Here is a 72,089-nt window from a genome sequence, read left to right on the forward strand (position 1 = left end):
CACAAGAGAAGGAAAAGACCTACAAAAACAAACCAAAAACATTAAGAATATGGTGATAGGAACATACATATCGATAATTACCTTAAATGTAAATGGAATAAATGCTCCAACCAAAAGGCATACACTAACTGAATGGATACAAAAGCAACACCTGAATACATACTGTGTACAAGAGACCCACTTCAGAACTACGGGTAGATACAGACTGAAAGTGAGGGGATGGAAAAGATATTCCATGCAAATGGAAATCAAAAGAAAGCTGGAGTAGCAATTCTCACATCAGACAAAATAGACGTTAATATAAAGACTATTACAAGAGAAAAAGAAGGACACTACATAATGATCAAGGGATCAATCCAAGAAGAAGATATAACAATGGTAAATATTTTTGCACTGAACATAGGAGCACCTCAATACATAAGGCAACTGCTAATAGCCATAAAAGGGGAAATCGATGGTAACACAATCATAGTAGGGGACTTTAACAACCCACTTTCACCAATGGACAGATCATCCAAACAGAAAAGTAATAAGGAAATACAAGCTTTAAATGACACATTAAACAAGATGGACTTAATTGATATTCATAGGACATTCCATCCAAAAACAACAAAATACACTTTCTTCTCAAGTGCTCATGGAACATTCTCCAGGATAGATCATAACTTGGGTCACAAATCAAGCCTTGGTAAATTGAAGAAAAATCGAATTGTATCAAGTATCTTTTCTGACCACAATGCTGTGAGACTAGATGTCAATTACAGGAAAAATACTGTAAAAAATACAAACACATGGAGGCAAAATAATACACTACTAAATAACCGAGAGACCACTGAAGAAATCAAAGAGCTAAGCAAAAAATACCGAGAAACAAATGACAATGAAAACACAATGACCAAAAACCTATGGGATGCAGCAAAAGCAGTTCTAAGGGGGAAGTTTATAGCAATACAATGCTACCTCAAGAAACAAGAAAAATCTCAAACAACCTAACCTTACGTGTAAAGCAATTAGAGAAAGAAGAACAAAAAAGAATCCAAAGTTAGCAGAAGGAAAGAAATCATAAAGAGCAGATCAGAAACAAATGAAAAAGAAATGAAGGAAATAATAGCAAAGATCAATAAAACTAAAAGCTGGTTCTTTCAGAAGATAAACAAAATTGATAAACCATTAGCCAGACTCATCAAGAAAAAAAAGAGAGAAGACTCAAATCAACAGAATTAGAAATGAAAAAGGAGAAGTAACAACTGACACTGCAGAAATACAAAGGATCATGAGAGATTGCTACAAGCAACTCTATGCCAATAAAATGGACAACCTGGAAGAAATGGCTAAATTCTTAGAAATGCAAAACCTACCGAGACTGAACCAGGAAGAAATAGAAAATATGAACGGACCAATCACAAGCACTGAAATTGAAACTGTGATTAAAAATCTTCCAACAGACAAAAGTTCTGGACCAGATGGCTTCACAGGTGAATTCTATCAAACATTTAGAGAAGAGCTAACACCTATCCTTCTCAAACTCTTCCAAAGTATAGCAGAGAGAGGAACACTCCCAAACTCATTGTATGAGGCCACCATCACCCTGATACTAAAACCAGAGAAAGATGTCACAAAAACAGAAAACTACAGACCAATATCACTGATGAACATAGATGCAAAAATCCTCAACAAAATACTAGCAAACAGAATCCAACAGCACATTAAAAGGATCATACACCATGATCAAGTGGGGTTTATCCCAGGAATGCAAGGATTCTTCAGTATACGCAAATCAATCAATGTGATACACCATATTAACAAACTGAAGGATAAAAACTATATGATAATCTCAATAGATGCAGAAAAAGCTTTCAACAAAATTCAACCTCCATTTATGATAAAAACGCTCCACAAAGTAAGCATAGAGGGAACTTACCGGAGCATAATAAAGGCTATATATGACAGACCCACAGCCAACATCATTCTCAATGGTGAAAAACTGAAACCATTTCCTCTAAAACCAGATACAAGATAAGGATGCCCACTCTTGCCACTGTTATTCAGCATAGTTTTGGAAGTTTTAGCCACAAAACTAAACTAGCAGTCCGAGAAGAAAAAGAAATAAAAGGAATCCAAATCAGAAAAGAATAAGTAAACCTGTCATGGTTTGCAGATGACATGATACTATACATAGAGAATCCTATAGATGCTACCAGAAATCTACTAGAGCTAATCAATGAATTTGGTAAAGTAGCATGATACAAAATTAATGCACAGAAATCTCTTGCATTCCTATACACTAATGATGAAAAATCTGAAAGAGAAATTAAGGAAACACTCCCATTTACCATTGCAACAAAAAGAATAAAATACCTACTTATAAAACTACCTAAGGAGACAAAAGACCTGTATGCAGAAAACTATGACACTGATGAAAGAAATTAAAGATGATACAAACAGATGGAGAGATATACCATGTTCTTGGATTGGAAGAATCAACATGGTGAAAATGACTATACTACCCAAAGCAGTCTGCAGATTCAATGCAATACCTATCAGACTACCAATGGCATTTTTCACAGAACTAGAACCAAAAATTTCACAATTTGTATGGAAACACAAAAGACCCCAAATAGCCAAAGCAATCTTGAGGAAGAAAAACGGAGCTGGAGGAATCAGGCTCCCTGACTTCAGACTATACTACAAAGCTACAGTAATCAAAACAGTATGGTACTGGCACAAAAACAGAAATATAGGTCAGTGGAACAGGATAGAAAGCCCAGAGATAAACCCACACACATATGGTCACCTTATTTTTGATAACGGAGGCAAGAGTATACAATGGAGAAAAGACAGCCTCTTCAATAAGTGGTGCTGAGAAAACTGGACAGCTATATGTCAAAGAACGAAATTAGAACATTCCCTAACACTATATACAAAAATAAACTCAGTATGAGTTAAAGATCTAAATGTAAGGTCAGACACTATAAAACTCTCAGAGGAAAACACAGGCAGAACACTCTTATGACATAAATCCAGCAAGATCCTTTTTGACCCACCTCCTAGAGAAATGGAAATAAAAACAAAAATAAACAAATGGGACCTAATGAAACTTAAAAGCTTTTGCACAGCAAAGGAAACCATAAACAAATGAAAAGACAGCCCTCAGAATGGGAGAAAATGTTTGCAAATGAAGCAACTGACAAAGGCTTAATTTCCAAAATATACAAGCAGCTCATGCACCTCAATATCAAAAAAACAAACAACCCAATCCAAAAATGGGCAGAAGACCTAAATAGATATTTCTCCAAAGAACATATACAGATTGTCAACAAACACAGGAAAGGATGCTCAACATCACTAATCATTAGAGAAATGCAAATCAAATCTACAATGAGGTATCACCTCACAGCAGTCAGAATGGCCAGCATCAAAAAATCTACAAACAATAAATGCTGGAGAGGGTGTGGAGAAAAGGGAACCCTCTTACACTGTTGGTGGGAATGGAAATTGATACAAACACTATGGAGAACAGTATGGAGGTTCCTTAAAATACTAAAAATCGAACTACCATATGACCCAGCAATCCCACTACTGAGTATCCCTGAGAAAACCATAATTCAAAGAGTCATATACCACAATGTTCACTGCGACACTATTTACAGTAGCCAGGACATGGAAGCAACCTAAGTGTCCATTGACAGATTAATGGATAAAGAAGATGTGGCACATTTATACAATGGAATATTACTCAGCCACAAAAAGAAACAAAATTGAGTTATTTGTAGTGAGGTGGATGGACCTAGAGTCTGTCATACAGAGTGAAGTAAGTCAGAAAGTGCAAACAAGTACCATATGCTAACACATATATATGGAATCTAAAAAAAAAAAAAAATTGTTCTGATGAAACTAGGGGCAGGACAGGAATAAAGACACAGACGTATAGAATGGACTTGAGGACACGGCGGGGGGAAGGGTAAGCTGGGACAAAATGAGAGAGTATCATTGACATATATACACTACCAAATGTAAAATAGATAGCTAGTGGGAAGCAGCTGCATCGCATGGGGAGATCAGCTCGGTGCTTTGTGACCACCTAGAGGTGTGGGATAGGGAGGATGGGAGGGAAATGCAGGAGGGAGGGGATATGGGGATATATGTATACATATAGCTGATTCACTTTGTTATACAGCAGAAACTAACACAACATTGTAAAGCAATTATACTCCAATAAAGATGTTTTAAAAAAATAATTTACATTACTATTCAATGAGAAATAATGCAAATTGAGATCCATTTAATTTAAAATAGTTTTATGTGAAAGATAAACAGAGATGAAAGAGTAATTTTACAAACAGTGATGCCAAATGTTGTAATTAGAGAGTACATGTGTATCAAAAAATGTTTCCTCTCTCAGTCATTTTGAATGTACTAATGACATTTGAACCAGGCATTAAATACTGAAAACAATTGGAAATATGACATGATGAACAAACTGAGGCTGTGTGTATACAGGGATTTTCTTTCTTTTTTTCCTCTTTATTTATTTGTTTTGGTGACTTAATTTTATAAGAACTTAGGAGAGACAATGAAAGAAAGGAGAACTGAGTATATTATTTATATGTGTTAATGCATTTAGGTTGATAAATTATAAACTCATCACCTATTTTTAAGTAGGGTTCTATCAGACAAAAAGAACATCTGTGAGTAATATGTAGTAAGCTGTTTATTACAAGCATTTGTCCTTACCCACTTGTGGGAGGTGGTTAAGCCATCCCATTCAGGCTCTTGCTCCTCTTCTTGTGTTGGGCCTGAAGTCAACATGGTCAGCAGCAGGAAAGAAAAGATGGCCATGAAGTGGAGGAGAGTGATGACAAACTGGAATTTGGGAGAATCACTGAAATCCAAAAGGATGAACTAGAACCTGTGTGCCTCTCTCTTACCTCCTGCAAACTTGATGATATGGGTGATGTGCAGAGTATGCTGTTGTCCTTCATGAACAGAGCTGTACATGTATCTGACCCAAGACTGTTAGAAGAAGGAAGAAAGGAGAAAAGGAGGAGGAAATGCAGCAGGAGCTGGCAAAGCTTCAGGCCCAGCTGCTGCCCTAGGGCCACAGGATCAGCCAACATTAATGGCAACCTTCATAAGTAGCAGCACTATTTGACCCCATATCAATAGGGATGATATCCTCTCCTTCCCAAGGAGAAAAAAAATGGTTTGGGGGTGGAGTAAAAACAATCTTATTACAATAGTTGAAACTGTACCCTGTAACTTACAAGGCTCATAAGGTAGAAACAAAATGATACACCAAGAAAACACCACACTTGTTTTGCAGTGTACCAGGAAACCACAGATAAGGAAACAACTTACTGATAGCCCTTTTGACTGAGCATTATGCAGGTGCAATAGGGACCACGGACTAGCATGACTGACAGTGAACTTTAGACATCAGGCCGGAAATCCACTGCATGTTACATATGGAACACCCCCAAATTTTCACGTGTAACCCATGAAAAGGCAGTTGCACCTGAATACAGAACTCTTGAAACCTCCAAATTGCTTTCCACCAATCATTTCTGAGACCCTCCCCCTGTTAATTTCTGCTTCCATGATAAATATCCCAATCAACAGCCAATTAGAGAGACATCGGAGCTTTGTCTCCTGTCTCCTTGCTTGGCGATCCTGCAATAAAGCCTTTTTATCTCTGCAGAAGACCGTTGCCTCAGTATTTGGTCTTTCCGTTGTGTGGCACACAACCAGCCCCCTTGCTCAGTTACATCAACTTTGGTCCTCCACAGCTTAGCCCAACTAGGCAAAGTCTTGTTCTTTAGTATTTAATTTCAGGAGGGCGGGAAGGTCAATTCGGAAAAAAAGAAGTTAAATAAAGATTCCTGTGGAAAGCAACAACGAAAAAAAGTGTTGAGAAACAGCACCTTTTACAAAATTAATTAATTAATTTATTTTTGGCTGTGTTGGGTCTTCTTTGCTGCGTGCGGGCTTTCTCTACTTGTGGCAAGCAGGGGCTACTCTTTGTTGCGGTGCAGGGACTTCGCATTGTGGTGGCTTCTCTTGCTGTGGAGCACAGGCTCTAGGCGTGCAGGCTCAGTACTTGTGGCACATGGACTTAGTTGCTCCGTGGCATGTGGGATCTTCCTGCACCAGGGATGGAACCCGTGTCCCCTGCATTGTCAGGCGGATTCTCAACCACTGCACTACCAGGGAAGTCTCCCTACACTAACCCTTAAACATGGAGATTGCTTCACTTCTGCCTTCCAAATCTCATGCAATTTTCTACAAAATGTCCAGTCCAAAATTGATGCAGAACTGAGGCACCATGCTTATGTAACATGAAGTTCAATATTTCTAATATTTCTGTACTATAGTGGAAATATTTTAACCTTTGGGGACTTAATTTCAAGTCCACATCTATACTCTGAGCTAGTTGTCTGACATTGGGCTAGTTATGTGATATTCCTAATCACAAAATATGAATTATATGATTGCTTTTGTTGTGAAGTTTAAATGAGGTGTCACAAGTGAAATCACCCGCTGTAGAATGACATGAAGGTGAGTAGATACATAGCTAAAACATTTGCTGTGTGCTATGTATTACTAAACATAATAGTAATATATTAGTAACATATAGTCCATTAATAACTTTTAAATGTTAGAAAGGATTTTGGACATTTCTAAGTTTTTGTAATTTAATATAACTCATTCACTTTACAGTGGTGGAAACTTGTTTTTAGATAGAGTAGGTAATTCAGCCTCGCTGGTCAGTGGCAGAGTTCTAGGTATCTCTCAGACATCTAAAATCTCAATCCAGTTTTTTACAGTTACATAATCTGCTTCTCATAAGATTATGAATCACTATTTTTAAATTAAATTAAATTATATGTTTTTCCTTCTTTAGTAGTTCAAGGGAACATTTTCTCTGGCTGTCAGACAGATGAGCAAGAAAAACAAGGGAGGCAGGTGGTCTGATGTTGAGAGTACAAACTCTGAAGTCAGAACTGGATTCCCCTGATCCAGGTTTCATAGCTTACTCATCCATGATCTCTTCCAAATTACTTCTCCTCTTTAAGCTTCAGTTCACTTATGTAAAATGTGTACAAAATAGCAAGATGTGGAAGGTCAGCATTTAAGACAATGGCAAACAGTAAGCTCTAAATAAAGGTAGCTATTACTCTTGTTTTCAGTCTGGTAGAGTTTTAACATCAATGTCCTAATGGCAGCAAAACATGTTTGCTAGATCAGAACCTAGGGAGTAAAGTTTTATGTGACTTGGTTTAAAGAAGTAATATTATGCAAAAAGTCACATCCTCTGTGAATTTCCTTAACGCTAGAGATACATCAGTTAAATTCAGAAAGCCAGTAGTGCAAGACATTTGAAAGCCAGTAGAGCATGAGGCTGGACAGAAGATGCATTGTTATGTGAAAGGCTGGCTGAAGAGGATATCAGTTGAAAAATTATTATTCAAACTGAATGATCCGTATGATACTGTATTGTATTGTCCTGACAAAGTCTTGCTAAAGGAGATTTTGTTACAAGACTGAAAAATTATTACTACACACTAGAAGATGTGGAATCTTAACGAGGATAGAATTGTTAGAATTCCTTCACAGTGATCAGGTGATCTCAAACTTTCCCTGAAAAGCATTCACTGATTGAAAGACATTTGTCTATTAGTTTTGCTTTAGATTTCTCAGGGGCAGTTACACTGTATTTGATTTTACCAAACTCCTTAATGATGCTGATAGCTTCCTTTGCTTGCATTAGCACTTTTATAACAGAAAGGGAAATAGCAGTATTTAAATCTCAACATGTCTAAAATTCCTTAAATGCCCACCTTTCAAGTTCTTTTCAGAACTGTTGGTACTACAGATGTATAAGTTTGCACTAACACACTCTAATATTCTATAGAGCTACACATTAGTGTCAAGAGAATTATCTACTTATATTATTTAATACTCACAACAGACTTACTGTTGTCATTATTATCTCATTTTACATTTAAAGACACTGAAACTGAGGAGATAAATTCATTTATCCCAGTGTCGTATGAAGAAGAGGAAAAATCCAAGCCCAGGAATGTTTAATATAAATCCCACACTTCTGCCATTCCTCAACACACCATTCATTTTTTTCTTTAATTGAAGTACAGTTGATTTATAATATTATATTAGTTTTAGGTGTATAACTAGTGATTCAATATTTTTATAGATTATACTCCAAAAAGATTATTGCAAAATAGTGGCTATATTGCCCTGTGTTGTATAATATATCCATGTTGCTTCTTTTTTATACAAGTGGTTCGTATCTCTTAATTCTATACCCCTATCTTGGCCCCCTTCCCTCTCCACCACTAGTTTATTCTCTATATTTGTCAATCTGTTTCTGTTTTGCCATATACATTTGTTTTGTGTTTTGGATTCTATACAGAAGTGATAACACAGTGTTTGTCTTTCTCTGTCTGAACTATTTCACTGCTAGAAAGTAGTAATACTCTCTAGGTCTACTGATGTTGCAAAAGGCAGAATTTTATTATTTTTTATAATGGAATAATATGTAATAATATATAATTGCATATACATATATGCATATATATGTATATATATATACCCCCCTTTTTTTTATCCTTTCATCTGTTGATGGACACTTGGATACTTAGGTTGCTTCTCTATCTTGGCTATTATAAATAATGCTGCTATGAACATTGGAGTGTATGTATCTTTTTGAGTCAGTGTTTTTACATTCTTTGGATGTCTACACAGGAGAGGGATTCCTGGATCCAAAGGTAGTTCGAGTTTTAGTTTTTTTTGAGGAACCTCCACACTGTTTTCCATAGTGGCTGCACCAATTTACAGTCCCACCAGTAGTGTACAAGTGTTCCCTTTTTTCCACATCCTCACCAACATTTGTTATTTGTGATTATTTTGATGATAGCCATTCTGACAGGTGTGAGGTAATATCTCATTTCTTTTGATTTGCATTTCTCTGAAGATTAGAGATGTTGAGCATCTTTTCATGTGCCTATTGGCTATCAGTATGTCTTCTATGGAAAAATATCTATTCAAGTCTTCTGCTCATTTTTAAATTGGTATGCTTGATTTTTGATATAGAGTTTTATGAGCTGTTTATATATTTTAAATATTAACCCCTTGTTGGTCATGTCATTTGCAAATATATTTTCACCCATTCAGTAAGTTGTCTTTTTATTTTGTTGATGGTTTTCTTTGCTGTGTAAAAGTTTTAAGTTTACTTAGGTCCCATTTGTTTATTTTTGCTTTTATTTCTTTGCCTTAGATAACAGATCAAAGAATATTGCAACAATTATGTCAATGAGGATTCTGCCTATGTTCTCTTCTAGGAGTTTTATAATTGCAGGTCTTATATTTAGGTCTATAATTCATTTTATTTTGTATGTGGTGTGAGGAAATGTTCTAATCACATTCTTTTACACGTAGCTGTCCAGTTTTCCCAACACCATTTATCAAAGAAATTTTGATATAGAGTTTTATGAGCTGTTTATATATTTTGGATATTAACCCCTTATTGGTCATGTCGTTTGCAAATATTTTCACCCATTCAGTAAGTTGTCTTTTTATTTTGTTGATGGTTTTCTTTGCTGTTCAAAAGTTTTAAGTTTAATCAGGTCTTTCCTCCATTGTATATTCTTTGTTGTAGATTAATTGACTGTAAGTGTGTGGGTTTATTTCTGGGCTCTCTATTCTGTTCCATTGATCTTTGTGTCTGTTTTTTGTGTCAGTACTGTGCTGCTTTGATTACTGTAGATTTGTGGTATTGTCTAAAGTCTGGGACATGATACCTCCAGCTTTATTCTTTTTTCTCAAGATTGCTTTGGCAATTTGCAGTCTTTCCTGGTTCCATATAAATTTTATGATTATTTGTTCTAGTCCTGTGAAAATGTCATGGGTATTTTGATGGAGATTGCATTAAATCTGTAGATTGCTTTGGTTATCTTTCCATTTCTTTGTATAATTTTCAGACTCTTTCATCAGTGTTTTATTGTTTTCAGAGTATAGGTCTTTCAACTCCTTGGGTAAGTTTATTCCTAGGTATTTTATTCTTTTTCATGCAATTTTAAATGGATCATTTTCTTGCTTTCTCTTTGTGATTGTTCATTATTAGTGTACAGAAAAGGAACAGATTTCTGTATATTGGTCACGTATCCTGCAACTTGACAGAAGTAATTTATTAATTCTAATAGCTTTTGGGTGGAGTCTTTAGGGTTTTCTATATATAGTATCATCTCATCTTCAAATAGTAAGAGTTTTACTTCTTCCCTTCCAATTTGGATGCCTTTTGTTTATTTTTCTTGTCTGAGTGCTGTGGCTAGGACTTCCAATACTGTGTTATATAGAAGTGTCAAGAGTGGGCATCCTTGTCTTATTCCTGATTTTAGAGGAAAGACTTTCAGCTTTTCACCTTTGAGTATGATGTTAGCTGTAGGTTTGTCATAAATGGCCTTTATTATGTTGAAATATGTTCCCTTTACACAAACTTTAATGAAAGTTTTTATCATGAATGAATGTTGGATTTTATCAAACTTTTTTTGGCATATAGTGAGATAAACATCTGATTTTTATCCTTCCTTTTGTTAATGTGGTTTATCACATTGATTGATTTGTGAATGTCGAAACATCCTTGCATCCCTGGAGTAAACCCCACTTGATTATGGTGTATTATCCTTTTAGTATATTGTTGAAGTTGGTTTGCTAATATTTTGTTGTGGATTTTTGAATCTGTATTCATCAAAGCTATCTGCCTGTAATTTTTTTTTGTGTGTGTGTATTGTCTTTGGTTTTGCTATTAGGGTAATGGTGGCCTCATAGAATGAATCTGGGAATCTTCATCCTCTTCAGTTTTTTGGAATAGTTTGAGGAGGATAGTTATTAGCTCTCTTTATATTTTGGGGGGAATTCCCCTGTGACTCTGTCTGGTCCTGGACTTTTGTTTGCTGGGAGTTTTTTTAATTGCAAATTTAATTTTACTACTAGTGATCAGTCTGTTTGGATTGTCTGTTTCTTCCTGATTTAGTCTTGGGAGGTTGTATATTTCTAGAAATATGTTTATCTTTTCTAGGCTGTCCAATTTGTTGACATATGACTCTTCATATTATTCACTTATGAATTTTTGTATCTCTGAGATATCAGTTGTTATTTCTCCTATTTAATTTTCTTATTTTGTTTATTTGGGTCATATCTATTTTCTTCTTGGTGAGCCTGGCTAAAGATTTATCAGTTTTGTTTATCATTTAAAAAAAAACAACAACAGTTTTTTGTTTCATTGATCTTTTATATTTTTTTAATCTCTATTTTATTTATCTCCTCTCTGATCTTTATTATTTCCTTCCTTTAGCTGACTTTGGGCTTTGTTTGTTCTTCTTCTTCTAATTCTTTTAGGTGGTAGGTTAGATTGTTTATTTGAGGTTTTTGTTGTTTCTTGAGGAAAGCTTGTATTGCTATGAATGTCCCTCTTGAAACTGCTTTTGCTTTAACCCTTAGATTTTGGAAAGCTGTGTTTCTATTTTTATTTTTCTCGAAGTATTTTCTGATTTCCCCATGAATTCATCATTGACCCATTGGTTTTTTAGAAGTGTGTTGCTTCGTCTCCACATGTTTGTTCTTTTTCCATTATTTTTTTTCTGTAGTCGATTTCTAGTTTCACACCACTGTGGTAGGAAAAACTGCTTGATATAATGTCTATCCTCTTAAATTTGTTGAGACTTGTTTTGTGGCCTAGCATGTGATCTATCCAGGAAAGCATCCATGTGTACTTGAAAAACAAAATTATTCTGTTCTGGGGTGAAATGTCCTGTAGATATCTATTAACTCCAGTTGGTCTATTGGAGACCAATTTCCTTATTGATTTTCTGTCTGGATGATCTGTCCATTGATGTAAGTGGGATGTTAAAGTTCCCCACTATTATGGTGGTGTTGTCCATTTCTCCTTTTATGTCTGTTAATATTTGCTTTATATATTTAGGCACTTCTATATTGTGTGCATATATGATAATGAGTGTAATATCCTCTTCTTGTATTGATCCTTTTATCATTATATAATGCTTTCCTTTGTCTTTAGTTACAGACTTTGTATTAAAATCTATTTTGTTTGATGTGAGTATTACTTACTCCCATTTTCTTGTTTCCATTTGCATGAAATATCTTTTTCCATCCCCTCACTTTGTCTGTGTGTATATTTACCTCTGAAGTGAGTCTCTTGTAAACAGCATATATATATAGATACAACATATATATACAAAACATACATATACACATACAAATATATACAAAATACAACATATATATATATGTCAACCTATAACTGTATCTACTTGTTTTAAACTAATAGTCTTTTTACTAGCTTATTTAAGTGGTTGATACTCAGCTGTTATATTTGCCTTTGTTATTGGGATTTTCCCTTTCTTATAGATTCCTTCTTCTTGTTATAGCCTTTTATTTTCCTTAGAGAAGACCCTTTAACATGTCTTTTAGGGTAGGCTTAGTATTGATGAACTCTTAGTTTTTGCTTATCTGAAAAGTTCCTTATCTCTCCTTTAATTCTAAATGACAATCTTGCTGGATAGGGTATCCTAGGTTGCAAGTTTTTCCCTTTCAGCACTTTGCATACATCATGCCACTTCCTTGTTGGCCACAAAGTTTCTGCAGAAAAATCAGCTGACTGTCTCATGGATGTTCCCTTGTACATGACTCTTTGTTTTTCTCTTGCTGCCTTTAGAATTCTCTCTTTAACTTTTTCCATTTTACTTATAATGTACCTTGGCATGGGTCTCTTTAGGTTCATCTTGTTTGGGACCCTCTGGGCTTTCTGTACCTGGACATCCATTTCCTTCTGGTTTGGGAAATTTTCAGCCATAATTTTCTCAAATTACTTTTTTGATCCCCTTCTCTCTATCCTCTCCTTCTGGGACCCCTATAATGCAAATGTTGGTACACCTGATATTGTCACAGAGACCCCTTAAACTATTCTTTTCTTTTTCTTTGTCTTTATGCTGTTATGATTGGGAAATTTTCATTATTCTATGTTCCAGATCACATTTTTTTCTTTTTGCTGTTCTGAATGGGAAATTTCCATTATTCTGTCTTCCAGAACACATATGTGTTCTTCTGTATCACCTAGTTTGCTATTAATTCCTTCTAGTATGTTTTTAATTTCAGTTATTTTATTTTTCAGTTCTGACTGGTTCTTTTTTATATTTTCTAGTTTCTTGTTAAAATTCTCACTGCATTTATCTATTCTTTTCCCTAATTCAGTTAGGATTCTTATTAATACTTTGCCTTTTTTATATGGTAAATTTTAATTTCTGCTTCGCTTTTGTCTTTTCAGTGATTTTTCTCTTGCTCTTTCGGTTGAGACAAATGCTTTTGTCTTCTCATTTTGCTTAGCTCTCTGTCTCAATGAAGTTAGGTGAAACAGTTACCTATTGCAGTGCTGAAGACATGTCCTTAGGTGGGAGTGTCCCTATACAGTCTGTGTATGTGCAATGGCTTTGGTGGGAGAGCTGGATTTGATGTGTATACAAGTCATGTCTTTCCTCAGTGTGTGCTTGCACACTATCACCTTGGTAGGAAGTGGGGCTGGAGGTGGAGGGGCCAAGGCCAGAGCCAGGTGTGAGCAGGAGCTTCCCCTCTGCTCAGTGGCAATAACCACCTTACCAGAGGTGGGATCAGGGTTCAGGTTGCTGGAGCAGAAACCCTGAGGGTCGGGCCTGAGCTGGCTCTATTCTCTTTAATTGTGTGCTCTCCCTGCTTCCTGCACTGACACCCTTGCCCTAGGAGGGAACCGTGCTGGAGTAAGAGGGACCAGTGTGGGCACATGCTGTGGGTCGGGATGCAGGCTGTAGCAGTCCAGCTCAGAACAAAGACCCAAACTGTTTCTGACGTGCTGGCTATGTAAGTGCCAGTAATGGCTCCCCCACCCTGTTCAGATGCTACTTCAGGTCTGAGCCTCCTCGGAGTCTCACAGCTGAGTCCTCACCTTAAGGTGGAGCTGAGTGATGAAGCAAGTGGGGCTGGAATGTTCACTTGACACAAGGGGAAGGTTTCAGGAAACTGGCCAGGTGCTGAAGCAGGTTTCAATCTGCCCTCTCTGCCCCTGCTTTGGGAGCAAGCAAGTGTGCATGCACTCCTCATGAGCAAAGTCTAGGCTTCCCATAGCCCTCCTGTTAGTCCCACCAGCCCTCCAACCAGCCAAGGATGCTCGTCTTGTCTGTGTCAGACCTCAGGGCTGGGGCATCCAATATGTGATTCAAATAGCTCAGTCCCCAGGGAGGATCTCCACCCATGTAATCTCTTTTATCCTCTGAGTCCCCTCCTAGGGGCACAGGTCCCGATCTGATCAATTCTCTTCCCCTCTTGTCTGATTTTGTGTGGATCCTTCTTACAGCGTTGGTTATATAGGAGTCTTTCTGCCAGTTTGCAGTCAGTTTTCAGTGAAAATTGTTCCACATGTAGATGTATTTTTGATGTGTTCCTGGGGGAAGGTGTGTTCCACATCCTCCTACTCTGCCATCTTTATCTCCTCCTCCACATCATTTACTTTTAAATCTCATTCAAACTTGATAGGATTTCCTGATTGCTTTTCCTTTTCTTTTCAGAGTAAAAGTCTCAGTTTGAAGCTTACTGGTATTTTTTTTCATTTTTAATGCCTTTTCTATGATCAGTGTTCAAAATCATCCTCAATTACTATAGAATATGTATATTTCCTGTCCAGAAAACATAGGTTCTCCTAGAGTGACTGTGTCTCAGTTTGCCAGAGACAGTCTTGGTTTATGCCTGTTGTCTCAGTGTACTATCTTCGTTAGGATTTTTCCTGAATTGTTCATTTATAGACAATGTGTTGTTATGATTAACAGTTGCATGAAAATGAGCTGAGATAGGTTAGCAAGACCTTCACCATGTAATTCTAGTTTTTGTCATAATATCATTTAGTAATTTGTGTTATTCATATGTGGTGAACAGAATTCTCACTTTTAACACATGGTTTAATCTGAAAGAATAACTCTCTTTTTCTGACCATTTTCAAACTCTACTTAGTTAAACCCTTCCTTCAAGAGAACATGCAGGATACACACTAATTAAAGAAAAGATGCTTACATAAGAGAAATCAGGACAGCTAACTTTGTCTTGCGTGTGGCAGCGATGAGAGAAATGGTTGCTACTGCAGTCTTGCTGTCTGTGTGTGTAACAGCTAGTTGCTGTGATCCATATAGGGGTCAGCAGTGACCATACACAGCCAGCAGTCATCATGGAAAATTTGGTAAATGACAGGTTAGGTGTACATGAAATATGTATGAGGAATAAAGTCTGAGTGATTGTGATGTGGTTTTATAGAAAGTAATCTGATTACTCTCACTACAGAGGTATAAATCTACAACTATTAATTTTAATGTTTAGTAATGCTTTTTATTTTGTAATGAACCCATTTGCTGTTAGTAAGTAAAAAGAAAAATGAAAATGAATTTTTACAATGCAAGAGTAAGGAAGTTTTGATGATGAAAAATTAACTTGCACAAAATGCATCTCAACATTTATGATCCAACATAAGGAGCATAGTGGCCACAAGAGAACCAGAAGAAACAAATCTGTTAAAGAAATACAATCAGTTATTTTAGTAGAATGTGCCTAGAGATGACAGTTTAACACATGCAGCTGAAGAAGTTGTGTTTACTTATCACTCTGTAAAACACATTTCATTTAATCCAAAAAATGTTCTTCTAAATTAATTTTGTTCATTGTTGATGCCAATTTTTATTTGTACGTATGCAAAGTGAAATTATAGCAGTTACTTAGTTGACTCCATTAGCAGAATAAAATATTTGAAAAGAGTTAAGTAATGAAGGGTTTATCTTAATGTTTGTTACCTTACATTTCATAAAGAATATCAATTAATTCCAATCAGAGACGATGGCAGCTGTGAGGTGCACTGCTCAACTCTCCCTTCAAGAGAATGTGCCGTGGGGAGTATAGTTGAATCTATGCTTCCTCAGATTCATTGTGATATTCCTGTCAAAGCCCTGCTCCCCAGCCCCACCCCCCAACTTCTTCCAGCAAGTGTCTGAGCATGGCAGTGGTACTAGAGCCAGACAATTCCTGCCCAATGCAGGACAACTCTATTAAGCAGTCTTTGCTCAGGGACTCCCTATTGTCCTGAATGAGACTCTCTCAAAACTGCATTAGAAGTGTAGACTGAAGCTCTTTCTACCCAATCCTCCTTCCTTTACACTTTTTTTTTCAGGTGTCAGATATGCATTGCTGTCTAAAGCTCTCCCTGTCTTCCTTTGTTCTCTGCCCTTTAGCCTTCACTGGTGATTCCCAATAATTCTCTTGCAAACTATCCTATCTTGGCTTCTCCTTTTCAGATGACCAGAATTGACACAGAAATGATGTTCTACCAATTGAAAAAGAAACTGTGGTTACCAAAGAAATATTTTTATACATACACAGAATAACAGAGCCACAATATGTTTGTGGAAAGCTGGTGTTTTGGTTTTTATTTATTTATTTAATTTTTGGCTGCATTGGGTCTTAGTTGAGGCACACATGATCTTCATTGTGGCACACAGGTTTCTCTCTAGCTGTGGCGTGGGGGTTTTTCTCTCTAGTTGTGGCACGCAGGCTCCAGGGCACATGGGCTCTGTAGTTGTGGTGCGTGGGTTCCAGAGTACATTGGCTCTGTAGTTTGAAGAATACAAGCTCAGTAGCTGTGGCGCGCGAGCTTAGTTGCCCCGCAGCACGTGGGAACTTAGTTCCCTGACCAGGAATCGAACCCGCATCCCCTGCATTGTAAGGCAGATTCTTTACCACTGGACCAACAGGGAAGTCCCGGAAAGCTGATGTTTTTAATGAAAACCTCTTTCAATGTGGCAGTATGTGCTTTCTCTGTGTGGTGTTCATTATAACTTTAGAATTATTTGAGCCCTTGAAATTCTGTGATTTTGTTTTAAAATATCTTCATTTGTAGAAAAATATTTGATAAAAATTTCTATTTTATTAGTATAAAGATATGTTCTGTATAAAAATGGAATTAAATTGAGAATTTCTATGAATTTTTAGACTGAAATTGGTAAAATATGCAAAAAAATTATTTATAATGATAATTTATTTGAAATTTTTTGTCTTGCAAAATGTTTTGTCAAAGAGCCTTACTTTTTATGCAAGTAAAAATCGTACCTATGAAAATACTTGGGCTGAAATATTTATACATTTCAACGTGAAAATTAGAATCTGGAACATCCTACTTTTAATAGAGTTTGCTCTGAGCTTTCTAAGTACTTTGATGATTGCAGGCAATTTAATGAAAAATATGGAACATGCTAAGATAATATTGAAAAAATATGCCTTCAGAAATATATAGTGGCAGAGTATAAGAGTATGATTAAAATGGGTGCTTATGTAGTATCTTCCTGACTGTTTTTTCTTGCTTATAATTGATTAGACTAGAAATTTTGGAATCAAGCTGACTCCCGTCTTTGTAGAATGTAAAATTCAAGAAGGCAGAAACACTGTTTTGTTCACTGCTCTATCACCAGAATTTGATAAGTGTCTGGTCTGTAGGAGACACTTGATAAATATTAATTGAACTGATGAGTGACTGAATGATACTTCTAGTCTTGTACTCCAAATGATTCAGTTTCCCCCTATTGTAATTGTCCTTTATATATGCATCAGAATGTTATAGCTAAAAATAGGCATTAGGAGGCAATTCTCAGTTGGTTTCTTGCTTTTCCGCCTATCTTGTAAGCAGAGTCACTGACTTCTTTTGTTCTGGATTAATTTTTCAAGGATGTTTACAGACAGCCTTATAAGACAGAAACCATGTGTCCCTCTGGGGCAGAGGGTAGATTTATTTCTTGACAGAGTAGTAAAGATAGTATCTTCAGGACAAAATTCAGGAAAGATTTCTGTCCTTTATAAAAGAGTGGGGCTCTCTAAACTCAGAATCCTTGTTCTTTAACATAACCCACTGCAGCATCACTTGTTCCTCTTTGTGTTATACTGTGGGTATTAGGGTTTGGAAGACTGGCACAAATACTGATGATCTGATTACTGCTATTGATGTAAGTAATAAAATACTTTGTCTCTAATTCAACAGTGTCATATTCCTTCCACCATCCATGAAACAGTGGTTAGGTTGAAAATAGATTTAAAATCTCAGACTTTCACAATTCTTGAAAATAGTCTGGGATCATTATCAGCTGCAATTGTTTTATATTTTAGGACTAATAAGGTTATGTCCCTAACTGTTTGCATCTAGCTAGAACAAACACATTATGAGTATTAATCATCATGGCCCAAATACTTATGCCAGGACCTCTGTGGAAATATAAAGTTGAGAAATAAACACTCAGTTTCTTCATAGGGAAATGTATATATTGTAGACAGATATATGTATGCATACACCTCACAATATGGTTGTAAACAAATGAAAGATTAGGGTTAAAGAATGGACAAGATTTCTTGAGGACATAAAACTGAGCTAGGCCTACAAGAATGAATTCAATGTGACGAGAAGAAGAAAGGGTAAGAAAAAGATTTTCCATTATACTGACAAGAGAATTAGAGAATAGTCAGCAGTCTTGTTTTACTAGAACTGAGTGTGCATGTCAAAGAGCTATAATCCTTATAATCTTATATTATAAGGAAGTAAGGAAGTAGAATTATTAATTATTGTAAGGAAGTAGAATCAAAGAATCATCTGACTTTAAGTTAGAAATCAGAGTTACAAATACTATTCTATACAATTAGAAATGAATACTAGAAACTCATGAAATATTGTTTGTATGTGTGTGTGTGTGTGTGTGTGTGTGTGCTTATGTGTATGTATGTTTTTTCCAGCAAAGTGTGTTTTTTCTTTCTTTTTAAGTGGAGGTGACAAAACCAGCTCTGTTTTATTCAGTTAGCACAGGTGAGCCTTTGAGAGAAGGGAAATAAAAAACTAGAGGCAGTTTTGTTTTGCAATAATTATGTGAAAAGTGATAATAACCCTGATTTAAGGGAGATTTTACTGTTGAATAAGGCACATGTGGTTAATAATTTGGTCTTACGAGATAAAGAAGAGAAGTTGAAGATAATTGGAGGCTTTCAGCATGAGAAACTGAATGGGTGCTCAGTACATTAACATCACAATAAATATAATAAGAATACATGTTTTTGAAGAGAAGGCAATGAGTTTATTTGTGAACCTATAGAATTACAGATGTTACCATGTATCCAGGGAGCAATATTGAGAAGACCTTTAGAAATGGGATTCTGGACCTCAGATGAAAATTGAGAGTCAGAAATATCAATTATAAAATTAGTTTATCATTGAGCTCAGAAATAAACCCACACACCTAAGACCAATTAATCTTTGACAAAGGGGGCAAGAGTATACAATGGAGAAAAGACAGTCTCTTCAGCAAGTGGTGTTGGGAAAGCTGGACAGTCGTATGTAAATCAATGAAGTTAGAACACCCCCTTATACCATACACAGAAATAAACTCAAAATGGCTTAAAGACAAATATAAGACATGATACCATAAAACTCCTGGAGAGAACATGGGCAAAACATTCTCTGACATAAATTATTGAAATGTTTTCTTAGGTCAGTCTCCCAAGACAAAAGAAATTAAAGCAAAAATAAACTGATGGGACCTAATCAAACTTACAAGATTTTGCACAGCTCATTTCATAAACAAAATGAAAAGACAACCTATGGACTGGGAGAAAATATTCACAAATGATGTGACCAACAAGGGTTTAATTTCCAAAATATACAAACAGCTCATACAACTCAATATTAAAAAAAAAACAAAAAACCCCCAATCAAAAAACAAACCAGTCAAAAAATGGGCAGAACACCTAAATAGATATTTCTCCAAAGAAGTCATACAGATGGCCAATAGACACATGAAAAGATGCTCAACAATGCTAATTATTAGGTAAATGCAAATCAAGACTACGATGAGGTTATTACCTCACACCAGTCAGAATGGCCATCATCAAAAAGTCTATAAATAACAAATGACGGAGAGGGTATGGAGAAAAGGGAGCCCTCCTACACTGTTGGTGGGAATGTAAATTGGTGCAGCCACTATGGGGTATGGAGGATTCTTTAAAAACTAAAAGTAGAGTTACCATATGACCCAGCAATACCACTCCTGGGCATATGTCCGGACAAAACTATAATTCGAAAAGATACATGCACCCTTATGTTCTTAGCAGCACTATCTACAATAGCTAAGACATGGAAGCAACCTAAGCGTCCATTAACAGATGAATGGACAAAGCAAATAGGAGTGGAAGTTTGGAAAAGTCAATACACAACCCATTTATGCTACGGTATTGAGAAAAGGCTCAAATCTAAAACACCACCTACCTCTGTAGTTGGTGGATGTTTGGGGTGAGGATGGGGAGTGTTGCTGAAATTGAAGGATTGATTAAAAATCTGTATAAATTCATAGGGCCTTGAACTTTCATCACCACTCTTCATAGCCAGAACATTATTCTCCACTTCTTACTCCAAAAGGATCCAGGAGTTTTACCCTCTGGAGAGGTTCAACCAGAGGGCCTAGGGACTAAGGGACAGCAGGTGCAGATTGTGGGGTGTCTCTTTGAGACTGAGGGGATAAGTGGAAGTCTGCATGATGAAAAGTGAGATCTCTACTCCTTTTCTCTCCTTTGGGCTCCAAGATCACTGACAGCCTGGCCTGATTTCCTAGGTACTCAGTCCCACTCATACACATGGAACAACCATCAGCTTTTTAGAGTCACCTTCTCAAAGGTGAAAGGCTTTTCAAGAATCACCAGAAACTCTGAGAAAAACCTCTAAACATGGAAGAATGAAATGAAATCTGATATTTTGCATCTTGACTTTTTGTTTCTTGCTTGGTTTTTCAGGTATTGAGAGTGAAGTCTCAAAACATCTAGAAGGAAATTCATGGACCCTTAATATATTTTTGTATATAGTTGCAAACTTAATTAATTTTTAATGTTTCTATGGTTATCTGTTTTATACTATGGCTTATTAATGGATTGAGATCAGTAATATCTTAAAGCAAAACAATATAAAACACTATTCTGGTTTAAAATAACTGAACTTAACTCCTTTAGATGGAACAAATAGATGACCACACTTTGATTCTTTACTCTTAAATTATAAATATAATAAAAATATTAAATAAATATACAAAATAAATATAAAGAAAAAAGATAGCTTACATCTATCAACTGACTCATTTACGTGGTCTCACATGAAGTAGGGGCCTAATTTATAATCAAACCACAGAGGTGGGAATAAAGAGGAATTTTCATATATTGGTGTTACTGGATACAGTTACTTTAAAACTGGGTTAATTTAAGACACGTTTGTTCTACCGCATTTATTTTACATCTTCTAAAAAAATAGCCCAAATTTGTTTTCAAAATTTGACCTCATTTTGGGGATGAACACAATTCATTTAAATCACGAGAGTGGCCTTATCTATACTATCTTAATGTAATAAATTTTTCTGAGTTAAGTGAAAGTAGGTTGTATACTGTACATATTAATCAATTAATGACATTGTAACACAATGAAATTGAAAATCAAGGAAAAATACAAGACACCTCTTAGAAATCATGACTACTGATAGCTTTAAGTTGGACACAATAGTAGGTGCCCACTAAATGACAAAATAATTTTTTGTCTTATTTTGTGTTTTTTTTTAAGGAACTGGTATAATTATTTCACTTCAATTTGTGAAGAAAACAAGAAATATTAGTGATGCTTAGTAAATTGTGAGGTTTTCACTAGGAACTAAAAGCTGATTAAAATAAATGATGTAAATTAAATAAACATGTTTCAAATTAGATGATTAAGGCAGTGTCAATCATTCTAGTTACATGAAAAGTAACAGACACATTAATATGTATACTTTTTCCCACATGCATACCTGCTATGTATGCATTTAAGGATATGAGGCCATTTCAGAGTATCACTGTGTGCATACTTTTATTGGTATTTCTTGTATGCTTTGATATTTACTTCAAGGAGTTTGACATTGCAACATATTGTCCTATAGAAATAATGGTTTAAGAAACACAATACAAATCTATTTGAAGAAACATGACAAACCTGTGAAATCATCATCCACTTAGATTAATTGTTATAAAGGTAGTAGGGATAAAAGTTTAGATTGAATGAATCAGCCTACTCTTAAGAAAATAATTAAATATCAACCCTTTCTATCATAGATGCTAGAGAAAATGAGACTGTTTGCAATGGACAATTCCTTTTCTTTAAAGTAACTTATGATTAAGAATGAATTATTTAGCTTTATGGCATGTTTCTTTCATAAGACCTTAAATTAGGACTCTAGAATTAAAAAATACTTTGAATACAAATAGCCTACATTTCATGTTTTAAATTAAGGGTCCTTTACCTACTATCAAATATAACATAATTTTAGTGAAGCATACTTTTAAAAAATAAACTGCAGATAATACATCTTGTTATTTTGTATGAATTATTATTTGATTAATAATCTAGACAGGTTAGCTTTTTTCTTTTCTGGTGGAACCATGTAAGACAAAAAGAAGAGGGCAAATGAAAAAACTGGTTTTTAGTTATTAATGGTTAATGGGGATAAACAGTAAAACCCAGTTGGTAAAAAGAAATTTTGTCCTACTTACTGCTTTGTGATAGAGAGGAAAATATGTGGTACATTTTTGCAATTGATGAAACAATACTGATCCATTATTATTAACTGAAGTCCATAGTTTACATTAGGGTTCAGTTCTTATATAATTACATAGACTTTGAAAAATATATAATGACACATATCTACCATTTTTGTATCATATAGAATACTTTCACTGCCCTAAAAATTACCTGTGCTCCTCCTATTTATCCCTGCCTCCTTTCCCCTCCCTCCCTTCCCCTAAACCTCTGTCAGTTATTGATCTTATTACTATCTCCATAGTTTTGCCTTTTCCAGAATGTCATATTGTTAAGACTAGAAATCAACTATAAGAAAAATACTGAAAAAAACACAAATAGTGTTTGTGGAGGCTAAACATTATGCTGCTAAACAACCAATGGGTCACTGAAGAAATCGAAGAGGAAATCAACAAATACTTGGAGTCAAATGAAAATGAAAGCACAGTAATCCAAAATCTATGAGACCCAGCAAAAGCAGTTCTAAGAGGGAAGTTTATAGCAATACAAGCTTAACCCAGGAAACAAGAAAAAAAAATTCAAAAAGCAACCTAGAGGAACTAGAAATAGAAGAACAAACAGAAGCAAAAGTTAGTAGAAGGAAATAAATCATAAAGATCAGAGCAGAAATAAGTAACAGAGAGACTAAAAAAAGCAATAGAAAAGATCAATGAAACTAAGAACTTGTTCTTTGAAAAGATAAAGTTGATAAAACTTTAGCCAAACTCATCAAGAAAAAAAAGAAAGAGGGCCCAAATCAATAAAATCAGAAATAAAAAAGGAGAATTAAAACTGACATCACAGAAATACAAAAAATCATAAGAGATTACTGCAATCTATTATATGCCAATACAATGGACAACCTAGAAGTAATGGACAAATTCTAAGAAATGTATAATCTCTCAACATTGAATTAGGAAGAAAAAGAAAATATGAACAGACCAACTACCAGTAGTAAAATTGAATCAGTAAAAAAAATTCCAAAAAACCTCCCAGCAAAAGTGTAGGACCAGACGGCTTCACAGTTGAATTCTATCAAACATTTACAGAAAAGCTAACATGTATCCTTCTCAAACTACTTAAAAAAAATTGCAGAGGAAGGAACACTTCAGAACTCATTCTACAAGGCCAGCATCACTCTGATACCAAAACCAGATAAAGATATCACACAAAAAGAAAATTACAGGGTAATATCACTGATGAACATAGATGTAAAAATCCTCAACAAAATATTAGGAAACCAAGTCCAACAATACTTTAAAAAGATCATACACCATTATCAAGTGGGATTTATCCCAGGGATACAAGTATGGTTCAATATCCACAAATCAATCAATGTTGTACATCACATTAACAAACTGAAGAATAACAGCCATATGATTGTCTCAATACATGCAAAAACAACTGTGACAAAATTCAACATCCATTTATGATAAAAGCTCTTCAAAAAGTGGGCATAGAGGGAACATGTCTCAACATAATAAAGGACATATATGACAACCCCACAGCTAACAGCATACTCAATGGTGAAAAGCTGAAAGTATTTAAGATCAGGAACAAGACAAGGATGCCCACTCTCATCACTTTTATTCAACATATTATTGGAATTTATTCTATGGCTAGGAAGTCCTAGCCATAGAAATCAGACAAGAAAAATCAATAAAAGGAATCCAAATTGGAAAGGAAGAAGTAAAACTGTCACTTTTGCAGATGTCATGATATCATATAGAAAATCCTAAAGACAATGCCAAATAACTATTAGAACTCATCAATGAATTCAGTAAAGTTGTAGACAAAATTATACAGAATAATATATACAGAAATCTGTGGTGATTCTATATAATAACAATAAACTATCAGAGAAATTAAATAAACCATCCTATTTACAATCACATCAAAGAGAATAAAATACCTAGGAATAAATCTAACCAAGCAGGTAAAAGATCTGTACTCAGAAATCTATAACACACTGATGAAAGAAATTAAAGACAACACAACAAATGAAAAGATATACTGTGCTCATGGATTGGAAGAATTAATATTGTTAAAATGTCCATCCTATCCAAGGCAATCTATAGATTTAATGCAAGCCCCATCAAATGGCATTTTTCACAGAAATAGAAGAAATAATTCCAAAGTTTGTATGGAAACACAAAAGACCCTGAATAGCCAAAGCAGTATTAAGAAGAACAAAGTTGGAGGTATCACACTCCCTGATTTCAAACTCTACTACAAATTACAGTAATAAAAAAAAATGTGGTAGGGCAGACTGTCATATAGTTGGAATTTGTAGCCTTTTCAGATTGACTTCTTTCACTTACCTATATATATTTATGTTCCCTCCATGCCTTTTGGTGGCTTGATAGCTCATTTAAAATTATTGATGAATTATATTCTATTGTATCTATATATTAGAGTTTATCCATCTCCTATTGAAAGACCTCCATATTGCTTCCAAGTTTTGGCTATTATGCATAAAGTTGCTATAAATATCTATGTGCAGGTTTTTTGTTTGGACATAAGTTTTCAACTTATTTGAGTAAACAACAAGGAATGCAGTTGCCGGATCATATATTTGGAATATATTTAGTTTTGTGTGAAACTGCCAAACTGTCTTCCTAAATGGCTGTTACTATTTGCATCCCCACCAGCAGTGAATGACAAGTCCTGTTCATCCTTGCCAGCATTTGGTGTCAGTGCTCTGGATTTTAGCCATTTTAATGAGTGTAGTGGAATCTCATTGTTGTCTTAATTTGTGATAACCTAATGACATATAATGTTGAATATCTTTTACTATATTTATTTGCCACGTATATAACTTCTTTGGTGAGGTGTCTGTTTAGATCTTTTGCCCATTTCTTAATTGGGTTGTTTGTTTTCTACTTTTTGAGTTTTAAGAGTTCTTTGTATATTTTGGATACCATTACTTTCTCAAATAAATGTTTTGCAAAGATTTCCTCTCAATCTATGTCTCATCTTTTCATTATCTTAACTGTCTTTCACAAAATAGAAGTTTTTAATTTTAATGAAGTCTAACATCATTTTTCCTTCATGAATTGTACTTCAGTTTTAGCCATGTTGACTCTTCCTATCCATGAACGTGGAATATATCTTCATTTATTTAGATCTACTTTTATTTTTTTCATCAGTTTTCCTCATTGAGATTGTGTAGATATTTTGTTAGATTTATACCTAAATATTTCTCTCTTTTTTGGTGCTAATGTAATGGTATTGTGATTTTCATTGAAAATTTTAATTTTTCTTACTGGTATACAAGAAAGCAATTGACATTAGTATATTAACGATTTATCCTGTAACATTGCTATAATCGTTTGCTAGTTCCAGGAGTTTGCTTTTTTTTTTTTTTTGTGGCAATTATTTTTGATTTCCTACAAAGACAGTGGTTATGTCTGCAAGATAAGACAGTTTTATTTCTTCCTTCCAAATCTGTACACACTTTCTTTTCTTTTCTTCTATTATTTTTGCATTAGCTAGGACTTAATTTGGTGTTGAATACGAGTGGTGAGAGCAGACATTCTTGTCTTGTTCTTCATCTTGGTGGGAAACCATCTAGTTTCTCACATTAAACTATGATATTAATTGTAGGCTTTTGTAGATGTGCTTTATCAAGCTGAGGGAGTTCTCCCCTATTCCTAGTCTTCTGAGAGTTTTTTTTATTATGAATGGGTGTTGGATTTTGTTAAATGCTTTTTCTGCATCTATTGATATGATTATATGATTTTTATACTGTATTTTGAAATCATGTAGAAAAATAATATAAAACAATAAATATAAATTTAGAAGCATGTTCAAAGTTATAAAAACTTCCTTATCTCCTATTTTATTCATTTAAAAAGCTGATATATTAAAGAAGACTATGAATTAAATTATTGACAGTTGATCTAATTTTTTATCTGAGAACTTCTATCAAGATGATACAAATATTAGATAATGGAGGTTAGGAAAAGGAATCTCTGAAGACAAATATTTTTAAGTGTTAGGCAGAAATAAGAATATTAATTCAAGTAATTAATATCTAGTTAATTTCAATATTAACTTAATTTCAATTTAATGTAACCTGCAACATTTTTAGCATTTTATTAGTTCCTTCTTTGACATGTTCATTCATTCAACAAATTATACAGAGATTGGTAGTTTCTATCACAATATTTATTCTACATGGCATGACATGATTTTAGGAGCTCTTTTCAAAGGCAGGGGATATACACTTCTCATGTTCTACTGAGGGAAATAGAAAAAAAAAAAAAAAGCACAAGTAAATATATATTAGGTGGTAAAAAGTACCGCTAAGGAAAATAAAACAGAATAAGGTGGTAATGTGCTGCAGTGTTGCATCAGTCAAGATGGGTGCCATTTTCATCAGCAAATTCTTTTCTAATGAAGGGAGGTTGGAATGGAGACATGAACAAAGTAAGGTAACAAGTCATGCAGACATCTGAAGGAAGACTGTCCTGGGAAGAGGGCTTAATGAATGCAAAGATCTGGAGTGAGAGCTGAGTGAACTGTTTGAGGATTAGCTATAAGAGAGGAGACATAAAAGGGATGATACTATAGATGTAGCTAGACTCAGATCACATAGCACCTTGAAATCATGTTGGGATTTGGGATTCCATTCTAAATGTACTAGAAATCCACTGAAATATTTCAAGCAGAAAAGTTCCATAAGCATATTTCTGTTTTAAAAGAATTACTTTAGCTACTGAATGGATACAAGATAAAAACAGCTAAAAGTCAAAGCAAGGAGACCAATTAGTAGACTATTGCAATAATTCAGGTGAAAATTGATGGTGGCTTGGACTATTGTGCCATTATTGTGGCACAAGAAGTGGAGAGAAATGGCTGGATTTGGGATATATTTTGAAGGACTTGCTGTTGGGTTAGATATGAAGAATGTTGGTTATTTTAACACTAGCTATTGTAACAAACACACTCCATTTTAACAGTGGCTTAGAATAAGTAAAATTTCATTTTGCTCTCTAAACAGTCCACTGTGGTGTTTCTGGTCAGTGTGTGAGTGGTGGTGGTGGTGGTGGTGGTAGTGGTAGGAGTACTTTTCACACAGTCATTCAGGGAGGCAGGGTGATGGAGACTCTGCTAACCTCAACGTGTAGCTTCCATGGTTGCCCAGGTGTTGACATCCAACTGGCTGATGGAGAAAGAAAAAAATGGAGACAGCACATTCACTTCTTTTTTTTTTTTTTTTAAACATCTTTATTGAAGTATAATTGCTTTACAATGGTGTGTTAGCTTCTGCTTTATAACAAAGTGAATCAGTTATACATATACATATGTTCCCATATCTCTTCCCTCTTGCATCTCCCTCCATCCTACCCTGCCTATCCCACCCCTCTAGGTGGTCACAAAGCACCGAGCTGATCTCCCTGTGCTATGCGGCTGCTTCCCACTAGCTATCTATTTTACATTTGGTAGTGTATATATGTCCATGACACTCTCTCACCCTGTCACATCTCACCCCTCCCCCTCCCCATATCCTCAAGTCCATTCTCTAGTAGGTCTGTGTCTTTATTCCCATCTTGCCACTAGGTTCTTCATGACCTTTTTTTTCCCCCTTAGATTCCATATATATGTGTTAGCATACTGTATTTCTTTTTCTCTTTCTGACTTACTTCACTCTGTATGACAGACTCTAACTCCATCCACCTCATTACAAACACCTCCATTTCATTTCTTTTTATGGCTGAGTAATACTCCATTGTATATATGTGCCACATCTTCTTTATCCATTCATCCGATGATGGACACCTAGATTGCTTCCATGTCCTGGCTATTGTAAACAGAGCTGCAATGAATATTTTGGTACATGACTCTTTCTGAATTACGGTTTTCTCAGGGTATATGCTCAGTAGTGGGATTGCTGGGTCGTATGGTAGTTCTATTTTTAGTTTTTTAAGGAACCTCCATACTGTTCTCCATAGTGGCTGTATCAATTTACATTCCCACCAACAGTGCAAGAGTGTTCCCTTTTCTCCACACCCTCTCCAGCATTTATTGTTTCTAGATTTTTTGATGATGGCCATTCTGACCGGTGTGAGATGATACCTCATTGTAGTTTTGATTTGCATTTCTCTAATGATTAATGATGTTGAGCATTCTTTCATGTGTCTGTTGGCAATCTGTATATCTTCTTTGGAGAAATGTCTATTTAGCTCTTCTGCCCATTTTTGGATTGGGTTGTTTGTTTTTTTGTTATTGAGCTGCATGAGCTGCTTGTAAATCTTGGAGATTAATCCTTTGTCAGTTGCTTCATTTGCAAATATTTTCTCCCATTCTGAGGGTTGTCTTTTGGTCTTGTTTATGGTTTCCTTTGCTGTGCAAAAGCTTTTAAGTTTCATTAGGTCCCATTTGTTTATTTGTGTTTTTATTTCCATTTCTCTAGGACCTGGGTCAAAAAGGATCTTGCTGTGATTTATGTCATAGAGTGTTCTGCCTATGTTTTCCTCTAAGACTTTGATAGTGTCTGGCCTTACACTTAGGTCTTTAATCCATTTTGAGTTTATTTTTGTGTATGGTGTCAGGGAGTGTTCTAATTTCATACTTTTACATGTAGCTGTCCAATTTTCCCAGCACCACTTATTGAAGAGGCTGTCTTTTCTCCACTGTATATGCTTGCCTCCTTTATCAAAGATAAGGTGACCATATGTGCGTGGGCTTATCTCTGGGCTTTCTATCCTGTTCCATTGATCTATATTTCTGTTTTTGTGCCAGTACCAAACTGTCTTGATTCCTGTAGCTTTGTAATATAGTCTGAAGTCAGGGAGCCTGATTCCTCCAGCTCCATTTTTCGTTCTCAAGATTGCTTTGGCTATTCGGGGTCTTTTGTGTTTCCATACAAATTGTGCAATTTTTTCTTCTAGTTCTGTGAAAAATGCCAGTGGTAGTTTGATAGGGATTGCATTGAATCTGTAGATTGCTTTGGGTAGCAGAGTCATTTTCACAATGTTGATTCTTCCAATCCAAGAACATGGTATATCTCTCCATCTATTTGTATCATCTTTAATTTCTTTCATCAGTGTCCTATAATTTTCTGCATACAGGTCTTTTGTCTCCTTAGGTAGGTTTATTCCTAGATATTTTATTCTTTTTGTTGCAATGGTAAACGGGAGTGTTTTCTTAATTTCACTTTCAAATTTTTCATCATTAGTATACAGGAATGCAAGAGATTTCTGTGCATTAATTTTGTATCCTGCTACTTTACCAAATTCATTGATTAGCTCTAGTAGTTTTCTGGTAGCATCTTTAGGATTCTCTATGTATAGTATCATGTCATCTGCAAACAGTGACAGCTTTACTTCTTCTTTTCCAATTTGGATTCCTTTTATTTCTTTTTCGTCTCTGATTGCTGTGGCTAACACTTCCAAAACTATGTTGAATAATAGTGGTGAGAGTGGGCAACCTTGTCTTGTTCCTGATCTTAGTGGAAATGGTTTCAGTTTTTCACCATTGAGGACAATGTTGGCTGTGGGTTTGTCATATACGGCCTTTATTATGTTGAGGAAAGTTCCCTCTATGCCTACTTTCTGCAGGACTTTTATCATAAATGGGTGTTGAATTTTGTCGAAAGCTTTCTCTGCATCTATTGAGATGATCATATGGTTTTTCTCCTTCAATTTGTTAATATGATGTATCACGTTGATTGATTTGCGTATATTGAAGAATCCTTGCGTTCCTGGAATAAACCCCACTTGATCATGGTGTATAATCCTTTTAATGTGCTGTTGGATTCTGTTTGCTAGTATTTTGTTGAGGATTTTTGCATCTATGTTCATCAGTGATATTGGCCTGTAGTTTTCTTTCTTTGTGACATCTTTGTCTGGTTTTGGTATCAGGGTGATGGTGGCCTCGTAGAATGAGTTGGGGAGTGTTCCTCCCTCTGCAATATTTTGGAAGAGTTTGAGAAGGATAGGTGTTAGCTCTTCTCTAAATGTTTGATAGAATTCGCCTGTGAAGCCATCAGGTCCTGGGCTTTTGTGTGTTGGAAGATTTTTAATCACAGTTTCAATTTCAGTGCTTGTGATTGGTCTGTTCATATTTTCTATTTCTTGCTGGTTCAGTCTTGGCAGGTTGTGCATTTCTAAGAATCTGTCCATTTCTTCCAGGTTGTCCATTTTATTGGCATAGAGTTGCTTGTAGTAATCTCTCATGATCGTTTGTATTTCTGCAGTGTCAGTGGTTACTTCTCCTTTTTCATTTCTAATTCTATTAATTTGAGTCTTCTCCCTTTTTCTCTTGATGAGTCTGGCTAATGGTTTATCAATTTTGTTTATCTTCTCAAAGAACCAGCTTTTAGTTTCATTGATTTTTGCTATTGTTTCCTTCATTTCTTTTTCATTTATTTCTGATCTGATCTTTATGATTTCTTTCCTTCTGCTAGCTTTGGGGTTTTTTTGTTCTTCTTTCTCTAATTGCTTTAGGTGCAAGGTTAGGTTGTTTATTCGAGATGTTTCCTGTTTCTTGATGTAGGCTTGTATTGCTATAAACTTCCCTCTTAGAACTGCTTTTGCTGCATCCCATAGGTTTTGGATCGTCGTGTCTCCATTGTCATTTGTTTCTAGGTATTTTTTGATTTCCCCTTTGATTTCTTCAGTGATCACTTCGTTATTAAGTAGTGTATTGTGTAGCCTCCATGTGTTTGTATTTTTTACAGATCTTTTCCTGTAATTGATATCTAGTCTCATAGCGTTGTGGTCGGAAAAGATACTTGATACGATTTCAATTTTTTTAAATTTACCAAGGCTTGATTTGTGACCCAAGATATGATCTATCCTGGAGAATGTTCCAAGAGCACTTGAGAAAAATGTGTATTCTGTTGTTTTTGGGTGGAATGGCCTATAAATATCAATTAAGTCCATCTTGTTTAATGTATCATTTAAAGCTTGTGTTTCCTTATTTATTTTCACTTTGGATGATCTGTCCATTGGTGAAAGTGGGGTGTTAAAGTCCCCTACTATGACTGTGTTGCTGTCGATTTCCCCTTTTATGGCTGTTAGTATTTGCCTTATGTATTGAGGTGCTCCTATGTTGGGTGCATAAATATTTACAATTGTTATACCTTCCTCTTGGATCGATCCCTTGATCATTATATAGTGTCCTTCTTTGTCTCTTGTAATAGTCTGTATTTTAAAGTCTATTTTGTCTGATATGAGAATTGCTACTCCAGCTTTCTTTTGATTTCCATTTGCATGGAATATCTTTTTCCATCCCCTCACTTTCAGTGTATGTGTCTCTAGGTCTGAAGTGGGTCTCTTGTAGACAGCATATATATGGGTCTTGTTTTTGTATCCATTCAGCCAGTCTGTGTCTTTTGGTGGGAGCATTTAATCCATTTACATTTAAGGTAATTATCGATATGTATGTTCCTATTCCCATTTTCTTAAATGTTTTGGGTTTGTTATTGTAGGTGTTTTCCTTCTCTTGTGTTTCTTGCCTAGAGAAGTTCCTTTAGCATTTGTTGTAAAGCTGGTTTGGTGGTGCTGAACTCTCTCAGCTTTTGCTTGTCTGTAAAGGTTTTAATTTCTCCATCAAATCTGAATGAGATCCTTGCTGGGTAGAGTAATCTTGGTTGTAGGTTTTTCTCCTTCATCACTTTAAGTATATCCTGCCACTCCCTTCTGGCTTGCAGGGTTTCTGCTGAAAGATCAGCTGTTAACCTTATGGGGATTCCCTTGTGTGTTATTTGTTGTTTTTCCCTTGCTGCTTTTAATATGTTTTCTTTATATTTAATTTTTGATAGTTTGATTAATATGTGTCTTGGTGTGTTTCTCTTTGGATTTATCCTGTATGGGACTCTCTGTGCTTCCAGGACTTGATTAACTATTTCCTTTCCCATATTAGGGAAGTTTTCAACTATAATCTCTTCAAATATTTTCTCAGTCCCTTTCTTTTTCTCTTCTTCTTCTGGGACCCCTATAATTCGAATGTTGGTACATTTAATGTTGTCCCAGAGGTCTCTGAGACTGTCCTCAGTTCTTTTCATTCTTTTTTCTTTATTCTGCTCTGCAGTAGTTATTTCCACCATTTTATCTTCCAGGTCACTTATCCGTTCTTCTGCCTCAGTTATTCTGCTATTGATCCCATCTAGAGTATTTTTAATTTCATTTATTGTGCTTTTCATCGTTGCTTGGTTCTTCTTTAGTTCTTCTACGTCCTTGTTAAATGTTTCTTGCATTTTGTCTATTCTATTTCCAAGATTTTGGATCATCCTTACTATCATTATTCTGAATTCTTTTTCAGGTAGACTACCTATTTCCTCTTCATTTGTTAGGTCTGGTGTGTTTTGACCCTGCTCCTTCATCTGCTGTGTGTTTTTCTGTCTTCTCATTTTGCTTATCTTACTGTGTTTGGGGTCTCCTTTTCACAGGCTGCAGGTTCGTAGTTCCCGTTGTTTTGGGTATCTGTCCCCAGTGGCTAAGGTTGGTTCAGTGGGTTGTGTAGGTTTCCTGGTGGAGGGAACTAGTGCCTGTGTTCTGGTGGATGAGGCTGGATGTTGTCTTTCTGGTGGGCTCGTCCACGTCTGGTGGTGTGTTTTGGGGTGTCTGTGGCCTTATTATGATTTTAGGCAGCCTCTCTGTTAATGGATGGGGCTGTGTTCCTGTCTTGCTAGTTGTTTGGCATAGGGTGTCCAGCACTGTAGCTTGCTGGTCGTTGAGTGAAGCTGGGTCTTGATGGTGAGATGGAGATCTCTGAGAGATTTTTGCCATTTGGTATTACGTGGAGCTGGGAGGTCTCTTGTGGACCAGTGTCCTGAAGTTGGCTCTCCCACCTCAGAGGCACAGCCCTGATGCCTGGCTGGAGCACCAAGAGCCTTTCATCCACACGGCTCAGAATAAAAGGGAGAAAAAATGAAAGAAAGAAAGAAAGAGCATAAAATAAAATAAAATAAAGCAATTATAATAAAAAATAAGAAAAAAAATTATTAAGAATAAATTTATTAAGAAAAAGAAATTTTTTTTAATTTTTAAAAATAGATTTATTAATTTTTTTACTAAAAATAAGAAAAAATTATTAAGAAAAAATTTATTAAGAAAAAAATATTTTTAATTTTTTAAAATAAAAAATATGAAAAAACTTATTAAAATTTTTTTTTAATTTTTTAAAAATAGAAAATAAGGAAAAAATTATTAAGAAAACATTTATTAGGGAAAAAAAATTTTTTTAAGTAAAAAAAACAAAAAACAACAAAAAAAAACGGACGGACCTAACCCTAGGACTAACGGTGAGAGCAAAGCTATACAGACAAAATCTCACCCAGAAGCATACACATATACACTCACAAAAAAAGGAAAAGGGGAAAAGTTAATATATCCTGCTCCCAAAGTCCACCTCCTAAATTTGGGATGATTCGTTGTCTATTCAGGTATTCAACAGATGCAGGCACATCAAGTTGTTTGTGGAGCTTTAATCCGCTGCTTCTGAGGCTGCTGGGAGAGATTTCCCTTTCTCTTCTTTGTTCGTACAGCCTCTGCATGTAGGTCGCCTGAGGGCGTCTGTTCCCCGCCCAGACAGAACGGGGTTAAAGGAGCAGCTGATTCGGGGGCTCTGGCTCAGTCAGGCCGGGGGGAGGGAGCGGTACGGAGGAGGCGGGGCGATCCTGCGGCGGCAGAAGCCGGCGTGACGTTGCAGCAGCCTGAGGCGCGCCGTGCGCTCTCCCGGGGAAGTTGTCCCCAGATTACGGGAGCCTGGCCGTGGCGGGCTGCACAGGCTCCCGGGAGGGGCGATGTGGAGAATGACCTGTGCTCGCCCACAGGCTTTTAGGTGACGGCGGTAGCAGCAGCCTTAGCGTCTCATGCCCGTCTCTGGGGTCCGCACTGATAGCCGCGGCTCGCACCCGTCTCTGGAGTTTGTTTAAGTGGCGCTCTGAATCCCCTCTCCTTGCACGCCGTGAAACAAAGAGGCAAGAAAAAGTCTCTTGCCTCTTCGGCAGCTGCAGACTTTTTCTCGGGCACCCTCCCAGCTAGTTGTGGTGCGCTAGCCCCTTCAGGCTGTGTTCATGCAGCCAACCCCAGTCCTCTCCCTGGGATCCGACCGAAGCCCGCGCCTCAGCTCCCAGCCCCCGCCCGCCCCGGCGGGTGAGCAGACAAGCCTCTCGGGCTGGTGAGTGCTGCTCGGCGCCGAGCCTCTGTGCGGGAATCTCTCCGCTTTTCCCTCTGCGTCCCTGTTGCTGTGGGATCTGCGCTGATAGCCGCGGCTCGCGCCCGTCTCTGGAGCTCGTTTAGGCGGTGCTCTGAATCCCCTCTCCTTGCGCGCCGCGAAACAAAGAGGCAAGAAAAAGTCTCTTGCCTCTTCAGCAGCTGCAGTCTTTTTCCCGGACTCCCTCCCGGCCAGCACCGAAGCCCGAGCCCCAGCTCCCAGCCCCCGCCCGCCGCGGCGGCTGAGCAGACAAGCCTCTTGGGCTGGTGAGTGCTGGTTGGCACCGCTCCTCTGTGCGGGAATCTCTCCGCTTTGCCCTCCGCACCAATGTGGCTGCGCTCTCCTCCGTGGCTCTGAAGCTTCCCCCCTCTGCTACCCGCAGTCTCTGCCCACGAAGGGGCTTCCTAGTGTGTGGAAACCTTTCCTCCTTCACAGCTCCCTCCCACTGGTGCAGGTCCCGTCCCTATTCTTTTGTCTCTGTTATTTCTTTTTTCTTTTGCCCTACCCAAGTACGTGGGGATTTTCTTGCCTTTTGGGAGGTCTGACGTCTTCTGCCAGCGTTCAGTGGGTGTTCTGTAGGAGCAGTTCCACGTGTAGATGTATTTCTGATGTATCTGTGGGGAGGAAGGTGATCTCCGCGTCTTACTCTTCCGCCATCTTGCCACTCCCTCGCACATTCACTTCTTAATCATATTGCCCTCCTCTTGAGCAAACATCATTTCCAGTGATGAGCCATTGTGCCCTAAATTATATGCACAGGGGCTGGGAATTACAGTTGCTTCTTGGGCAGCTACTTTCCTATAATAACTGCTATGCAAAGTGAGAAATGAATCATTAGTGGAAAGTTAGTCATCTCTACCATATGAGATATGAGGAAAAATAGCAGACAAGTATGGTGTCAACATTTTGAGTTTACCTACTGTGCTGTCAATGTACTGGGCAGGTGAGGAACACTAAGGTTGCAGGCAAAAGTTTATTTTTGTATAAGTTAATTTGAGACATCCATTGGATACTCAAGTTGATAGTCAAATATGGAGTTGAGAGAGGAGGTTTTATCTGATACATTTTTGGTGACAGTCAGAATAAAGGGAATGTATAAAGTCAGATATGAGCTGAGAAAATCATGTGAATAAGGAAGAAAAATAAGTTCAAGGATTTTGCCATTGTGAAAAGTTTAATTGTAAACCCCATTTTACACACAATAAAATTGTGGCAAGAAGTTAAATGAAAGGAAAAATCAGAACTAAAAAGAAAAGCCATATTAATTGTTCTCCAATATCCTTTCTGCATTCCTTCTAGAAATGGTAAGTAACTTAAGTAAATGGCTGTAAGAGAAAACTAGTTTCCGCAAGTAGCCTATTTGTAGTAGAAATTTTAAACTTTTTTTTTTTTTTTTTTTTTTGCTGGGTTTCCATATCCTGATTTTATTCTTTGGGCAGTTTCTTTCTTTGTTGATGTTCAAGCTCAATAATGGACACTTCTTAGCTATAGGGAACTCCTCTGTTTTATTTTTAATTGAATCCGGGACTTTGAAAGTTTGAAAGCCACTATTTTTTTTTTTTCCCCACTGCAGTACTTCAGAAGAAATTGCAAAATAGATTTTGCAAGAATTTTTTGCTTTGCTTTGGAGGGATGGCATATAATCCCTACATGAAGTCACAGAGGCTGCCTCTGAGATACTTTCTTTGCTTCTCACACCAAGTACTTCAAAAGAGAATGCACTGCTTTCTATGACACACTGAAGCTTCCTAAACATGCCATATGCACATTTGTCTCCCATCAAATTTGATAATCAAGTAACACTAAAATTTAATATAGTAGACATTTTTCTGTATTTTATACTTCTATATTTTATAAAAGAATTCTTATTATGAATCTGCAGACTGAAGGTAGTGGTCTTTTAACTGGTGCTTTGTTCAAACATGATACCATGTAATCATGCATTATTGTATAGCAAAATTCTTCAAATAGAGTACACTTCTACTGCAAGTTTTCCTACACTCAATGCTCACATAATTATTTTATCAGCTTATTATTGCACTCACTAAATGATTCTGAGTAATGTGAACTGAAGGGTTAAAGTTCTGATTATTGGATATAGAAAAGAACAATTTATAGATGTGTGAGGGGTTTAGTCAGTTACTAAAGTGATCCGTAAGATAGATGTCAGAGGTAAAAAATATTTGAGAATTACTTATTAAAATCATTAATAGCTGCTTACACATATTTATTAACCAAGCAAATAAATACACAAATTTTCTTTCTGAATGTAAAGATTTGTGAATACATTTCAACATCTTTAAGTTATGTGAAATACCAATAAATAGGGTACTGTGTCTCAAAATGGGAGTCAAATAAATAAAATAAGTAGGAAAAATCAAAATTTAAAATAGAGGTATATGAAGTTTATCTTGTTATTTCAGAAAAAAAGTCCTTTACCAAAATTCATGAAGCAACACTCAAACTTTATTTCAGAGTAGTATAGCACATATTTAGACAAACTTACCAAAAGCTAAAATGAGTTAGAGCACCTCATTGGTATATTTTATTCTATGTGAGTGAGAAGATTGTCAAATGCAAAAAATTTCATTGTAATTATTATAATTCAGAGAATATTGTTACATATAATCTAACATAAAGGATTACTAAAGAAAAGGTACTTTGAAGACCTAGAAAACAGTACTGTATTACTTGCATCACTATTGAGAGAAAGGAATGTATTGAATGAGTGATAATACAAAAACTTAAACATGATTTCCTGAGTGATTAATGGTGCTATTGACAAAAACAGAGATATTAGCAGTTTCATAATGTTTTAAAAATCCATATATCATTGTCTTTTGACATTTCAAATACTAATTCAAGTGATATAAGAAGTTATATGATCTACTAACCAGCTAGGCATGCTTATATTTAACTTGGATACCATCCAACTTGACATTGTATGCAGGTCAACCTAATCAAGAAGGTTTTAAATTGTCCATGTTGGGAAGAGAAAAAATTATTAATACTCTCAGTTATACTAGTTAAAGGGAGGAATAAACGGTAGATGAGAGATGAGAATAGATGAGAAGAATGGTAGTTCATATTGACAAAGAATTTGGAAAAGGAATAGTAAGCAATATTTTCCTTAAGGAATTTCAAACTTGTACAGTGACACTTGAACAACATGGGGGTTAGAGTTAGTAAAAAATTTGCACATAGCTTATAGTAGACCTTCATATCTGTGGTTCCGAATCCACTACTCAAACAACTGTGGATCATTGTAGTACTGTAATATTTACTATTGAAAAAATCCACAAATAGTGAAACTATGCAGTTCAAACCTCAGTTGTTTAAGAGCCAACTATAGTTTATTGAACCTAAGAATTGATCTTGTTTGGCTATGACAACACTTTAGTACTTCCATGTCATCATAAACTTGATTCCTCTGTGTAGTGTTGTGTACCTAACCTGATTCAATTTTTTATTTTATTTTTTTGTCTGAGTCATGTAGGAAATTGAGTTTGCTTCTCTTTACTTTGGAGTTTATATAACTAATGTGAACTTGAATTTACAAAGCATGAGTAATGTTCAAAGTCAGAGTCAGTATGATTACCTCTGTCTGTCTCTCTCTCTTTCTCTTTCATATATACATATATATATATATATATAAAAATGTCAGGGCAGAACAACATGGTAATTATGAAAGTTTAGTTCTATGGGGAAATTCTCATGATAATAGTAACGGTAAGAGAAAAAAGAGACAAAAGTATATGATTTGGACTTTGAGGTATATATATAAACCATACATAAAAGATAACTATATTTTAATATAACAAAACTATTTGTTTATACATATTTAAAATTTCCCAAATATTTTATAATAATAGTCCATATTTTTTATCAGAGAACCAGATTCATGCAACTATTGAACCTGAGGGCAGATTTACCTAGCAAGGCATGTATTCAAGTATAAGATACAAAAGTGTTGTCATAGAATGATATATCACCTGGGGTGATAAGGGAAATTAGATGATGCATGCCTAAATCAAATCATAAAATGGTCTTGGAAAGGGGTTAGCAAAGTTTTTCTGTAAGAGGCCAGATAGTAAATATTTTAAACTGTGTGTATAATAATGTCTCTGATAACATTCAACTCTGCTGTTGCAGCACAAAGCAACCATAGACAGTAAATGCCCTCTAAAAATTATTTTTAATAAAAACAGGCAGCAGGCTAGATTTGGACTATGGGCTGTAGTTTGACAATCCCTAGTCTAAAATATTTCTGAGCATTGACAACTACTGCTCTGGAGTCTGTTCAGTGAAATTTACTAGATCATAACTTGCTTGAAGGTAGGATATTGGTCTTGTATTTTCATATCACTTATGACACTTAATATCTGTGATCACATAGGAGACACTTGATAGAATATTAATGAAAGAATGAATGGATTGATCAGTGAAAAGTCCAGTGGTATCTACCATGGTTCCACACTACCACACTTTTTCTTGTAAGCAGGGCTGACATTCAGACAAAGCAGTTTGACCTAATGGGGAAAGCATGGGCTTTAGTGTCTGATAGAATGACCTGGGTTTAAATAATTGATCTGCTACTTATAATTGGTATATCTTGGACAAGTTATTTAACTGCTTTCAGTTGTAAATTTTACATTTATCAAAAGGAATTGATGATAGTGACATGTTATTGGTAAGTTGAATTCATTAAGTAAGATATTATTAATCTTTTAAATAAATAACAGGATGAGAGTTGATGCTTAGGAAAAATTAGCTTTCATTCACTTTAGTTGGGAGGCACAATTTGATTAACTTTGAAGGGTCATAAAATGAGAATGGAAAGGGCCTTGACAGCAGTTAAGACCTATCCGTCTTTCTTACCTTCCTTTCTTAAAGATAAAAATTCATCAAGGCCTAGAAAGATTAAAGAAGTGCAAAGAACCTCAGGATTAGGAATTAAGAGGCTGGACTTTAGTTCTGGTTTGACCATTAAATAATTATGGCATATATGCATATGAGGGTTATTTACCTATTTCAGCCTATTCCCTTGACTAGTAGAACAAAGTAGTCTTTAAGCCTCTATCCAAATTTAACATTCAATGTTTATATTGTGAAATTGGCTTACCCATTTCTGTTCAACTCTGTTCTCTCCCTAGCCACAGCACACAACTATGCCCACGCAGCCACACGTATGCATGCAGTTCTAAACATATTCAAAATAATCTATAGTGAGAAAGAATTTAAATTAAAAGCAAAATTTAAAAAAAATACCAGAAAAGAATTTCATTAGACTTACAGTATGTTAAAGAAGTGATGGGTTTCAAATGAGAATGGCTTTTGTGATTGCTATGATAGAAATCCAGTCCATGATGTTACGTTAAAGCTCTGTTGTGTCAGGTCTTATTACATTGCTAACGTCACTTTAATATTCCTTGAGTGAGACATTTCCTTCTGGAAGCACTTAAAGAGGCTGACATAGGTGGAGAATAAAGCTCACTTTCAAAAACAGTCTATATATGACCTTTTCATAGCGGTTCTGCTCCCTCCCTACTTTTTTTCCTCCTAAGCACAGCTGCAAGTTTAAGTAGTCAGGCAAACTATAATCAGCCACTTAGATTGGCTGCTGAATCACAGTTGTGCCCAATTTGCCTGTTTAAATTTTTTTCTTGCTTGATTGACCTTGGTTCTCTCCTCCCCCAAGTTTTCATGATGACAACTTGAAAATGCCATATCTTCGCAATGTTGTGAGTGCATCAGAAACTACTCACATACGTACAAAGCAGAGTCGCCGAAGTCTTAAATTGTTAGTACATTTAATTTTGCCCCATTTTTATTTGTATTAAAATTAATTACAGACATCTCACAGTGCTTCATTTTCGGTGTAAATTTCAATTTTAAATACAGTTGGTTTTCTGATAGTTTTCTTGAGTATATATATATAAAGAGTATATATTTAGTATGTAGGTATATATATACATATATACAATGTATGTGTGTATGCATATCTATATAACATCTGTATAGATCTATATAATGTGTATATATGTATAGATATATACATACTAACATCTATGCTTTTATACTATATATTTAGTATGTATATATAAGTAGAGATATTTATTGTGTGTGTGTATATACGTATATAGAGTTTGTGTGTGTGTGTGTGTGTGTGTGTGTAGAGAGAGAGAGAGAGAAAGAGAGAGAGTTTATAAGGCTGTAAATTTCTGGTACGTGTATTTTTTTGCTTTTCATTACAAAAAAGAAAAGAACACCAAAGCAAAAAGCAACCATTTTTATGACTAGGCATTTGACTTTCCAGGAATAAAGCAGACAGAAAATGTTCATTCATTCTTAGTATAAATAGTAACTCTAACCTTTTGTCACCTCCTTTCTCATTTTTGTAAAGCTGAAAAACGTTCAGTATATTAACTTATAATATGTCAGTTCTGAAAGGAGAAAAGAAAAAGTACTATGATAAATATAGCTACAGAGGACACATAACATTTTTAACTTTATATTTTTATAGAGATCAAGCTTTAATGTCATAGAGGGATAAATGTTAAATGGTATAAGAAGGATAGGACTGTCACATAGGTTTACTCTATCAGAAATTTCCGTGTGTGTGTGGGGGGGGGCTGTGGGTGTGTGGATGTGGGTGTGTGAGACAGACAGAGACAAAGACATAAGAGAGAGACAGAATTTCTGCTTTCCTTCATTTTACGGAAGAAACTTTGTTTTATATCTTACAGTAATAGCATGTGAGATTATACATTTAAAATATATTACAAAGTTGTTTTTAATATTAACTGCTCACAATGAATTTAACCCAAATGGACATCTCTCTTCTTTTTGTTTTAGCATCAAATTTTAAATTATTTTTTAAGGTCTTTCTATTATTTTCTATATTTGAATGATAAGTTATCTGTAATGGAAATTTCAGGAGTATTTATTAAATACCAAGACTAAATCCTTTCATTGAGCGCTTCTCAGATATGAAGGTGCAGACTAAGCACTTGGAAACCTTGTTAAAAATGAAGATTCTCATTCAGACAGTCTGAGGTGGAGCCTGAGATTCTGTGTTTCTAACCAGCTCCCAGGTGATAATTGATGCTTATGGTCCATGAAAAAAAACTGAGTAGATAGTCTTTATTTCAAAACAATGATTTAATAATACTAATAGTAACAACAATATTAATTTTGTATAAATTTTATCTCCAGAGAGAATAATAGTTAATAGGAAAATTAATAATCAGGTACATAAGAAAACCCAATTTATTGAATCTTATCTATGTAGAACATTCTGTTCCAATGCCATATTAATACTGAATTTTTGCAGCTGTCCTGTGGGTCATTTGTCCAATATTGGTTTGTATTGGTTGGTTCTAACCTGTTGAATTATGGCAAATTGGTGGCCTTTCATAGTCAAATATTTCAGAAAGCTTTTAAGATAAAGTCTATTAAGAAACAGTTGAAGTGTTTTTAAACTGCTATAAAGTCTTTTGGAATGCCAGTGAATTGAAGTAAAAAGCTTCTTTGCATCTTAGAGCCACAACTCATGAACTGTGAATGAAAAACCAACTGTGAAGGAAAAGGATGGGTATATCCCATTGTAAATTAGTACAAAAATCTGTATTTTGCCTAGTGATAAACAACACTCACTACAGATACTATGGCTTAGACCAGATCTGTTCTGAAAGCTAAGTAGACTGTACTTCAATGAGCGATTCTGGGAAGATGATTAGCTATAGATGTATAATAGCTCTCATAAACACTGTGCTGAGAAAATAAAAGAGAATTTATGTGGCACTGAAATATCTCTAAAAATATTAAAAGTTAATAGATGCTGGAACTCAGGATGTCAAATATCCCAAATGTCTTAATCCTAAAACAAGTTTTTAATAAATGATCTGGCACATACATATTCCTTTGCTCTCTGTTTGACTCCCTGCTTTAGATATTTCTAATAACAAAATCTTTCTTATATATCTTTATATTCATTTGTCTATTCTTGAGCTACACTTGCCATAGGGACGAGAGAATATTGGTGGTTTATCAAGTACTACAACAGGCTTTTTTTTTTGTTTTAAGGAACTCATTCCACAGGTAAGAAAAAGTAGTGGTGGAGTAGGACAAGATCAATCAATTAAAAATAATACAATTGTTGAAGACTGTACAAGACACTGTGATGGTTATTAGGGAGAATTAAAAATAATATGAATATGAATAAAATAACAATGCAATACTATTTCAAAGCAGTGTGGGTAGTGCTGGCCGAAAGAATTGTCCAGCCAGTGAGCGCTTTTCAGTGAGTGCTATTTTTGGTTGAGAGAGCTTTGTGAACACTATTCTGTAATTCTACTTTGTACTAATTTGCTAGGGCTGCCATAACAAAATACCAGAGACTGGATGGCTTAAACAATAGAAACTTATTCTCACAGTTCTGTAGGCTACAAGTACAAGATCAAAGTGTTGGCAGAGTTGGTATCTTCTGAGGACCCTCTCTTTGGCTCACAGATAGCCACCTTCTCACTGTGTCATCACATAGTCTTTCCTCCGTGCACATGCATCCTTGGATGTTCTTTGTGTGCCCAAATTTTCTCTTCTTATAAAAATACGAGTCAGATTGGATTAGAGCTCACCCTAACGACCTTATTTTAACTTAGTCACCTCTTTAAAAGTCCTTTCTCTGAATATAGTTACATTCTGAGGTACTGGGTTCAGGGCTTCAGTGTATTAATTTTGGGGGGATACAGTTCAGTCTACAACACACTCAGAAGTCTACATCTGTAAGATACCTAGTTCAACATTCTTATTTTACAGGTGAGGAATTAGAGCCTTCCCCGAAGAACTGAAATGTCTTGTGCAAGGTCATCAAATTAGTAGTAGAGTCTAGAATAAATTGTAGATAGCCTAAGTTCCTGACAGGTTTATATTTTTCTTTTCACTTCATCACATGACTAATGCAAGCCTGATATGCTTCCCACAGATATTGAATTTAGAACTGTACTTAAGGAATAAGGAGGCACAATAACTGGGGTGTCAGAATTCATAGCTGATATCATTTTCTCTAATCCAGTTCTTCTAGTTGGGTAAGCTTTGTTAGAACCAGGAAATAGTCTCAGAAAAACACTTGAATGGATTAGTACAACCAAGGTCTGAGCCTAGCTTGGGTGTAATGGCCCTTATTTCTAACTTCCTAGTGTAAGAATACATCCACGTTCCTACAGTTCCTGAGGTTTGATCCTTGCTGTGTTGAATGAATCATTCTTAACAGAGTTGACATTTATGAGGATTTTAAACATGTACTTGTGAAGTTCATTTTGTTATTTTTGGCAGCAATGTGGTAGATGACATCACATGTAAAAGTATTTGAGAAAAATTTATTTTAAAAAGCCAGAAACTACCATCTTGAAAGACAAAATAGTAATATTGTTTTTTTAAAAAGGGAAAAATGCTAGAAATTTCTAAATGTATAAACCAATTTAAATTACCAAGATTCACATTAGCAAGTGCCTCCTTTTTCCTAATAACTTAACCTACAGACTTCTTTTGAATTATTATCTGCTTATACTTTATTGACTTTGAAAGTTCAGTTGTGCAATTGAATTTCATAGGAATTTGAAAAACTAGCAAGCAAGTTGCTAAGTAAAAATAAAATGCAAAAAATGCTGTCAAATGAACCAAGGATAGACATATTTAGGCTAACTACAGCAAAGTGATGCCAAAATGAGTCTCATTTGTAGAGATGTTTCTATTTGAAAAAAAAAAAAAAAAATGATTGGATTGATTCTTGGTAGTTTACTTTAAATTTTGACAGAGGGGATGTCACCAACCCCTGAGACTATTTCCCGATTTTAAGTTGGCAAAGTTATACTAAAAGAATGCCTTCAAATACTGGAGAAAATTTTAAAATGACCACTTTCTCTTATCAGATCCATAAACTGTAGGGTGTATGTTTTCCTGTGTTGGGCTTGGGCACCTTGGAGTCTGGCCCATCTGAGACTAAAGAACCAAGCATCAATCAGCATGATCCTTCTCCTGATGAAATTTTTTTCCCATCACTTCCCTACAATATAGATGTAGAAGATTAAAGTGCTGTGTTGAGAAAATATTTGTGTGATATAAAAGGTAAGTGCATCCTATAGTCAGGATTAGTCAGTGTATCTACTCTGCCAGCTTTTCAAAAATTATTGCCATAGATTATGGCTATATCTCCTCTTTCCAACTCATATCCTTTTACAGTGACTTTATTATACAACACTCTTGATCTACTTATGGTGGGAATAAAGCCAGTGGAGTCAGCCAAAGGCTATTTAAGATAAGACTTATCCAGATGATAAGACTTCCTTAACCATTCTACCAAGCATAATTATCAAATTCCTTGTGATCCTCCTTACCAAGACCCTGCTTTATTTTCTTTATAGCAGTCATCTTTAACTGAAATCATATTATTTTCCTTCTTTTCCTGTCTTGTCTCATTAGATTATAAAGGTTGTGTAAGTGGGGAGTGATCACTGCTCTATCCCTAGCTTCTAAAGTTGTACCTAATATAAAAGGGGTTTTTAATATGTGTTTGCTGAATAAATTAATCAATTAATTAATTTACTGGTGCACACTATATTTAGTGTTTAGTGATATTTTGATTATCATTGTTGCTCTAATTCTCAAGCTACTAGTGTTTGATCCAGGCATTTTGACAACTTAATTTCAAGACAGTCTTTTTCAGAACTACCTAATCTTCACTGTGTTATTTTTATAACTGATGGTAGAAATCTTCTACAGGGAAATGTGTGTGGGAATGGGACATATCTTTCAAGGGGTTAAAAAAAAATCTTATTAAACACGCCTATAGAGTATTGCCAGTTCCACTGGAGGATGTGTTGAGGAGATGTAGTACAGAGAAAAGGAGAAAAGCGAAATGTAGGGCCAGGACCACAGAAATAAAATGAGATTAAAAGATAATTTAAAAGTATTGCAAGTAGCTAATAACAAAGGAAAGAAAGCGGGAATCCTTTTTCAATCACTCTAAAAGTAATTATAAAGAACTTGCCCGTAAACATGCTGCAATATGTAGCTGACTGGCTGTGGAGAGACTTTAATGGGTAGCTTTTCATTATTTTCCTTGTGTCTGTTCATGCTTTTCATGTATGATTGAAATATAGATAAAAACTAGACAAAATCCTATTATATAAAAGAACATCTGCAAAATTTTTTATGTCATGATAAAACATTTAAAAGTTTAGATGTTCTAAAAAAAATTAACTATACTAATTCACAAAACCAAAGTAACACAGCTGCAAAAACATCATTTTAGTAAGTATTTACTTCATACTCTTGATGTACAGGAATTTCAGCTCAGTATGCCAGACTTTTAATTACTGAATTTTTTGGGATCCCCCTTTTATGCAGAGTTTCTAAAAATTTCTGATAAAATTTGGTAAGAGCAAAAGAGCATGCACTTCTAACTTATCTTCTACATGTTATTTTCTAGGTTCTGTATATCCAAATCAAAGCAACAATGTACTCTTAATATACAATAGAAGGGGTATCCTGCCTGAGTAATTAGATAAATTGAATAGTGAGACGTGTCCATGGGACATTCAAGATATAAAATGTCATAAAAGTGAAATTGTCCACTGGTATCGAGACTCTTTCTAGGTATAGCTTTTTTCTTCAAAATAAACTGAGTGGGGAATGCAATAAAACCTGTAAAGGCTGACTGCTTTAGGTGAAAGTGGCAGTAGAGATCGGGGATCCCTGCTCACTCTACTGTCCCCTCCCCCACAAGGAAAAGAACATTCTAACTGATATTCAACGAGAATCATTATGGTTACCAAGATCTATCTATTTTCATAGTTGTGGTCTCTAAATTTTTAAATAAGAATATAAGAGAACGATATACTTTTTCTGGAAGAATCAGATTTTTTTAGGCCCTTTGCCTTCTCTATGCCATGGGGCTTAAGTAGAGTCTTAGGTCCAGTGCAGAATAGAGGCTTACAGAAAGATTTCCTAAACTCAAAAAGTCTACCAACTAGTAAAGTCCAATCCTACAGTTCTAGCAATGTTCTTCTAAACAAAATACCCTAACTCCCTACATCCTTATTACTTGATAAGGCATGGAAAGAGAATCTCATCAGGGGGAGCAAGCAAATGCTTCATGCTCTCTCTTTAGTCAAGATCAGTTGGGCCAGACATCTTGGTACCCTGGCTGAACATTGGAAAGTATAAACCCTAGATTTTATGCATCTGAAAAGAAAAAGCAGTTATTTTAGTTTTCTTTCCAGTATTTGAAGACATTCTTTTAGCATAAGTTCACTAACTCAATTAACAGGAAATAAAAGTCATTGTTCAGGGGTATAGACAATGAAAAGTATTCTGAACTCAAAGAGGGATTAAGTAGAAGGTTAGAAGAATTAATATTTTCTGCCTGAGTTAATTTCCAATTCTATTTCAAAATTAGACACCTGTCTTATTTTCAACAAAATTCTGTTTAAATATTTCTAGTTATCAGAGAACATGCTCTTCTGAAATCAAACTCTTTCATTTGTGGAGTTCTAATTATCTGGCAATATTTACATGGAACTGCAATCTGTCTGCCTGTAATTATGAGCCATTATTTCTAGTTGTCCAGTATGAAAAGAAAAAGGATAATCATTTTTTCTTTTAATCATGTATTCATCCATCATTCAGCAAGTACTTACTGGGTGCATTACCCATGCTAGTCATTGTGCTAGGCGACAGGGATGCAAGAGTAGATAAAGAAAGTTCCTATCCAGGGGAGGTTTAAAGCATTGTTTTGGACAAACATAAACAAGGTAACAGGATGGCATACAGGATTCTAGGTGCCTCTCTTTCTGTTTCCATATCATTCATTTAAACCATTATGTATTCAGTTTTTCAAGCCAGAAAACCAAAAATCATTCTTGATTCTACCTTTTTCCTCACTCCCTTAGCCAGTCTATCATTTAGTTTTATTGTTTATACCTCTAAAATGTAGCTTGAATGCATTCATATCTTTCAATCTCCCTACAAGCTCTGCATCCCAAGCCATCACCATCTCTCAAGTAGACTACTGCAATAATTTCCTACTTTGTCTTCCTGCTTCCACTGTTGATCGTCTACAAACCGTTCATTTCAAAGAATGTAGAGTAAACGTCTAAAAATATAAGTCAGTTTGTATGATAAATCTGCTAAAAACAACCTTCAAAAATGTGTTGGTGTCCTGAGAATTATATCCAAATTCCTTACCTTGATCTACAGAACTTTGCTTGACTTAGTCACTGCTTTTCTTTTGCAAATTTGCCTCATGTTACTCTATCACTAAGTTTGCCACCATGCAAGCATCTTTCTTCAGGATGTTTGTACTTTTTCTTGGGGTTTATTTCTACCCTTAATACATCACCTACACACACCTAAATGATAATATAATACAAGAGACTTCCCTAAACCACTCTAGATAAGCAAGCTAATAGAAGTCTCTTCTCTAGTGCTCCATACCTTTTTTCCTCTTCACTTTATATGTTTTGTTTTTAACCTCTTATTAAGAGTCTCCTCCACCAGACTGTAAATTTCATACTATCTTAGTTGAATCCCTCATGTCTCGTTTATTACCTGACATATATTAGTCACTCAGAAAATATTGTTAAATGAGTAAGCAAGTGGATTAATCAGTACATTCAAAGGGAACCTACCATAAACTTGGCATGTTTATTGCCTAGACTTATGTTTGACAAAGTTAGCAGGTGAAAACATATAATAGTATATACACTAATATTCTTTTATCTTTTTATATGGAGCTTGGGCTTCAGTCCTATCATCATACTAGTTACCCTTTTCAGGATAAGTAATTTTGTCAATATTCATCTTAAAATACAGAGTCCAAATATTGCTGCAAAATGTAATATGCACTACTTTGACCCAGTAATCCCAAATATAGGATTTTGTCCTAAGAAAATAATTAAACTTGTAGACAAATGTTTAAATGTAAGTATTTTTCATTATATTGCTATTTAAAAAAAGAAAAGTGCTAGATCAAATCAAAATGTCTGTTTAGTAATACAGTTTAAACACAAATATAATAGGATTCCCCTGAATAATTTTCAAAGAAATACAAGTTTATAATTAAAAAATTACTAAACCCAAAAGTAATAAGCCAATATGATCAGGAGTCATCAGAAATAACAACAGTAAGAGACCCACAGGGAATTATTAATCATAGAATATAAAATAAATATTTTAATCTGAATAAAAATATAAAAGAGTGAAGGTAAAAAAAATATTAAACTTAACTAAACAAATTTGATAAATAACTAAATAGAGGATTTAGAAGTAATGAATAATTGAATATTAAAAATTTAAGGAGGCTTCCAGTAATAACTGACTAGGTAATTTGTGCTAAGTTTGTCACTCTGATCAAAATATATATATTTATAAAAAGGCTTTTGTAAAGCCAACATCTGAAGTAAGACGGAAATTCGGCGATAAGTATGATGTTGGGAGCCACTTTTCCCCTAGGGATGACTGCTGATGTCACAATTGGTGGTTGAGAGACTAAGAAGCTGCATAGCACTTTTGTCAACCTTCTGGGCTAGCAGGATACAAGCTGAATACTGGTACCCGCCAAGGACTCCAAAGAAGTATACAACGGAAATAACAGTGAATCTAAAGTAGTTCACTCTCCACAGGGACTACAGCCCAAATTTGAATAATCTCAATCTTTGAAATTGAATTCAGGTCATAAGACATTGCTATATCCCCAGGAATCTGTGAGAGGCAAAAAAAAAAAAAAAATCTGAAATAAGATAACATCATCCTGGGTCTTAACATCATTTTTGTAATTTTTCAACTACAGTGTCCTGCAAACAATAATAATAATAATAATAAATAACCAGGCATCCAATGAGATAAGACAAATGAGTGAGACCCAGGTGAAACAATAGCCAATAAAAACAGACCCACAACAGCTACTATTATTTGGAATTATCAGGTATAGATTTAAAAAAAATTAAGTTTAATGTATTCAAGAAAACAAAAGACAAGATTGAGAAATTTCCAGATAAATTGAAATAATATAGAAGTAAACATGAAAAAGTATAGATATTCCTGGACCAAAAAATTAGATAAGTGAATTATGAATTCACCAACAGATTAAAACTGGAATATAAATCAGAAGAAAATATCCAGAATAAAACAGAGAAAAGAAAGAAAAATAAAGTGACATAGAAGATACTGTTAAAGCTATAACAATTGATTCTCATTTTTTACAGTAGTTATGTTCTAGAAGTTTTCTGTAAACACTGAATTAGTGAATACTAAACCATTGTTCCAAAGGGAAATATGGGATTAGGTTCTCACGAGCCTCTGGTCACATTTTCATCAACTTTCATCAATACATAACCTTGTTTTATGTGTGTTTCTCTTTAAAGATGCTTCAATATATATTAACATTGAACTTGTAGTCAACAGCACTAAAGCTCATGCTTGAATGAATTTTATCTAACATATGTATTTTCTCTGTAAAGCACATGACAGCCTTCTTATGCTTAGGAATACTAAGCAGCACTTCAGCACTATATTGGGGGGCATTTTAATTTCCTCTTTGATTTCACTGGTGATCCATGAGACCCACTAGTAGCATGTTGTTTAGTCTCCATGTAATCATTTTTTTCTCATTTCTTTCTCTGTGGTTGATCTCTAATTTCATGCCCTTGTGTTCAGAAAAGATGCTTGAAATAATTTCTATACTCTTAAATTTTTTAAGGCTTGTTTTGTGCCCTTGTGTGTTGTCAATCCTACAAAATATTCCATGTGCACTTGAAAAGAATGTGTATTCTGTTTTTTTTGGATGTAATGTCCTAAAAATATCAATTAAATCTAACTGTTCTATTGTATCACTTCAAATCTCTGTTGCCTTATTGATTTCCTGTCTAGAAGATCTATCCATTAATATGAGTGAGGTGTTAAAGTCTCCTACTATTATTGTATTCCCATTAATTTCTCCCTTTATGTCTGTTAGTATTTGTTTAATATATTTGAGTGTTCCTATATTGGGTGCATATATGTTGATGAGTAGAATATCCTCCTCTTGTGTTGATCCTTTTATCATCATATAGTGCCTTTCTTTATGGCCTTTGTTTTAAAGTCTGTTTTGTCTGATATGTGTATTGTGACCCCTGCTTTCTTGTCATTTCTGTTTCCATGAAATTTCTTTTTCCATTTATTTGGGGGGTATTTTAAACAGAAAAATCACCAACAAAGAGCAAAAACATGTAAAATATGACACTAAAATGAAACACTTATATAGACCATGAAAAGGGCACTTATTTACAGCACGAGAACTGAAACAAGAGGGCAGAATGTTACTTCATTTGACTCATCTGGAAACATGCATATCAGAGACTCAGATATTTCACATCGTTGTGCATGTCCACAGATGACTGTAAAAACACCGTAAGTATTGATTTTGAGGTTATGTCTTAGTCTTTTCTGGCTGCTATAAAAGACTACCATACACTGGGTGACTTATCAACAACATAAATTTATTTTTGACAGTCCTGGAGACTGGGGAGTCCAAGATCAAGGTGTTGACATATTCAATGTCTGGTGCGAGTGACTTCCTAGTTCATAGATTGGTGTCTTCTTGTTGCACCCTCCTCACATGGTAGAAGGGCTGAGGGAACTCTCTGGAGTCTCTTTTACAGGAAAACTAATTCCCTTCATGAGGGTTTCCCCCTCATTACCTAATCACCTCTGAAAGGCCCCAATTTGAAATGCCATTTCACTGGGGATTAAGTTTCAACATACAGATTTTGGAGGAACACAAAAATTCAGTCTATAGCTTATTACAAATAAATTTTAGCAAGTAGACAAATTTACAAATATGGAATAGAAAATAAGAAAGGTGGAAAATTAATAAACCTCCATCTCAACAAAATACAAAAAGAACAATAAAATAAATACAAAGTAAATAGAAGAAATGAATTAAATAGAATACAGACATAAAATAGAAAGTATTATCAAAATGAAATGTTTCTTTGAAAGACCAATAAAATTGAACATCATATAAGACTGATGTAAAAAAGAAAAAAAAAGGAATGTAAAGGATTATTAAAGATTATGCTAACATTAAAGTGATAATAATATGTTATAAACAATCTTATACAAATAAAATTTAAATCATAAATAAAATGCATATATTTCTTAAAAATAATGTATCCTATCAGTTGCAAAAAATATAGAAGAATATGACACAAATTTTGATACACTGATATATAAAATTTTATAGAAAAACATTAAAGAAAACCTAAGCTAGGTTCATAGAGAGGGGATTTAATAATGAAAGGATGTCAGTTCTCCCAAAATTGCTGTGTAGATTTAATATCATTTAAATAAAAGTCCCTCCAGGGATTGTCATGTGCTTAAAATGTAAAACTTCACAAATAGATTGTTTGGGGGTACAGTTTTTTTGTGTATGGCAAAGCTAAAAAGAAAAACAGGGAATAATTCAGGACAGTGGTTATCTTTGGGTGACAAAGAAGAATATGGTTAGTGAAAGACACAGAGGGGTTTCAAAGGATTTGGCAATATTTTATTTTCAGCTAGTTTGTGGTAACCACATACTAATTTTTTATATTGTTGCTTTAAAACTGTACATGCACATTCTATACATTTTGTATGTGTGGTATTTTTATACTTAAAATCTGAAGTAGGTCTTCCCTGGTGGTGCAGTGGTTAAGAATCCACCTGCCAACACAGGGGACATGGGTTCGATCCCTGGTCAGGGAAGATCCCACATGCCGTGGAGCAACTAAACCTGTACACCACAACTACTGAAGCCTGCATGCCCTAGACCCTGTGTGCCACAACTACTGAGCCCACGTGCTGCAACTACGGAAACCTGCACACCACAACTACTTAAGCCCACATGCCCTAGAGCCCATGCACCAGAACTACTGAGCCCATGTGCTGCAACTACTGAAGGCTCCGTACTTAGAGCCCATGCTCCACAACAAGAAAAGCCACCTCAATGAGAAGCCTGCGCACCACAATGAAGAGTAGCCCCTGCTTGCCACAACTAGAGAAAGCCCATGCAGCAACGAAGACCCAACACAACCAAAGATAAAAATAAAATTAAAAAAAATCTGAAGTAAATGAATAAACTGTAGAATTGTAATTATAAAACTGTATAACATGTAAGATCTTTATGTAAATATAGGTACACATATTTACATGCATGTAGATATCCTGGATGAAATTGAACTCTAAAATTTTTCTTTCAAATCTTGACTATTGAAAAGGGAAATACTCTCACTTAAAAACTGTAGCAACTTTTTGCCTACTAAGAGTTGTAGGTCTGGATTTTCCTCTGAGACATACTGTCTATTTTTGGACAAATGTCCTTGAGTACATAATTTTGGATTATTGTACAGCAAATATCCACACAATATTCCCAGAAAAGACCCAAATTCAGTAAAGAATGATTTCAGAATCATCTGAATGATTTAATGCTTAATATAGTTTAGTAATTGGGTGTTTAGTTCAGATCAAAATTTAGATTTGCTATGCCTCTGCATGATTGTGTGCATTAAGAAAAAAACTTGAAGAAATATTCTGCATTGTTATTAGTCATCATTGAATGTTGGTGGGATTATGAAAAATGTTTATAATCTTCTTTGTATTTTTGTGCACTTTCCAAACATTTTACAAAGAGCATATTACTGTGACTAAAAAAAAAATAAACCTTGCATAAACTGCAGAGCCCAGCATAGAACATATACACTCAGTTGTGGCCCAAACATTTCTGATTTCAGTGGGATGATTACCCTCTTTACCTGACTCTAGACTTGTGTTATTTTGCTCAATATTGCATCAGGTGCCATGCCATCTTTTGGTTCATATTGACCTTATAGTCAATCAGAACACAAAGATTTTTTTTTAGGTAGGTTTCTATTAAAGCAGATTGGTACAGGAGATCTTGTTAACTGAAATGCAGAACATTATCTCTGTTTATGTAATCATGTGTTTAAGTTCGTATTCTCAGCTTTTCAGCACATTTCAGTAGAACAACATATAGCTGGATGACCTTGATTCCTACTCAACCAATGAAATTGAAGACCCTCAAAATGTCATTGCAACTTCCTTTCACTCCATCTCAGAATTTCTCTTCAGTATCATCTATTTCTTTTTTTACCTTTACTATAGACTGAGGAAGGATTTTGTTCCTTCAATTATCTTAACTCTCTCATACATTTTCAGTAACTTTCTCATAATTGCTATCACTTTATTCATATGGATGCCTAGATCTCCTATATTCTTAAAGAGGTAACCCCCTATCCACACCTGGTTAGGTTTGAGTTGTTCTCAAACTCTTCCATGAAACTCTTTCTTTAAATTTATTGAAAGATTGATCTCCATTAGCATTTTAGGCCTTTGCACTTTTGATTCTGCTCATAATATTTTCTGTTTGACTACTTGCATAAAAGTAATCAAAAAGATTCTAGTTACGAAAGTGAAAAACAATTTCTCTTAGCACATTTCCTGAACCATGATCTGCCATCCCTTGGGAATAGGACTCCAGTCCATGGAGATGTAGTAGTAGGAACTCAGCCCCTAGGCTGGAACTTTACATAAGTGAGGTTTTTTAGGCTAAAACAAGTACATAACCTTAGTAAAAGATGAATCCTAGGAACCTGGACACACAAAGGCAGGGAGATACATTATTTTTAAGGAAATAATTAAAAGGTCACCATTTTTGGGTTTCCAGATTCTAAGTGATAAATGCAGAATAAAAGTAATTCAGTTATTTTTGTTGTTGTTGTTAAATAGTACCATATTTCCTCATTCTTATAAGACATAAAACTTAGAATCACCATAAGTTCTTCCCTTGCACTCTCTCATTCACTTCATAATCCCATCCAGACAAAAATCACCAAAGCCTCCATTCTCCTGTGGAGCATAGTGTCTTTTACCTTAACATCTGCTCAACTGCCTCGTTTCTATTTTCCTGGCTCTTATTGTCACTCATCTTAATTATTGCCAGAACCTTTTAGGGAATCTCCCTGTTGACACTCTGGACCTTCTCCAATATATATATTTTCCATTCAGTTGTCAAAAGGGTCTTCCTGTAACATAATAACTTGGTAGTTATTCCATCACCGCAATAACTTGGTAGGTCCACAATATTTTCCACAAAAGCTTCAAGCTTCTTAGCTTAGTATACAGAGTCTTTGTTGGTATGCTCCCTGTCTATGTGTCTAACTTTATTTACTCTCATATTCCCACACTCCACTATTCTCTACATCAGTATCATTAATATACAAAGTCTTTTAACGGTTTCTATACTGATACCTCTGCTGTAATATTCTTATTATCCTCACTCTGTGATATTGTTTCATTTAACTAACTCCTGCCCTTGCAAATTTGGCTGAAGCAACAACAGTGCTCACTCCGACTGTGATCTTGAAGTTCTTCCTTGGGCTCCTTGCAAACTTTTTCTGTAGCATTTAACAAACTTGCTTATTTCCCACACTAAGCTACAAATTTACTGTGTACGGGAACCACATCTTGTTTGATTTAGTGTCTTTATTACACAGCAAAATAATTAGCTCTCAGTGGACACTCAATAAATATTTTTTGGTATAATATATGTCATTTTTACTTCCCAGAGAACACCAAAAAAAAGGAAATCCCACAGTTAACAGCCTCTGGAACTACAGATACCTTTACAAATGCACTCATTACACATTTCTTCCCCATAGGAAACTTTTATTTATCCCTGTAGTTTTTTGTCATTTACATGTCATTTCAATTTTTCTGCTAACATTATCCAAATTTCCCTTTGGGCAACCACTCTATCCCCTAACCTCACAGTAACAGGTGTAAGTATATGACTTGTTTGCAAGTTAGACAATCAGAACATAGCACTATCTTGACATGGATCAATTAAGGACTTTTGACCCAATCAAGGCTATTGAGATTCAAATAAATATTTGGTAGGACAACTGGAAAGGAAATGTAGACCTTTTCCCACTGGTTTTATACCTTGGAATTTGTAGAATGAGAACTACTGGTAGATTATCTTAATACTAAATGGAGATTGAGAAGGCAGTCAGCTTGGAGATTAAAGAGCAAAATAATGGAGAGAAACCCTATCCAGAAACATCATTTTAGTCTTCTGAATCAAACAGTGGTTTAGCCAAACAGTTCATTTTAAAATATATGAGCCAATAAATTTTTTAAACTTATTTGCCTAAGACAATTTGAGTTCAATTTTCTGTCACTTTCAACCAAAAGTTTCTAAACTGCAGTTAATTTTTCCATGTGTGTCTTGATATATATCCTCATGTTGCTCTCCTATAAATATCCTGTATGACTTCTTAACACCTATAGCCCTTCTTTGTACAAAAAAAGCTGCTAATGATTGGTTTCATATTTATCTGTTGAGCTTTGTATTTTGTCTATATTCTCCTCTTCTCCTCTATGTCGGCTATACTGAGCTACTTATCTTCTGCCTATTGGCCATTTATTTTTAGATCCTAGTTGCATGTGTTCATATTCTTCAGACTACTGTTGTAACATATTGTATTACACACAATTTAGTATATGTAACTTGTTACATTTCTGACTTCTGCTAGGTTCTAAGTTACTTGAGAGCAGCCCTGCGTAAGTTTTGAAGATAGCTCTACAGGCTCCTTTTAGGTAGTTTTGGGTAATTTTCTCAGTAATCTAAAGACTCAAGAGGAATCCTCTGTAGATCTCTGGAGAAGCCTCCAGAGAGATTGTGTAAGTCTCTGGAGAAGCCTCCAGAGAGACTGTGTAAGTCTCTCTTCTTTGGTATACTGTCTTGCAAACCTCAAGCCACCAAGTTTGTGGTAAGTTTGTGAACATTTTTCTCCATATCCTCAACTCAGGGAGACCTCCAAGATCTACCTGTGTTCCCCTTCCCTGGACTGTGGCTAAAAAATTCTCTCTAGACAGTAAAGTGAGCCAATCATTGAATTCTGTTTGTTTGTTTTCTGTCTTAAAAGGATCAATGTTTTGGACTGCCTGGTACACAATCCTTGAAAAACATGTTTTATAGCACCGGTCCCCAACGTTTTTGGCACCAAGAGACTGGTTTCGTGGAAGACAATTTTTCCCCGGATGGCACGGGGGTGGGGAATGGTTCAGGTGGTAATGTGAGCAATGGAGAGCGATGGGGAGCGGCAGATGAAGCTTCACTCCCTCTCCTGTTGCTCACATCCTGCTGTGCAGCCCAGTTCCTAACAGGCTGCAGACCAGTACCGGTCTGTGGCCTGGGGGTTGGGGACCCCTGTTTTATAGTTTATCTCATTTTTCAATTTGTTTTAGATAACAGGGCAAATTCATTTCATGTTTCTCGGTTATAGCTAAAAGCTAAAGTAGAAAAATAATTTAAATCAGGAATTAGAAATCATACAACCCTTGGGAGTTTTGGAGCCTAAGATCAGAAAAGCCTTTTCCAAGATATCCTAAAGTGCAAAAATTTCTGGCAAGCTTCTTCTAGTGATGTCAATGATCTACAACCCCATAGTGAGTGATTTTCCAGAGTAACGGACCTTACCAATTTGGAATCCAAGAGAAGTCTACACTGGAGATGTTAGTTGGATGTTCACAACAGTGACTTCCAGAAGGACCCCTGAAAGCCAGGAGAAGACATTGTAGATGATCTTAACTGCCTGAACACAGCACAACTATAGAAAAATGGCCTAGTTTTCTCCTAAAGATCTCATTAGAGAGCCCTCATTGGTAGATCTAACCCAGAATAACAGTGTAAAAGAATTCAAACAAATGTAGTTCTGGGCTTCTCCCCTACTGGAAAGAATATAGAATAGGTAGGATAATGCCAAGTTGACAATGGAAAATTTGGCACTATTCATATTTATGTTAATGAAGCATAGCATAATATTTAATATGTAGTTGGTACTTGATAAATATTGAAGACTGAATGAAAGAATCAGTTCTGGTAAGGAATTGGTTATACAAATTTGTTTAAAGATTCATGAACTTTTGGAAAAAAAACTACTTTTAGTAGTTATAATATTATATTGCCATTATAATATTCATCAAAACCTTTTGTTTGAATGAAATATCTCCTTTATTCTTCTTATACAGAAGAATTTTATATACTTCTTAACAGAGTATATAAAATGCACTTAAGTGAAGAGTCATGTTATTTAGAGAAGCAGCTTAACATTTGACTAAATTACAATGAAGAGATAGAAAAAATAAACTCTAATATGACACTGTATTTCAATGTTTATGATAAATTTTTGAAATTGTTAGCTGTTCTATAAACTTGTAGTATATTAAGTATCTTAAAATTGATAACTATAATGCACAGTTTGCAAAGTGTTTCACCCATGTAAGATAGTGTTAATGAGAGTTTGTGATATTTCAATTCTGATAGCTAATAGAACTAAAATAAAAATAGCAATGACCTATTTCAAGAAGGATCTAAATATGGTTAGTTTTCTGGGAAGGAATATAACAATTATATATTATTGAACAGGCTTTTGTATACATACTTAAATTATACTGATATCACTGCATTATGAGTACTTGTTTTCTTCTCTGTAAACCACATATCAGAATTTTTAATGGAATCTCTCAAATCAGTGACTCTTCTTAACCCTGAAGCAGAAATATCCCAACAGCCCAGGCAAATGGTTAATGGAGAAAATGTCCTGTTATCAAGCTGTACTTATTAGCCATTATTATTATTTTGGATTACGTCAAGTGGCCAAGATAAAATATGTTCACTGAAAGTGCCTAATTTAACTAGATTGTCTTTATTAACAAGGCCCTATTAAGTGGTTTCAGCTGTAATAGCATTTGAGTTCCATTCGGTTTTGAAGTGATTTAGAAATTCAAATTATTAAAAAAAATTAGATGTACGGGTGGTGGATAATTAGTAAATGCCAAGTTGAAGTTGCAAATTTATACTGAGTAGTGGAATTGAACAGAAACATTGGATGTTGTTGAACTACAAACATAGAGCTGAGAAAACACTATTAAAGCCACTTGTTCTTTGGCATGTGCAATAGAAAATATTTAAGCATTTAAATATATTATGTCCTTTTTAGTAAGACAATAATTAAATGAATACTGTTCTTTTAAAAAGGCAGAAAAGGTGATAGGTATTTTACTTGTGTGTCTGCATATGGAAGCTGTTAATTACTTTCAATAAATAATTTCATCACTAAATTATTAAAACTATGCCTGATATAAAAAAATAAATAAATGCATAAAATAAGACCTCAGGAACAGTCAGCTCTACCCACCTCCAGAGCCTCCCATCAAGCCTCTTAGATAGCCTCAACCACCAGAGGGCAGACAGCAGAAGCAAGAAAAACTACAGTCCTGCAGCCTGTGGAACAGAAACCACATTTACAGAAAGATAGACAAGATGAAAAGGCAGAGGGCTATATACCAGATGAAGGAACAAGAAAAAACCCCAGAAAAACAACTAAATGAAGTGGAGATAGGCAACCTTCCAGAAAAAGAATTCAGAATAATGATAGTGAAGATGATCCAGGACCTTGGAATAAGAATGGAGGCAAAGATTGAAAAGATGCAAGAAATGATTAACAAAGACCTAGAAGAATTAAAGAACAAACAAACAGAGTTGACCAATACAATAACTGAAATGAAAACTACACTAGAAGGAATCAATAGTAGAATAACTGAGGCAGAAGAACGGATAAGTGACCTGGAAGACAGAATGGTGGAATTCACTGCTGCAGAACACACTAAAGAAAAAAGGATGAAAAGAAATGAAGACAGCCTAAGAGACCTCTGGGACAACATTAAACGCAACAACATTCACATTATAGGGGTCCCAGAAGGAGAAGAGAGAGAGAAAGGACCCGAGAAAATATTTGAAGAGATTATAGTCGAAAACTTCCCTAACATGGGAAAGGAAATAGCCACCCAAGTCCAGGAAGCGCAGAGAGTCCCATACAGGATAAACCCAAGGAGAAGCACGCCGAGACACATAGTAATCAAATTGGCAAAAATTAAAGACAAAGAAAAATTACTGAAAGCAGCAAGGGACAAACGACAAATAACATACAAGGGAACTCCCATAAGGTTAACAGCTGATTTCTCAGCAGAAACTCTACAAGCCAGAAGGGAGTGGCATGATATATTTCAAGTGATGAAAGGGAAGAACCTGCAACCAAGATTACTCTACCCAGCAAGGATCTCATTCAGATTCGATGGAGAAATCAAAAGCTTTACAGACAAGCAAAAGCTAAGAGAATTCAGCACCACCAAACCAGCTCTACAACAAATGTTAAAGGAACTTCTCTAAGTGAGAAACACAAGAGAAGAAAAGGACCTACAAAAACAAACCCAAAACAATTAAGAAAATGGTCATAGGAACATACATATCGATAATTACCTTAAACGTGAATGGATTAAATGCTCCAGCCAAAAGACACAGGCTTGCTGAATGGATACAAAAATAAGACCCATATATATGCTGTCTACAAGAGACCCACTTTAGACCTAGGGACACATACAGACTGAAAGTGAGGGGATGGAAAAAGATATTCCATGCAAATGGAAATCAAAAGAAAGCTGGAGTAGCTATACTCATATCAGATAAAATAGACTTTAAAATAAAGAATGTTACAAGAGACAAGGAAGGACACTACATAATGATCAAGGGATCAATCCAAGAAGAAGATATAACAATTATAAATATATATGCACCCAACATAGGAGCACCTCATTACATAAGGCAACTGCTAACAGCTATAAAAGAGGAAATTGACAGTAACACAATAATAGTGGGGGACTTTAACACCTCACTTACACCAATGGACAGATCATCCAAAATGAAAATAAATAAGGAAACAGAAGCTTTAAATGACACAATAGACCAGATAGATTTAATTGATATTTATAGGACATTCCATCCAAAAACAGCAGATTACACGTTCTTCTCAAGTGCGCACGGAACATTCTCCAGGATAGATCACATCTTGGGTCACAAATCAAGCCTCAGTAAATTTAAGAAAATTGAAATCATATCAAGCATCTTTTCTGACCACAACGCTATGAGATTAGAAATGAATTACAGGGGAAAAAACGTAAAAAACACAAACACATGGAGGCTAAACAATACGTTACTAAATAACCAAGAGATTACTGAAGAAATCAAAGAGGAAATCAAAAAATACCTAGAGACAAATGACAATGAAAACACGACAACCCAAAACCTATGGGATGCTGCAAAAGCAGTTCTAAGAGGGAAGTTTATAGCTATACAAGCCTACCTAAAGAAACAAGAAAAATCTCAAGTAAACAATCTAACCTTACACCTAAAGAAACTAGAGAAAGAAGAACAAACAAAACCCAAAGTTAGCAGAAGGAAAGAAATCATAAAGATCAGAGGGGAAATAAATGAAATAGAAACAAAGAAAACAATAGCAAAGATCAATAAAACTAAAAGCTGGTTCTTTGAGAAGATAAACAAAATTGATAAGCCATTAGCCAGACTCATCAAGAAAAAGAGGGAGAGGACTCAAATCAATAAAATCAGAAATGAAAAAGGAGAAGTTACAACAGACACCGCAGAAATACAAAGCATCCTAAGAGGCTACTACAAGCAACTTTATGCCAATAAAATGGACAACCTGGATGAAATGGACAAATTCTTAGAAAGGTATAACCTTCCAAGACTGAACCAGGAAGAAACAGAAAATATGAACAGACCAATCACAAGTAATGAAATTGAAACTGTGATTAAAAATCTTCCAACAAACAAAAGTCCAGGACCAGATGGCTTCACAGGTGAATTCTATCAAACATTTAGAGAAGAGCTAACACCTATCCTTCTCAAACTCTTCCAAAAAATTGCAGAGGAAGGAACACTCCCAAACTCATTCTATGAGGCCACCATCACCCTGATACCAAAACCAGACAAAGATACTACAAAAAAAGAAAATTACAGACCAATATCACTGATGAATATAGATGCAAAAATCCTCAACAAAATACTAGCAAACAGAATCCAGCAACACATTAAAAGGATCATACACCACGATCAAGTGGGATTTATCGCAGGGATGCAAGGATTCTTCAATATACGCAAATCAATCAATGTGATACACCATATTAAAAAATTGAAGAATAAAAACCATATGATCATCTCAATAGATGCAGAAAAAGCTTTTGACAAAATTCAACACCCATTTATGATAAAAACTCTCCAGAAAGTGGGGATAGAGGGAACCTACCTCAACATAATAAAGGCCATATATGACAAACCCACAGCAAACATCATTCTCAACGGTGAAAAACTGAAAGCCTTTCCTCTAAGATCAGGAACGAGACAAGGATGTCCACTCTCACCACTATTATTCAACATAGTTCTGGAAGTCCTAGCCACGGCAATCAGAGAAGAAAAAGAAATAAAAGGAATACAAATTGGAAAAGAGGAAGTAAAACTGTCACTGTTTGCAGATGACATGATACTATACATAGAGAATCCTAAAACTGCCACCAGAAAACTGCTAGAGCTAATTAATGAATATGGTAAAGTTGCAGGATACAAAATTAATGCACAGAAATCTCTTGCATTCCTATACACTAATGATGAAAATCTGAAAGAGATATTATGGAAACACTCCCATTTACCATTGCAACAAAAAGAATAAAATACCTAGGAATAAACCTACCTAGGGAGACAAAAGACCTGTATGCAGAAAACTATAAGACACTGATGAAAGAAATTAAAGATGATACCAACAGATGGAGAGATATACCATGTTTTGGATTGGAAGAATCAATATTGTGAAAATGACTATACTACCTAAAGCAATCTACAGATTCAATGCAATCCCTATCAAATTACCAATGGCATTTTTTACGGAGCTAGAACAAATCATCTTAAAATTTGTATGGAGACACAAAAGACCCTGAATAGCCAAAGCAGTCTTGAGGGAAAAAAACGGAGCTGGAGGAATCAGACTTCCTGACTTCAGACTATACTACAAAGCTACAGTAATCAAGACAATATGGTACTGGCACAAAAACAGAAACATTGATCAATGGAACAAGATAGAAAGCCCAGAGATAAACCCACGCACCTATGGTCAACTAATCTATGACAAAGGAGGCAAAGATATACAATGGAGAAAAGACAGTCTCTTCAATAAGTGGTGCTGGGAAAACTGGACAGCTACATGTAAAAGAATGAAGTTAGAATACTCCCTAACACCATACACAAAAATAAACTCAAAATGGATTACAGACCTAAATGTAAGACTGGACACTATAAAACTCTTAGAGGAAAACATAGGAAGAACACTCTTTGACATAAATCACAGCAAGATCTTTTTTGATCCACCTCCTAGAGTAATGGAAATAAAAACAAAAATAAACAAATGGGACCTAATGAAACTTCAAAGCTTTTGCACAGCAAAGGAAACCATAAACAAGACGAAAAGACAACCCTCAGAATGGGAGAAAATATTTGCAAACGAATCAACGGACAAAGGATTAATCTCCAAAATATATAAACAGCTCATTCAGCTCAATATTAAAGAAACAAACACCCCAATCCAAAAATGGGCAGAAGACCTAAATAGACATTTCTCCAAAGAAGACATACAGATGGCCACGAAGCACATGAAAAGATGCTCAACATCACTAATTATTAGAGAAATGCAAATCAAAACTACAATGAGGTATCACCTCACACCAGTTAGAATGGGCATCATCAGAAAATCTACAAACAACAAGTGCTGGAGAGGGTGTGGAGAAAAGGGAACCCTCTTGCACTGTTGGTGGGAATGTAAATTGATACAGCCACTATGGAGAACAATATGGAGGTTCCTTAAAAAACTAAAAATAGAATTACCATATGATCCAGCAATCCCACTACTGGGCATATACCCAGAGAAAACCGTAATTCAAAAAGACACATGCACCCCAATGTTCATTGCAGCACTATTTACAATAGCCAGGTCATGGAAGCAACCTAAATGCCCATCAACAGACGAATGGATAAAGAAGATGTGGTACATATATACAATGGAATATTAGTCAGCCATAAAAAGGAACGAAATTGAGTCATTTGTTGAGACGTGGATGGATCTAGAGACTGTCATACAGAGTGAAGTAAGTCAGAAAGAGAAAAACAAATATCGTATATTAACGCATGTATGTGGAACCTAGAAAAATGGTACAGATGAGCTGGGTTGCAGGGCAGAAGTTGAGACACAGATGTAGAGAACAGACATATGGACACCAAGGGGGGAAAACAGCGGTGGGGTGGGGATGGTGGTGTGCTGAATTGGGCGATTGGGATTGACATGTATACACTGATGTGTATAAAATTGATGACCAGTAAGAACCTGCAGTATAAACAAACAAACAAAACAACTAAAAAAAAAAAAAAAAAAAAAAGACCTCAGGTGTACTTTTTAAAAATTAATTAATGGTTATAGAATTTTGAATTAATATTAAGATGAAAACTCAGTGTTTCCTAAATCAACAACAAAGAACACAATAAGACTGGAATTCATTTTATTGTTGTTTTTTTTAAATCTTTTGTACAATCCATATATATTTCCTGGGCTGCTACTATGAAGCCAACATCTTTTAGACTCTAAATATATAATGACAAGAAAAACAGGCATGATTTCTGTTGGAAAATGGAAATTAATATCAAGTAGTTACCTTTGGCAAATGCCATGAAAGAAACATTTAAGAAAGAATTTAAAAAACAATTCTAAACAAACTCTTGCAGAAATCACAGATAGAATACTTTCCAACACAATTCTATTAGGCCAGAATTTAACCTGATACCAAAACAAGACAAAGATATCATAAGAAAACTAGAGAATAAATATCTCTCAACAACATAGGTACAAAAATTTTAAATAAAACCTTAACAAATTGAATTCAATAATACACCAAATTGATACTATATTCCAAGTAAATGAGGATTATTCCAGGAATGCAAGGATGGTTTGCCATTCAAAAAATGAAAATGGGAACCCACATAGTCATTTCACTAGAGACAGAAAAAACAATTGACAAAAAAGAAATCCATTAAAAAAAAAATGTCAGCAATCTGGGGGAAAAAAAAAATTCTGTCTCATAGAGTATCTATGAAAAACCCTTACCTAATATCATATTTAATTGTGAAAGAATGAAAGTGTTCCACTTGTGATTAAGAAAAAAAACCCCCTAAGATAAGTAAGGTCTGAGGATCTAATGTAAAACATGATGACAATAGTTGATAACACTGTATCATATAAGTGAAGTTTGCTAAGAGAGTAGAACTTAAATGTTTTCACCAAAAAAAAAAGAAAACAGAAAAAGAAAAAAATAGGAAAAAGGAAATAAAAAGATAATTATGTGAGCTGATGGATATGTCAATTAATTATTAATTAGATGGGGGAAATCCTTTCACAATGTACTCATATATTAAATCGCCATGATGTACACTTTAAATATCTTACAATTTTGTATGTCAATTTTACCTCAATAAAACTGAAATAAATTAAAGCCACTTAGATTGGGTAAAAGGAGTAAAGTTATCTTTATTCTCAGAAAGTCATCTATATGGAAATCCTATGGAATCAACAAAAAAGCTGCTAAAATAATAGGTATTTTAGTATCACCAATAGTATGAACTAATAATTGTATAGGGTAAAAGATTCATATACCCCCAATAAATTGTTTTTATATACTAACAGTGTACACTGGGAAATTGAAATAAAAATTCAATAAAATTTACATCAACATCAAAAATATGAAATACTTTAGGATAAACATGATTTAAAACCATGCAAAATTATACATTGAAATGTGCAAAGTACTTCTGTGATATATCAAAGAATAAATAAATGGAGATGTATAATGTATTAATGGATCAGAACATTCAATGTTGCTAAACTGTTAATTTTCTCCAAACTAATGTTTAGACTCATAGCTACCTAAATCAAAATCCCATCAGGCATTTTTGTAGAAACTGACAAACTGATTCTAATATTCATATAGAAATACAAGGATCTAGAACAGCTAAAACAACTTTGAAAAATAATAACAAAGTTGGAGGACTTAATTAACTGATTTCAAGATTCATCATAAGGCAATCACACTTAAGACAAAGTTATACAGAATTCTATTTAATCCACAGGTGGCTATAAAAATTGCTTTTGTAATCCATATCTCAATCAAAAGCCAAGGCTTTGCTAATTAATGTAACAAATGTTAGAAATGACTTTCACTTATGAAATGAATGGTATCCTACGTATCTGGATGACTGAAGTATCTCAGAGACAGCCCCCGACTATTACATGAAAGAGACAACTCTGCTAGGTAAATAGCATATATCTTTAAGGATGATATTCTAAACTACTTTCCCAAATAAATTTATTTGGCTGAGAATATTGAAGATGCTGGATGCCTAATGTCAACTATAAATGTAACAGAGTCCTACTTCCAGAGCACTGGCTGGTAAGCCTTAAATAAACCTTTTGTGCAAGGTAGTGTCCAAAACAACTAAAATGACCGAAAGCTGACTTCATTCGGTTTAAAGAATAAGATATATTATTTTATGTACTTTCTTGTTAATATTGTTTAACAAGTGTTTGTATGGTAAAAATAATTGTGGCAAACTTTGGTCTAAAGTGTGTTCTAGTTATAATTTGGCAGCAAAGTGTTGGTGGGTGTAAGTCATCTTTACTTACCTTAAATTTTTCATTGACAGCCACAGCCTACCCAAAAGCCTAAGAATTGTATTTAACCCAATTGGTCCTCAAATGAGTGAATATCACCTTTTAAAACATTCTAATATATTGAAATCTTCAGCACTCTTCATTCAAATTTTTGCAGCTTTCATCACCTCTATTTAATGCTTCCTGACAGCTTTTCGTTTTGAAACTTCACGTTTCTTAGATATCGGTATGGAGGAGTCCCAATATAGCAGGGTATCTTCATTGTTGTTGTTGTCGTGGTTGGTATTATTATTATCTTTAAACATGTTCAGAAATAGCAGTAAAAATATGAAAGAAAATAAAGTTGCCACTTTGCTGTACACCTGAAACTAACACAACATTGTAAATCACCTATATTCCAATAAAAATTTAAAAAAAATAAATAAAGTTGCAAGCAGCTTCTGCTTTCTATGAGTGGGTTTTTAAATTTAACTTTGGAGCTAATTGTCTCTGTTCTTTGAAAAAGCCTTTGAATGATCATTTAAATTAAGTGCATCTAAAACTTAAGAACAAAGAATCTTCTTAAAAAATCCTGTTTAGTAATATAATTAGTTGTATTTTGTAATTTGCCCTCCATAAATTATGTTCCTGGTATATATTTGTGTTTTAAAATGTGGAGTCACACCTCTCCTCTCCACAAGTGCCATGATTATATACGAACACATGTCCATTCAGTGTTCTATGTTCTGTTACTTGAGCCATCACAAGGAGAGGCTGGCAGAAGACATATAGAGCCATACTGTCCCCCCACCTAAAGCCTGGAGAAACCAAATAGAAGCAGAAAAAAGCTTTATGCTGTGCAGTACGGATTATACTGTGAAGTCCTATATGTGGAGTTACTTCATACCCAATAACTTAGACCTTTGCAAATACCTTGAAATTGGACTGGGTTTTTTATTTTGTTTTGTAACTGTACACTGTTTCCTAAAAAAAATTATTGAAGTATAGTTGATTTACAATGTTTTATTAATTTCTGCTATACAGCAAATTGATTCAGTTATGCATATATATACACTCTTTTTCACATTCTTTTCCATTATGGTTTATTACAGGGTATTGAATATATTTCCCCATGCTGTACAGTAAGACCTGTTGTTTATCCATTCTATATATAATAGTTTGCATCTGCTAATCCCAAATTCCCAGTCCACCCCTTCCTACCTGCAACTTGGCAACCACAAGTCTGTTCTCTATGTCTCAGAGAAAGTTTCTGTTTCATAGATAAGTTCATTTATGTCATATTTTAGATTCTACATATAAGTGATATCATATGGTATTTCTCTTTCTGACTTATTTTACTTAGTATGATAATCTCTAGGTCCACCCATGTTGCTGCAAATGGCATTATTTCATTTTTTTTTATGGCTGAGTAGTATTCCATTGTATGTATGTACCACATCTTTACCCAGTCATCTGTTGATAGACATTTAAGTTGTTTCCATGTCTTGGCTATTGTGAATAGTGCTGCTATGAACACAGGGGTGCATGCATCTTTTTGAATTATAGTTTTGTCAGGGTATATGCCTAGGAGTGGGATTGCTGGATCATATAGCAACTCTATTTTTAGTTTTTTGAAGAACCTCCATACAGTTTTCCATAGTGGCTGCATGAGTTTACATTCCCACCAACAGTGTAGGAGGGCTTCCTTTTCTCCACACCCTCTCCAGCATTTGTTATTTGTAGATTTTTTATTGATGGCCATTCTGACTGGCTGAGGTGGTGTTTTGGTTTGCATTTCTCTAATAATTCACAATGTTGAACGTCTTTTCATGTGCCATCTGTATGTCTTCTTTGGAGAACTGTCTATTTAGGTCTTCTGACCATTTTTCAATTGGGTTGTCTGTTTTTTTTGTTGCTGAGTTGTATGAGCTATTTGTATACTTTGGAAGTTAAATCCTTGTCCTTTTGTAACCATACTCTTGAGGCTGGAGGTGGTGTTTACTGTCTCCTGATGATCATCCTGGTGTCCAAAGCTAATTCTCTAGCAGAAGATTAGTACTTGGAGGGTAGGACTACATTGGTGTGAAGGGTGAAGAGTTGTCTCTCTCTAAACCTTAGAGAGACAGGAGGAATTGATGCCCAGGGCCTTCCTCACTGTGAATGGGAATGCTGGCCAGATGTGATTGTCTTTCCTCTACTGCAGTGAAACAAGACAGAAGCTTAGTAAGAAACTGCAAATCTGTGGAAAATTCTGTAGGAGGAATTGGTCTTTTGGACTCTTAAGGAAGTCATATTTAGTGTGACATTTAAAAATATCTTTATTGGAATTTAGTTGTGTTTTTTCTAAGCTTTCAGTGAAGTGTGTAGCATTGAAGGAAGCTGAGGCTTGGCTCTTTGCCCAAGGAAACCAAGTGCCCCAGAGAAGATCAGTATCAGATTGAGGGGAGGGTGTCCTAAGACTGTAACAGATAAACTTCCAAAGAAAGGAGCATAGTTTGCAGGCAGACGGATGGCAAGCAATGTCTGAGCATGTGGGGCAGTGTCTCTGACCACTGTGCTTTCACCTTAAAAAGAAATGTTACCCTGATGCTTGGAACATTTACACATACACAATTTTTTCTCATCCAGTTCACTGTCAAATTTTAAAAGGCTCTTAACTTTATTCAACAATATCTTATTAGACCTTTATTCTAAAGAAGAAATAATACAAAACATAGAAAAACTTGTATGTGTAAAAAATTTTGCCAGGTAAGTATTAATTACAATTGTGAATATTGGAAAACATCAAACTGTCTAATAGTGGGAAATTAGGAAAATAATAAAAAATTTGTTTGGAATAATTGCAACCATTAGAAATTAGTTATGAAGCCTTGGTAAATACACAAGTAAATGCTTATTATAAGATGTTAAGTAGAAAACGCAGGATACAAAATATCATTCAGTGACAACAGGAACATGCATTGGAGAAAAAAATGACTAGGAAATAATATATTAAAATGATAGGAAGAGTTATAGTAGGGTGGTTGGATTATAATTATTTTAATCATTTTCTTCTGGAGTCCTAATTATGTTTAATAGTTTTTATAATTAAATTTTAAAATAAATTAAAAAAGGAAAAAAAACAGACTTGTCTGTCTAGGTAGACAGAAAGTTGGGTCAAGAGGCAAACACAAAAACTAACTGAGGAGATTTGGGTGCTCAGACAAAAGTGTGAATAGAATAAAGACTTTTCTTTTTAACCTGAGGCTGCCCTATTCTGCCAGGCAAGCTAAATTACATGATTTACTGAGGTAGAAAGCCAAACTACCATAGTCCAAGATAAAAATATTTTGTAAGCTAGGATTTTTTATTTTTGAAAGACAAATTCAAGTTCCTATGTCCAGAGATTATGTTTTCATCTTCCTCGGATCTGACAGTATCTGTAGGAATTGCATATCCTTCAGCAAGGGAGCAGTCTCCTCTGGGTCCTTGAATTGATGAAAGTCAGTTCAGGGTTCTTGAGTTCTCTTGTAATATTTCCTTTCTCCTCCAGTGTCCTCACTTTGTGACTGTGAAGAGGAAAAAGGTATTAATATTTTTATGTATATTTTTTCCATTTTATTATTTCACTGATTGTTTTCCAAATAGCCAACAGATAGATAAACATCTTCTGAATAGGTTAAGTGTTACTGTACTTTATAATAGTAATATCAATTTTGATGTCACCATCAAGGAAGAACATATTTTTGCCCAAATATTTATATTTGACACTGTGATGTAACACTGGCCCAATTCTGTATTATAAAGTAGAGAACATGTATCTTTAGGAGTGTTAAGCTTCTTAGTTCTTTTTTCTTCCCCTTTTTTCCAGCCCTCCCCTATGGTACCCTTCATTTCTCTCTGTTTTATTCTCTTTGTCAATGTCTACTCTCAGGAAACGATCTGAGAAAAAGAAAAAAGTTTCATTCATCTCTTAAAGTATGTAAAGAATTAGCTCTTCCTAGAAGATGAACATTTCAAAAAGGACAAAAGCTTTAACTTTTAGTAAAAGTTTGACCACTGTCAGTATTTCAGGTAGATTTTATCTGGAGTGTTGGTAAAAGTTACAGGGTAATAAGTAACATTACATGACCCAGACCAGGCATAAAATCAAAGTACATCCCTCCTGAAGAGGGGGAAAAGAAAAGATTTATTCTGTCGTTCAGTTCATGTCTGGCCTCTTTCTACCACATGGATAGTGCTGGTTTGTAGTTAGAACAAATGAGGAAAACACATGAAGCTGAGAAAATATGGTTGCTCATTAAAAAAATAAATAAATAAATTGGAGAGAGCAAGAAAGTGATAGAAGATAATGATATCATTTGGAATCCTGAATTCAACCATACCTGTACATCCCAGTTTCTCTTCCCCAATCATCATAATAATCATCATCATAAATAAAATGTATAGACTATTTACTACATATAAATCATCAGACTAAGTACCTTCTATGAATGTCCTCAATGAAGTTTCATAAAAATCCAGGGAGAAAGGTTCTATTATTCTCTTTTTATAGATAGGAAAACAGAGGTCAAAGAGTATAGGTGTCACAGATGACATTTCCCAGGGAACAGCCCCTTGTATGGAGTTTAGCATTCAGGGTGTTTATTAAGGACTGCTCTTGAGACCAATACCTGTGAAAGGGAAAGGAAGCAAGTACAAGTGGGTAGAGAGAGAAGTTGAGCTGTAGTGCAGACCGAAAGACAGTCTTGGAATTGTCTCTGGGAGCTCTGGGTCTGTAACTCTACTTCAATGATATGCTGTTGGGGCAAGAGCTTGGTTCTTTATAGACCAATTCATCAGTTCTTAGATTTGCCTCATTTCGGGAAGAGGGTGGGACTTTAGAAAAGGTGGATCTCTTCACTTGAGGCAATTATTGGAGGGACTAACAATTGAAGGCTTCTGCCAGGGCACTTTCCACAGACATGGCATCAAGTCCCTCACTGAAGGGGGATCTGGGTGGTATATCACTGTGTCTACCACAGTAACTAGTTCAGGATGTCACAAGAGGAACCAGGGAGTTAATCTTGACAGTTGGATTCAATAGCTGGATCTCAACTATGAACATCCTGTTGCTTCTTTTTAGCATCATGAGAACTGTGTTTTCATACCTGCAACTGAGAGAGTCCTGGGTAATATATTACCCTATTTTTTAAACCTTCCTTACTGGTATGGTGTTATAAATTCTTTAAAAAGATTTTTGTGTAGGGAAATGTAATTGGGATAACTTTGCTGAGATAATAAGTTCACTCCCCAAATCCAGCACAATTATTGCTTTTTAGAGACAGCTTTCCTATTCTCTCCTCCTAAAATGAATCAAGATTTTAAAATAATGTTTTGTGAAACTATTATCACTTCCTTTTGAACACTTTTCTCAGCATGTGATTGTCCATTTATTTGTTAGAATATTTGGAAATGCTTAACAACAATTTATTGAACGGGTGAATGAATCAATTTTTAAGAACCGATGCTATTTTTATACATTATTTCCCCTCATC

This window comes from Eubalaena glacialis, chromosome 6 (genome assembly GCF_028564815.1).
Source record: "Eubalaena glacialis isolate mEubGla1 chromosome 6, mEubGla1.1.hap2.+ XY, whole genome shotgun sequence".
In the NCBI taxonomy this organism is placed as follows: Eukaryota; Metazoa; Chordata; class Mammalia; order Artiodactyla; family Balaenidae; genus Eubalaena; species Eubalaena glacialis.